The 72,089-nt window shown below is 35.6% G+C and overlaps 1 pseudogene; it reads right to left on the reverse strand.

The window, feature by feature from the left end:
- Positions 1 to 12,165: 12,165 nt before the first annotated feature.
- On the reverse strand, positions 12,166 to 47,254 carry LOC117063355 (annotated as a pseudogene).
- Between the last annotated feature and the right edge of the window lie 24,835 nt (positions 47,255 to 72,089).

A 72,089-nucleotide genomic window follows, 5' to 3' on the forward strand; every position in this document is an offset into this window, starting at 1 on the left:
TCAGAAATTCAGGTTAATTTTCCTTAAGGTTAATCTATAACTTTAATACCAAATTAGTCTGAAGTTTCTCTCTCTCTCTCTCTGTATAATTTTGTTGTGATTTATTACATGATTTTTATATTGTGTTTATTATGAGGGATAGGATATCTTTGTTATTTTATACATTTTCTCCCTGCCAAGGAAATATAGAATCTGTATGAGTTAAAGTGTTTGACACCAATCTTGTATTACCAAGAAGGTTGTGAAACATTCACCCTGTACAAAAATAAACCTGACTTTTCTTACCACAGAGGGCTCTCCCAAGGCGGGAGGTGGGGTCGGGGGGGCAAAATATATACATGTAAATAAAGCAGTTGAACCAAACAGTCTGGAAACCTAGTGTATTGCTGAGAACTGCTAAGTTGGCAGTGGGCCAAGTTGGTGGGGCAACCTTTGAGTCTCTGTGCGAAGGGTAGTTAGGAAAGAGATGAAAAGAAAAAGAGAAAAAAAAAAACAGAAAAGGAAAGACAAAAGGCAGGAAGAGGTGGAGAAGCAACTCTCAGAAAGGGGCTAGCAATCAAAGAAATCTGGGAGATTCTTAAGGCCTGAGAAAAGGAAAGCTTATGAAACGCTGGAGAGCTCTAAGATGAATGAGGGAGAGAGCTCTGTTTGCAGATGTGCTAGCAAAGTGCCTGGTGGGTCTACAGAGGTCACGCAAGGAACCCAACCCTTTGCTCCTGCCAAGGCTGGTCACTGGCCCAAGTTCAGTGTAAAGTGATAATATACAAAACGAATGCAGAGTACATTTGTGATAAGACTTATCATGGAAAAGAGTCTGGCATTTTTTTTTTTTTTTTTTTTTTTTTTTTTTTTTTTTTTGAGACGGAGTCTCGCTCTGCCGCCCAGGCTGGAGTGCAGTGGCCAGATCTCGGCTCACTGCAAGCTCCGCCTCCCGGGTTCACGCCATTCTCCTGCCTCAGCCTCCCGAGTAGCTGGGACTACAGGCGCCCGCCACGTCGCCCGGCTAGTTTTTTGTATTTTTAGTAGAGACGGGGTTTCACCATGTTAGCCAGGATGGTCTCGATCTCCTGACTTCGTGATCCGCCCGTCTCGGCCTCCCAAAGTGCTGGGATTACAGGCTTGAGCCACCGCGCCCGGCCGAGTCTGGCATTTTAATTAAATATCAACAAAGATTCTTTGCTTGGCCATACATTAGTCAGGCTTCTGAAACTTCTCCTAGGCCCATCTGTGTACTTCCTTGTAAAACTCAGTTTTAGGAAAGAATCTTGGTAAGTTAGTTTAGTAAGAACCCCAGAGCCCCATCCTTGGTATCTGATCATCCTCAATGTCTAATCAGGTTCTTCATATCCACCATCTAATCACTCCAGCCTGTTTTCAGCAAAAATCCTGTTAGGTCAGTTTAACCAGAATCCCCTTTATCCTTGAAGTTTCCTCTTAGTAATTTTCCATCCACTGATCTCCGAGTCTGCACCTTGTCTATAAATTCTCACTTGCCCACACTATATTCAGAATTGAACTCACACTCCCCAACTGCAAGACCCTATTGCAGTGGTCCCTGTGCCTATCCCCATGGTCCTGAATGAAGTCTCCCTTACCATGGTTTAGCAGGTATCATTGGGTAATTTTTCTTTAGCAATGCCATATGCCCCCGAATTGAGTAGTTTTGAAGCCGAAAAATAAAAGAGCCCTGTCTAAGCAAATCAAAGTTTTGAGTGAAGGAGAATCTGTTCATAATCTTTGCACTGAGACATTGCCATGGCCCCATGTTGTACAATATATTAACATTATGAAAGAAATTGAGAAGAAAGTATTGTTTGACTAGATTATCTATTCATAACAGAACCCAAGACGGCTCTGCTACTTGCTAGTTTTGAGACCTTGAGGATATTATTTAAACTCTCAGTACTTTCATATGTTCATGTGTAAGATGTATATTTAAGATTATCCAACTCATAGGATTAGATGATTTAATATTTGTGAAGCATTTAGAGAAGAGTATGGTGCACAGGAATATATAGTGGTTTACTTGATTTAAATAATAAAGTTAGTTTTTCATAAAATTAACTTCTTTTCTCTATCATTTATACACCTATACAAACATAACAGTTTCTTTACAGGACATTATATTTATTTTTTTCTTCCAAATTCTTATCCAAAAGGACTTCCTGGTTTCACTGAAGGGCATTCAACTCTACCTTTCCTTAAAAATAAAAATCTTTAAACAGAAAAAAAGAAAAAAAAACTTTATAAAACATAAAGTCTTAAGTAATCACCCTGTACTGCAGACTTCAGCCTGAAATTAGCACAAAGACATTTTTTAAAATGGGAAATTACTTCATACCATTCTTTCTTCCAAGTGTGAAGTCTTCTGTAGTATCTTCTTGCTTTTGCTTACTCTCTGATACCCTTGGATAGTTTTAAAAATATTTTGTCCAAAGTGTATAGTTATATCAATGAGAGATTAGTCCAGTAGAAACTTATCTGGCCTCCACTGGAAGCAGAGCATTCTGCATTCTATTCTAATGTGATCGAGTGGAAGGGATAGGACCTCTTTTTTCTCGTATTTTTGGTGACCATTTATTGTCAACTTATATGTATAAATTAGGCATTAAAGCTGAGTACAAGTTCTAAGAGTATGGAATATGCCGTCAATGGGCAACAAAGTGATGTCCAACCTATGTTTTGGGAATTTCTAAACATCAGAATGTGGAGGTATTTCTTCTGGAACATTAAACTTCTTCAGAGAAGGACCTTTTAATTACCAGTCTGGAGTATTGCCAGGCTACCAGCAAATGTGACATAGGTGTGGAATGGGAGCTATAAGTCTTAATGTTTAGGATATAGACATTTATATGACTTCATATTTTTACTTAGACATTTATGTCTATCCTCCTCTCTGTTTAGAGAAACTGATTTTATAGTAATCCCAGTGAAATTTCCCTAGATAAAATATATAATCTCTCCTAAGGAAGGAAAACATGCAAGCAATCTAAATGTATATGATAAAGGTACCTGAAGGTCTACCTTCTTCCAATAAAAAATGTCAAATAATCTACCTGTGTCGAGCCCTTTTCTCCAGCTTTATGTTCCAGGGTTTATTATGCTCACTATTTAATTTTCTATGATTTTAAAATAAATCAGCATCTGGTTTGATCATGCTCTGTAAGCATTTACTTTTGACCTTCTTTTGGTTTGGAGTATCATTTACCATTTCCATTTTAAACTTGGGGGGATTATAGGTCTTGACAAATTGTAGCAAATATGTCATTTGTTATTGTGTTTCTTGTTCACTTTTTCACAATGGTGATTTTTAAAAGAAGCAGGTAGATACATTTTGCATTTCCAAACTCCTTTTGTTATACTTTTAATCAACAATGTAGTTGATTCAATAAATTGAACTACTTTTGAGAAATCAATGAAATTCTAGTGTATGATTATTGACAAAATTTTAAGTGAATTCCAACTTTTTCCATCATGGGTGTTGTTATGGTTTGGCTCTATGTCCCCACCCAAATTTCATCTTGAATTGTAATTCTCATGTGTCAGGAGAGGGGCCTAGTGGGAGGTGATAGGATCACGGGGGCAGTTTTCCCCATCCTGTTCTTGTGATAGTGAGTTCTCATAAGATCTGATGGTTTAAAGGTGTGGCACTTCCCCCCTTACTCTCTTTCTCTCCTGCCACTATGACTTGCTATCCCTTTGCCTCCCGCCATGATTGTAAGTTTCCTGGGGTCTCCACAACCATGTGGAACTGTGAGTCAATTAATCCTTTTTTCATTATAAATTCCCCAGTGTCAGGTAGTTCTTCATAGCAGTATGAAAATGGACTAATACAGAAAATTGGTACTGAGAGAAATGGGGCATTGATATAAAGATACCTGAAAATGTGGAAGTGACTTTGGAATTGGATAATGGGAAAAGGTTGGAATAGTTTGGGGGCTTAGAAGAAGACAGAAAGATGTGGAAAAGTTTGGAACTTCCTAGAGTTTTGTTGCGTGGTTTTGACCCAAATGCTGACAGTGATACGGACAATGAAGTCCAGGCTGAGGTGGTCTCAGATAGAGATGAGAAATTTGTTGGAAACTGGAATAAAGGTGACTCTTGCTATGCTTTAGCAAAAAGACTGGTGGCATTTTGCCCTTGCCCTAGAGATCTGTGGAACTTTAAGCTTTAGAGAAATGATTTAGGCTATCTGGCAGAAGAAATTTCTAAGCAGCAAGCATTCAAGAGGTGACCTGACTTTTTCTGAAAGCATACAGTCATACGTGTTCACAAAGAGACGGTCTGAAATTGAAACTTATGTTAAAAAGAAAGTAGAGTAAGGCCGGGTGCGGTGGCTCACGCCTGTAATCCCAGCATTTTGGGAGGCCGAGATGGGCGGATCACGAGGTCAGGAGATCGAGACCATCCTGGCTAACACGGTGAAACCCCGTCTCTACTAAAAATATAAAAAAAAATTAGCGGGGCGTGCTGGCAGGCACCTGTAGTCCCAGCTACTTGGGAGGCTGAGGCAGGAGAATGGCGTGAACCCAGGAGGTGGAGCTTGCAGTGAGCTGAGATCAAGCCACTGCACTCCAGCCTAGGCGACAGAGCAAGACTCCATCTCAAACCAAAAAAAAAAAAAGAAAGAAAGTAGAGTATATGTTTGGAAAATTTGCAGCATGACCATGCGGTGGAAAAGAAAAAATCATTTTCTGGGGAGAAATTCAAGCCACTGGATACAGAAATTTGCACAAGAGAAGCAAAATGTTAATACCCAAGACAATGGGGAAAATGTCTGCAGGGAACTTTAGACATTTTCACAGCAGCCCCTCCCATCACAGTCCCAGAGGCTTAGAAGGGAAAAATGGTTTCATGGGCTGGGCTCAGGGCCCCATTGCTCTGTGCAGCCTCAGGGCATGGCACCCTGCATCCCAGCTGCTCCAGTTCCAGCCAAGGATAAAAGGGGCCAAGGTACAGCTGGGGCCATTGCTTCAGAGGGTGCAAGCCCCAAGCTTTGGAGGCTTCCATGTGGTGTTAGGCCTGAAGGTATGCAGAAGACAAGAGTTGAGGTTTGGGAACCTCCACCTAGATTTCAGAGGATGCATGAAAATGCCTGGATGTTCACGCAGAAGGCTGCTGCAGAGTCAGAGCCCCCATGGAGAACCTCTGGTTATTTAAAAAGTGTGTGGCACTTCCACCTTCACTCTCTTCCTCCTGCTCCAGCTATGTAAGACATAACTCCTTCCTCTTTGCCTTCTGCCATGACTGTAAGTTTTTTGAGGCCTCCCCAGCCATGCAGAACTCTGAGTCAATTAATCTTCTTTTCTTCATAAATTACCCAGTTTTAGGTAGTTCTTTATAGCAGTTTGAAAATGAACTAATACAGGTTTCAGACTACATTCAGTATTAACACATTATAATTTCTGGCCCAGAAACATGTATTTTTTCACTACAGATGCATACTAGTTATGATTTCAGGAAAGTATAAATTTAAAGTAAGAGTGTAGACATCATGAATTGTAAAACAACATACAATCTCTGTCAAGAAGAAAGATGATATAAAATTTTACATCTTAGAAATACTATACTTATTTCTCACATAAAGTAAAAAGGGAAATAGGAAATAGATAAATAGTTTTAATTAGAACCAATTTTAAAAATAAGAAAATCTCACATTAAAAAAAATCAAGCTATGATCTTGCTTGAGAAAAAGCAGAGATCTGTCACATTGCTTCCCTATTCATAAATGGCAAAAATCATTAGAAATTGAGTAACTAATGTCACCACTGATCAGACATGTGCTTTCACTTCACCACAGTCCCCAGCCCTGTCTGCAGAGTCTCTAAAACCCAGCCTATCTCAGATATTATATGCCTTGTTCTTACTGGGTAAAAACAAGGATATATGTGTTTCCTCAACATTATCCAATAAACTAGATATATGTGTTTCCTCAACATTCTTATATGCAGATCCAGATCTCAAGGTAAGGTGGGGCATATGAGATGTGGATGGCAGAGCCCTCATAAATGGGACTAGTGTCTTTATTAAAGAGACTCTGGAGAGATCCCTCCCCTGTCATGTGAGATTATGATGAAAAATGGCCATCTCTGAAGCCAGTCCTCAACAGACTTTGAATCTGCCAGCATCCTGATTTCAGATTTAAAGCCTCCAGAACTTTGAGAAACAAATTTACAGGGTTTACAGGGTTGGCTTATTAACTACCTCTAGTCTATGTTATTTTTGTCATAGCAGCCTGAAGAGACTAATACATGAAGTTAATTCATTCTATATAGAACTTTGTGCCTAGAATAGTTTTTCCCAAGAGTAAATGAATCAGTAAACTTTGTAATACAATTGTATTACTGCAACAACAATTATGCTAACAGTCTTCAAAATATGATAGACAGACAATAAGTGTTATTTAAAACTCCTCCAGATAGTTCCTCTTTGAGATTTTGTGTGTACATTACTAAAATTATTGCATGTTTCTTTCTGGTATGAATAAATAGTTATGCATTTTACATAAAGCATATATCACATATTTAGTGTTTTATCAAAAGAATATACTTAAACGTAGTAAGATCATCCATGTATCCCTTAGCTTGATCTGTCTTAAGTAGTAGCTACCTATATATAAATGTGTACTGTGAAACTGCAATATTTTATACCAAACCTTTTAATATTTGATGGCTGTAATATGTCTTACTCCGCAATATGTATGTTTTCTATCTTTTTTTCTTTTTTGTGTGTGTTTGCTAAATGACTAATGACTGCAGAAACACTTTTATTATATGATTGAGTCACTTGGAATAAATATTTAAACAGAAAAATTAAGCGTGCTTCACTTTCAATTGTGTTGAAACAGTAAAGATTTTTGTCCTGAAAAACATCTGAAAGTTTGGAGAACGTTGAGCTAAGATTTATTTTCTAAAGGTGATAGCACAAACCACACATCACCTGACCACTTGGAGACATTAGCGTGATGCCTATGAGAGAAACAAAAGAACATTAGCCAGGTAAGCTCTAGAGAAATACTAATAATTAATCACAAAGAGAAAAAGAGGAACCAACTATCTGGATAATTAGCAGTCTAAGAAGTAATTCATGTGAGTTAACCTCCTGATAAGGAAAAAAAAAAACAGGTTTATTAGAAGCATTTTAAAGCTGAATAAACCTTCAAACAATGTACACACTGTCAGTCTTTGCCTTATTTTCCCAGAGATAAGTTTCTTAGTCTTTTCAAAAAGCTAGACATGTAAATAATGCCATTTACTGCTTCTCAGTTTTATCATCAGTAAAATGTCTCTAAAAAAAAATGTATCTCATTAATCTGATAGCATGCCAAAAGCACTTAGGATAGTGTCTAGCACTTAATTGATATTCAAAAGACATCAGTCCCTCTCCAACCACCCTATCTCATGTTATGCCCCCTCAAGGTTCAGTCTGCCCCTGGAGCACCACTTGAAGGTTAATTCCAGTGTCACATTCTACCAATATGAGTAAGAGCTTCAGGGCTGGTCCACCTCATTGGATAATCTGGTTCAAAATGTAATACTAGATGTGTGATCACAAACCCTGTGCTTTTCCTAAATTTAAGCACTCTTCTTCTTTCTGAGAGTGGGGCTATCAAATCTGACTTTCCTATAGTGAAGCCCTCCCTGTTCCTTTGTCTTCCTTGTCTCTGATTCAATTCCTAAAACTGGACTTTTCTCCTTACCCCATTCCCAGTTATCAAAAGCTTGAATGATGCCAGGAAGAGATAAATGTCTAAAATTCTCTTCAATCACTTAGGGAGAATTCTACCCAATAAACATTTTCTTCCAGCCCATAAAGCTGTCACCATTTTTAAAAAATAGCTAAACAACTTAAACTTCCCAGCACCCTCAAGCTGCCCTGCATGCCTCAAGGTGCCAAAATCATGAAGCCAACCTGCGCAAGAAATATGTTATGGAACAAGTTGCTTTTGCATTGAATCTTTCATGTTTCCAGTTACTATCAAGGTAACTATGCCCATTATCTCTTACATGCTGAGTCACTTGCCAAAATGTCCTTCATTTGCTGTCATCCACCACTATGAGCTGAAATAATCAATTAGAAATATTCAGCTAATTTTTAAAAGCTGGTATCGCAATCCAAGTAATTTATTTTTCTGTATCTTGATGACATTATTGAGTTATGAAACATTTAAACTTCTTTAGCCCTTGACCCCTCACCCTGAGCAGCACAGAAAGACCATCCCCAAATAAGCTATATGTTATTATCCTTCTACAGAGGACGACTTCTCTCTCAACAATACTCACTGTTTTCTCCCCAAACCTACTTTCATTTCAAATAGCTTTAATCTGTATGCGCTACCCCTTCAATCATGTTCACATTCCCTCCTTGCCTTAATAAAAATCTCCCCTTTTTTACTAAACATTAAGATCGTGTTTAACATATGTGCCTGTCAAGTGGACACTGCTCATTCTCATCTTTCCACATGCCATGAGATTCAAACTGTTGGAATTAAGTGCACTTAGCTTTCAGTTGTGTGGAGACAACGAAGATTTTGTTCTAAAGAAAACCTGAAAGTTTTAATTCCAACTTACTGAAACTTAAACTATTTCACATGTGTTATTGTCATCTTTTGATTTTCTATTCCCAGGCATGAGCCCTTTGACTTTTGAGGCTCATGTTATCCCTCACCATGCTAATCATGACAAAAATGATTAAATTTAACTCATCATTTTACTAAATTTTAGAATAAAAAATCAAGGATATTATATATAGAAGATTTCTCAACAGTGAAACTATCGATATTTGTATCAGATCATTTTTGATGCAGAAAATTCTTCTGTGCATTGTAGGAGGTTTAGCAGCTTCCCAGTCCTGTATCATGTCAGTAGCAACATTTCCCTCCCTCCTCTTTAGTAACAATTAACGATGTCTCCAGGCATTATCAAACATCCCCTGGGTGAAAATTGCCTCTGATTAAGAACTACTGGCATAAAGCAAATAACAAAAAAAAATTTCATTCTTTTCATCTGGGATTTATAAGCCTGAACTGACACAGGAATTCAGAGTGCAGCTGCAGAGAGAAAAGGCAACAAAATCTTAAGTAATAAAACTTAAACATATAAATTTGAAACTGGAAATTTGGTAACAGTAAGACTCCTTAAAAAAATGCATTAAAAAATGTAGAAGCCTCTATTCAGTTCAACGAATCTGAAACTGAGGAATACATTCATTTCATAATTATACATTCATTTAATTTATGCTTGGAATTACAAGTGGTTTTAATTTGGTTATTATCATTTGTCAGATACTGCAATGAAGAAATAAACAAGAAAAAAAAGCAAAGAATTGTTTAACTGGCTTCAAATATAATAGATTCAGAGAGGAACAGAATACATTCAATTGAAAAAGTAGTTTGAAAATGTCATAGCTCTATAATTACATCATTATCTTTTCTTAATGTGTTATTTACACCAAAAACAACTATTTAATATAATCTACTTATTTCATGAAAAATAACAATCACAAAATCAAGATTTGACCCCTAATTATAGTGCAATGCAATATACAAAGGGGCAAAAAACCCATAAGTATCTGTTGACTAAATGAATTATGATGCCACATTAACTAAATTTGTGCCAAAAACATAGTTTTTATTATTGTAAGAGATTTTCAAAGAAGTTATAACTATTATCCTTGATTTATACATCTTATCAAGATGTTTGATTTTGGAGCTGTCCAAATCAATTTCTTAAATATAGTCACAGTATACAAGGCATGTTAGAATTACTTTAAAAACTAGACATTCTGAGATGTATTAATGACATCATATCAGCCTGTAGCTATTGCAGCTTGAGGGCTATAAGTGACTTTTCTCTTCTCTCTTTGGGTATGAGTTTTCTAGTGTGCAGGAAGATAAATGCTCTCCTGAGTATGGTAGTGTCCAAGAAATACAAAAAAATCAAGAAAAGTGTTTTTTCAAAAAGTTATCCACTATTATTTCTCTTCCATAACAAATATAACTATGGTGAAAAGTGAATAATTTATTTACTAAATTTATAGTCTAATTTACATAGGGCCAAATATTAATACATGAGCTCCACTTTCACTCCAAAGTTATCATATAAATGCAATTTAAATGACACTGAAGAAATGGGCTAACTGCTTTGTTTTTTACACTCTTTCAGTAGAGAAAAATATCAGGAATTTTATTCAGTTGGACAGACTATTTATCTGTAACTGAGAATTTAGTTTTATTCTTAATTAACCTTCACTAATAGAATTGTCCTAAAATTGGGATCTTTTTTCTTTTTTTAAAAAAAGGGTCTTACAAAGAATGGACCTCTCTTCAGTTTTAGAAGCTCATAGAAATAGTCAGCTTGTTGAACTACTTCTGGCAGGGTGATCAATCTGTACAGTGAATTTCCATCAATACTAAAAATTTCAGTTTATCTGGAATTTTAATTTTTGACAATGTAAACAAATGAATTGACTTAAATTCTCTAGAGTCAAAAGTCTTCTATGCAAAAGGCACTGTGGCATTGCAGTTTAGAAATTAAAACTTTGGACTTAAATCTAAATTTGAATCGTATTGCCACCACTTCCTAGCCGTGTATACAGTTAGCCAACTTCCATAAGCCCCACTATTCTCATCTGTAAAATAGGACAGTAATGTCGTGGGTCACTGGGAGTTAAAATGAGATCATTTTGTTTAAAAGCTTAGCATGGTGACTGGCACAAATGATCAATAATTATTTTCTATTAGTAGAACAAATAAATTACTTTTGTAAAAATAAATCTGACTTATTATTTGGGTTTTCTGTGCAAAATATAAACTACCCTGTGTGATTTAAATAACTATATTAAGCTGCATGCCCAGTCTTTTTTTTTTTTTTTTCAACGGAGGTGTGAAAGAAATACTCAAGTGACTGTGTTGCTGGTGGGAAAAAGCATATCATTTCCTGGGGTCTTCAGGGTACAGTTGTGCTCAAAATTAAACACTTCTAGGGATTATGCTGTGACCCTTTTAATATGTGCCTTTAATTTTTTTCATTCCTTAATACTCTTTTCTTTATACTCAATGGCGCAGGATTCTGGTTTTCTACTGGCTCCTTATTTAAGAATGTGAAAACATTCAGATATTTGAGAGGGTAGAAGTAGAAATGAGGAATGCCTAAACAAACTCTAAAAGGAGTAAGAGTCTATTTTTAGCAGTATTAATTTATTGGCTTTATCAATTAATTGGTATTATGGCTACTATGCTATTTCAATCCCTACTTATTCAATAATAAATATTATAAAAAATATCTAAGCTTTTCTTGGCCTATAAAATTTAAAAAATTAGCAAAACATATCATGTTGAAGACATTCATTTTTCACAGAGAGCAGTGAAGGCATTTCTCTACTTCCTTTCCCCCATACTACCCTAGGATTGCTCTGCAGTATTCATGTGTTAGTATAGGTCAACAAAAAGTACTATACGTGTGTTCAGCTGTTTAAAATGATGTTAATACACTTAATGCTATAAAAGAACGAACCCAAAAAGGTTCAATATGTACATTCACTCTCATGAAGAAGTTGTTTAGGTGTAACAATGTAAACAAAATCAAAATAAATGCAACAATTTTCATCTTCTCAGGATTGGTGAAAAATGTTATTCATTTGATTATAGTTACTTCTGTCCCTGTACCTTGAACATACTGAACAACATCTTACTCTGTAATCTCTTAGCCCTTAATGTGGGGGTCTAAATTTTCTTTTTTCTTTTTTATTGCTAACTGATCATTACTACCATTGGGGAAAGTTATTGGTTTCTACATATTTATTATGTATTCTGCTATGATATACAAATGTCTTATAAATTGTAAATATAATTAGTTGCTTTTCTCCCTATAAACTTCAAAATGTTTCTAAGAGATTTTCATAGGTATGTAACAATATATAAAATTTAAAATAATCCTTATATCTGATTTATATTACTTTATTTGTTGTATTCAGATATAACTTCAAAAACAATTCAATTTGTACAGCTTGCTTTACACCATTAATATTTATTAAGCTAATTACTACTGGTTTGTAGTAGTTTTAACATAATGTTTATATACTTTTGTTCTATTTTTCTTTATACAGACTTTTGTTTAAAACACAGAAGGGCTACCAAGTTTTTCCAAATTCTTTTTTTTTGTTTTGTTTTGTTTCAAGGGATATAGACGCATTGCTGTATTGTAATTTGTTCCTGAAATGAATTACTCTGAGAGATTTGCTAATATTAGGTAATCACTGAAAAGCTAATAAGCTAAACTCTTTGTATGTACTGCAGTCAAACATACAAAATAAAATTATTTTGGGTTTTCTTACTCTCTGAGGTGCTGCTGACTGTCTCCTTTCTCCCCATGGATTAGGACCTCAGAACTGGCAAACTCCTTGTTTGCTGCCAGGCTCCAAGAAATTCAGCATTTCTGTGTGTGTTATCTGGCTTCACAAGTAGCCTCCATGTGAGTGGACTATGCAGCCTGTACAGTGAAGGGGAGTTTATCCCTATGGGATGAGAATGAAACAACAGGAAACTTCATATGAGAGACAGTAAAGCAGATATATCCCTCCTCATTTTTCCCATCTGTTAACTTCTCATCCATAAACTTTAGTGAATTCCTGCATACCACAGGTCTGTTGAGGGACTTTCTATGCCTCTGCAGTAGATTAAGGGGCAGTTACCAGCACAGTAATGCAATGGACTCCATTCCTTTTCATCTTTCCTTGCTTCCCTTAACTGCTCCTGAATTGCATCTTCTAAATAAATCAAATCCTTACCTTTATACTTGCCTCAGGTTCTGCTGCTTAAAGACAACAACTAAGGTATTTGTTGTATATTATTAGCATTATTCTGACAAAAAGTAGTATATCAGGGCTTTTCTTTAAATTATACTTTAAGTTCATGTGCAGAATGTGCAGGTTATACTTTATACTTTAAGTTCACGTGCAGAATGTGCAGGTTACACAGGTATACATGTGCCATGGTGGTTTGCTGCACCCATCAACCTGTCATCTACATTAGGCATTTCTCCTAATGCTATCCCTCCCATGCCCCTCCACCCATTGACAGGCCCTGGTGTGTGATGTTTCCCTCCCTGTGCCCATATGTTCTCATTGTATAACTCCAACTTATGAGTGAAAACATGTGGTGTTTGGTTTTCTGCTCCTGGTTTAGTTTGCTGAGAATGATGGTTTCCAGCTTCATCCATTTTTTATGGCTTCATAGTATTTCATGGAGTATATGTGCCAAATGTTCTTTATCCAGTCTATATTGATGGGCATTTGGATTGGTTCCAAGTCTTTGCTATTGTGAATAGTGCTGGAATAAACATACATGTGCATGTGTCTTTATAGTAGAATGATTTATTATCCTTTGGGTATATACCCAGTAATGGGACTGCTGGATCAAATGGTATTTCTGGTTATAGATTCTTGAGGAATCGCTATACTGTCTTCCACAGTGGTTGAACTAATTTACATTCCCACCAACAGTGCAAAAGCCTTCCTATTTCTCCACATCCTCTCCAGCATGTTATTTCCTGACTTTTTAATAACTGCCATTCTAACTGACATAAGATGGTATCTCATTGTGGTTTTGATTTGCATTTCTCCAATGACCAGTGATGAGCTTTTTTTTTCCATGTTTGTTGGCTGCCTAAATGTATTCTTTTGAGAAGTGTCTGTTCATGTCCTTCACCCACTTTTTGATGGGGTTGTTTTTTCTCGTAAATTTGTTTAAGTTCCTTGTAGATTCTGGATGTTAGACCTTTGTCAGATGAGTAGATTGCAAAAATTTTCTCCCATTTTCTAGGTTGCCTATTCATTCTGATGACAGTTTCTTTAGCTATGCAGAAGTTCTTTAGTTTAATTAGATCCCATTTGTTAATTTTGGCTTTTGTTGCAATTGCTTTTGTTATTTTAGTCATGAAGTCTTTGTTCATGCCTATGTCCTGAATAGTATCATCTAGGTTTTCTTCGAGGCTTTTTATGGATTTAGGTCTTACATTTAAATCGTTAATCCAGCTTGAGTTAATTTTTGTATAAGGTATAAGGAAGGAGTCCAGTTTCAGTTTTCTTCATATGGCTAGCTAGTTTTCCCAACATCATTTATTAAATAGGGAATCCTTTCCCCATCTCTTGTTCTTGTCAGGTTGGCCAAAGATCAGATGGTTGTAGATGTGTGGTGTTATTTCTGAGGCCTCTGTTCTATTCCATTGGTCTATATATGTTTTGGTAGCAGTACCATGCTGTTATGGTTACTGTAGCCTTGCAGTATAGTTTGAAGTCAGGTAATGTGATGCCTCCAGGTTTCTTCTTTTTTGCTTACAATTTTCTTGCCTATATGGGCTCTTTTTTGGTTCCATATAAAATTTAAAGTAGTTTTTTTCTAATTCTGTGAAGAAAGTCAATGGTAGCTTGATGGAAATAGCATTGAATCTACAAATTACTTTGGGCAGTATGGCCATTTTCACAATATTGATGCTTCCTATCCATGAGCATGGAATGTTTTTCCATTTCTTTGTGTCCTCTCTTATTTCCTTGAGCAGTGGTTTGTAGTTCTCCTTGAAGAGGTCCTTCACATCCCTTGTAAGTTATATCCTAGGTATTTTATTCTCTTTGTAGCAATTGTGAATGGAGCTTGCTCATGATTTGGCTCCCTGTTTGTCTATTATTGGTGTACAGGAATGCTTGTGATTATTGCACACTGATTTTGTATCATGAGACTTTGCTGAAGTTGCTTATCAGCTTAAGGAGATTTTGGACTGAGACAGTGGGGTTTTCCAAATATATAATCATGTCATCTACAGACAGAGATAATTTGACTTCCTCTCTTCTTATTTCAATATCCTTTATTTCTTTCTCTTGCCTGATTTCCCTGGTCGGAACTTCCAATACTATGTTGAATAGGAGTGGTGAGAAACGGCAACCTTGTCTTGTGCTGGTTTTCAAAGGGGGTGCTTCCAGCTTTTACCCATTCCATATGATATTGGCTGTGGGTTTGTCATAAATAGCTCTTATTATTTTGAGATATGTTCCATCGATACCTAGTTTATTGAGTGTTTTTACCAGGAAGCAATGTTGAATCTTACCAAAGGCATTTTCTGAATCTATTGAGATAATCATGTAGTTTTTGTCATTGGTTCTGTTTATATCATGGATTACGTGTATTGATTTGTGTACGCTGAACCAGCCTTGCCTCCCAGGGATGAAGCCAACTTGATCGTGGTAGATAAGCTTTTTAATGTGCTGCTGGGTTCAGTTTGCCAATATTTTATTGAGGATTTCTGCATCGATGTGCATCAGGGATATTGGCCTGAAATTTTCTTTTTTATTGTGTCTCTGCCAGATTTGGTATAAGAATGATGCTGACCTCATAAAATGAGTTAGTAAGGAGTTCCTCTTTTTCTATTTGGAATAGTTTCAGGAGGAATGGTACCAGCTCTTCTTTGTACCTCTGGTAGAATCTGGCTGTGCATCCATCTGGTCCTGGGCTTTCTTCAGATAGTAGGCTATTAATTACCGCCTCAATTTCAGAACTTGTTATTGGTCTATTCAGGGATTCAACTTCTTCCTGATTTAGTCTTGGGAGGGTGTATGTGTCCAGGAATTTATCCATTTCTTCTAGGTTTTCTAGTTTATTTGCATAGAGGTGTTTATAGTATTCACTGATAGTAGTTTGTATTTCTGGGGGAGCAGTAGTGCTCTCTCCTTTATCATTTTTTATTGTGTCTATTTGATTACTCTCTCTTTTCTTCTTTATTAGTATGGTTAGTGGTCTATTATGTTAATTCTTTCAAAACACCAGCTCCTAGATTCATTGATTTTTTGAAGGGTTTTTTGTGTCTCTATGTCCTTCAGGTCTGCTCTAATCTCAGTTACTTCTTGTCTTCTGCTAGCTTTTGAATTTGTTTGCTCTTGCTTCTCTAGTTCTTTTCATTGTGATGTTAGGGTGTCGATTTTAGATCTTTCCTGCTTTCTCCTGTGGGCATTTAGTGCTATAAATTTCACTCTAAACACTGCTTTAGCTGTGTCCCAGAGATTCTGGTACATTGCATCTTTGTTCTCATTAGTTTCAAAGAATTTATTTATTTCTGCCTTAATTTCGTTATTTACCCAGTAGTCATTCAGGAGCAGGTTGTTTAGTTTCCACGCAGTTGCGTTGTTTTGAGTGAGTTTCTTAATCCTGAGTTCCAACTTGATTGCACTGTGGTCTGAAAGATTGTTATAATTTCCACTCTTTTGCATTTGCTGAGTAGTGTTTTACTTCCAATTATGTAGTCAATTTTAGAATAAGTGTGATGTGATGCTGAGAAGAATGTATATTCTCTTGATTTGAGGTGGAGAGTTCTGTAGATGTCTATTAGGTCTGCTTGGTCCAGAGCTGAGTTCAAGTCCTGAATATCTTTGTTAACTTTCTGTCTCATTATTCTGTCTAATATTTACAGTGGGGTGTTAATGACTCCCACTATTATTGTGTTGGAGTCTAAGCCTCTTTGTAGGTCTCTAAGAATTTGCTTTATGAATCTGGGTGCTCCTGTATTGGGTGCATATATAGTTAGGATAGTTAGTTCTTCTTGCTGCATTGATCCCTTTACCATTATGTAATGCACTTGTCTTTTTTGATCTTTGTTGGTTTAAAGTCTGTTTTATCAGAGACTAGGATTGTAATTCCTGCTTTATTTTCCTTTCCATTTGCCTGGTAAATATTCCTCCATCCCTTTATTTTGAGCCTATGTGTGTCTTTGCACATGAGATAGGTCTCCTGAATAAAGCACACCAATAGGTCTTGACTATTTATCCAATTTGCCAGTCTGTGTCTTTTAATTGGGGCATTTGGCCCATTTACATTTAAGGTTAATACTGCTATGTGTGAATTTGATCCTGTCATTATGATGCTAGCTGGTTATTTTGCCCATTAGTTGATGCAGTTTCCTCATAGTGTTAATGGTCTTTATATTTTGGTTTGTTTTTGCAGTGGCTCATACCAGTTTTCCCTTTCCATATTTGGGGCTTCCTTCCAGAGCTCTTGTAAGGCAGCCTTGGTTGTGACAACCTACCTCAGCATTTGCTTTTCTGTAAACGATTTTATTTCTCCTTCCTTTATGAAGCTTATTTTGGCTTGATATAAAATTCTGGGTTGAAAATTCTTTTCTTTAAGAATGTTGAGCATTGGCCCTCACTCTCTTCTGGCTTGTAGGATTTGTGCAGAAAGATCTGCTGTTAGTCTGATGGGTTTCCCTTTGTGGGCAACCCGACCTTTCTCTCTGGCTGCCCTTAACATTTTTTCCTTCATTTCAACCTTGGTGAATCTGACAACTCTGTGACTTGGGGTAGCTCTTCTTGAGGAGTATCTTTGTGGTGTTCTCTGCATTTCCTGAATTTGAATGTTGGCCTATCTTGCTAGGTTGGGAAGTTCTCCTAGATAATATTTTGAAGTGTTTTCCAGCTTGGTTCCATTCTCCCCATCACTTTCAGGTACAACAATCAAATGTAGGTTTGTTCTTTTCACATAGACCCATGTTTCTTGGACGTTTTGTTCATCCCTTTTCATTCTTTTTTCTCTAATCTTGTCTTCATGTTTTATTTCATTAAGTTGATCTTTAATCTCTGATATCCTTTCTTCCACTTGACCAATTCAGCTATTGATGCTTATGCATGCTTCACAATATTCTTGTGCTGTGTTTTTCGGCTCCATCAGGTCACTTATGTTCTTCTCTAAACTGGTTATTCTAGTTAGCAATTCCTCTAACTTTTTATCAATGTTCTTAGCTTTCTTGCATTGGTTTAGAACATGTTCCTTTAGCTCGGAGGAGTTTGTTATTACCCACCTCCTGAAGCCTACTTCAGTCAATTAGTCAAATTCATTCTCCATCCAGTTTTGTTCCCTTGCTGGTGAGGAGCTGTGATTCTTTGGAGAAGAGGCATTCTGTTTTTTGGAATTTTCAGCCCTTTTGCACTGGTTTTTCTTCATCTTTGTGGATTTATCTACTTTGGTCATTGCTGTTGGTGACCTTTGAATGGAGTTTTTGCCTGTCATCCTTTTTTTTTTTTTTTTTTTCCTGATGTTGATGCTATTACCTCTGTTTGTTAGTTTTTCTTCTAACAGGCCCCTCTTCTGCAGGTCTACTGCAGTTTGCTGGGGGTCCACCCCAGACCCTGTTGCCTGGGTAGCACCACCAGAGGCTACAGAACAGCAAAGATTGCTGCCTGCTTGGGTAGCACCACCAGAGGCTGCAGAACAGCAAAGATTGCTGCCTGCTCCTTCCTCTGGAAGCTTTGTCCCAGAGAGGCACCCACCAAATGCCAGCTGGAGTTCTCCTGTATAAGTTGTCTGTCGACTCCTGCTGGGAGGTGTCTCCCCGTCAGGAGGCTCAGGGGTCAAGGACACACTTGAGGAGGTCTTCTGTCCTTTAGCAGAGCTCGAGCATTGTGCTGGGAGATCCACTGCTTTCTTCAGAGCTGGCAGGCAGTAATGTTTAAGTCTGCTGAAGCTGTGCCCACAGCTACCCCTTCCCCCAGGTGCTCTGTCCCAGGAAGCTGGGAGTTTTATCCATAAGCCCCTGACTGGAGCTGCTGCCTTTCTTTTAGCAATGCCCTGCCCAGATAGGAGGAATCTAGAGAGGCAGTCTGGTTACCATGGCTTTGCGGTGCTGTGGTAGACTCTGACCAGTCTGAATTTCCCACTGACTTTGTTTATACTGTGAGAGGAATACCGCCTACTCAAGTCTCAGTAATAGTGGATTCCCCTCCCCCAACCAAGCTCAAGCATCCCAGGTCAACATTAGACTGCTGTGCTGGCAGCGAGAATTTCAAGTCACTGTATCTTATCTTGATGGGCTCTATGGTGGTGGGATCCACTGAGCAAGACTACTTGACTCCCTGGCTTCAGCCCCCTTTCCAGGGGAGTAAACAGTTCTATCTCACTGGCATTCCAGGCACCACTGGGGTCCAAAAAAAAAAAAAAAAAATCTTCTGCAGCTAGCTTGGTGCCTGCCCAAACAGCCACCCAGTTTTGTTCTTGAAACCCAGGGCCCTTGTGGTGTAGGCACATGGGCAGAGTTTGGAAGATTTGGAGGGTTCAGAAGAAGACAGGAAGATGAGGGAAAGTTTGAAACTTCTTAAAGACTGATTAAATGGTTGTAATCAAAATACTGATAGTGATACGGACAATGAAGTCCAGGCTGAGGAGGTCTCAGACTGAAATAAGGAACTTATTGGGAACTGGAGCAGAGGCCACCCATGTTATGCCTTAACCAACAGCTCTATTGAATTCTGTTCATACCCTAGGGATCTGTGAAAGTTTGAACTTTAGAGTGATGACCTAAGGTATCTGGTGGAACACATTTTTAAGCAGCAATGTGTCCAAGGTGTGGTTTGACTGCTTCTAACAGCTTATACACAGATGCAGGAGCAAATAAAGAAGTTGGAACTTATATTTAAAGGGAAGCAGGGTGTAAACAAACATTTGAAAAATTTGCAGCCTGGCCATGTGGTAAAAAAGCAAAGCCCATTTTCAGCGAAGGAATTCAAGCAGGCTTTGAAATTTGCATAACGAAAAAGGAAGCAAGTGCTGATAGCCAAGATAACGGGAAAAGGCCTCAAGGGCATTTTGGAGATCTAAGAGGCAGCCCCTACCGCCACATGCCCACAGGTTTAGGAAGACTCCAGCCACTGCTTCAGAGAGTGCAAGCAGTGAGCCTTGGAGGCTTCTATGTGTTAATGTTGTGGGTGTGCAGAATGCAAGAGATGAGGCTTGGGAGCCTCCACCTAGATTTCAGAGAATATATTTGAAAAGCCTGGATGTCCAGGCAGAAGCCTGCTGAGATGGGTTGTGCCTTCACAGGAAACCTCTACTAGGGCAGTATGGAGGGGAAATGTGTGGTTGGAGCCCCCACACAGAGTCTTCACTGGGTCATCCCAGGATGGTCAAGCCAATGGCACATCCAAGTGCCCATGTTCCCTAAATGTGAGGCATGAAGTCAAAGGAGATTATTTTGAAGCTTTAAGATTTGATGACTCTCCTGCTGGGTTTTGAACATGTATGGGGTCTGTCACTCCTTTCTCTTTGCTGATTTTGCCCTTTTGGAATGGAAATGTTTACTCAATGTCTATAATCTCATGGTATTTTGGAAGTAACTAGTTTCTTTCTTGTTGTTGTTTTTGTTTTTCTTACAGGCTCATAGGTAGAAGAGACTTGCCTTGTATCAGATGAGACTTTAGACTTTGAACTTTTGAGTCAGTGCTAAAATAAGACTTTGGGGGACTACTGGGAAGGCATGATTGCATTTTGCAATGTGAGAGGGATATAAGCTTTGGGAGGGGCCAGGGGCCAAATGGTATGGTTTGTATCTGTGTCCTCACCAAATCTCAGGTTGACTTGTAATCCCCAGTGTTGGAGGTGGGGCTGGGTAAGAGATGACTGGATAGTGAGGGTGGATTTCTCATGAATGGGTTAGCACCACCCTCTTCATGCTGTCCTCAAGATGCTGAGTAAATTTTCATGAGATCTGGTTGTTTAAAGTGTGGGGCACCTCACTTCCACTCTCTTGCTCCTGCTCCTGCCATGTAAGATGTCAGTGCTCCCCCTTCACCTTCTACCATGATTTTAAGTTTCCTGAGGAAGTTGAATGGATGCCAGCATCATGCTTTCCATACAGCTTGCAGAAGCATGAGCCAATTAATCCTCTCTTCTTTGTAAATTATCCAGTCTCAGGTATTTTTTATAGCAATGCGAGAATGAACTGATATAATAACTAAATATCTATCAATGCAGGACTTATAAATAAATTATGTTATATCCATAAACTGAAACATTCCAGCTTGCATATAAAAGGATATGCTAATTTGGAAAGATCTCTAAGACACAGTAATTGAATAAAGCAAACTATGTGAGATAGATATAAATTGTACTTATACTTGATTGAATTTACATAATTTTTGAAAAGAACACAAGAAACTAATAAAACATGTTTTTAGTTTGGGGCTGGTGCCAACTAATGTATGATATACCAGGGTAGGAGTGAGACAACCATTTGTATTTTTGCACTAGTATAGCAAATAAATACAAAAAATTTTGTACATCACCTGTCATATTTCCTTAGTCTCTTAGTTGTCTCTTATCTTGATATTTCTATTCTGTTTCTATTTTCATTTTGTAGTTGTAACTTGCCACATTCTTGATGAGTAGAATATTTTCTGATTTCTGCATACCTCCCACATTTATTACCTATTGAAGAAATTAAATCAATAAAAATGAAATACATAATCTCCCTGAGTACAGAAGTTTTTAATGATTTCTCATATTCTCAAGGCATTCCCTCATTTAACAATCACATCTAAGTTATATTAGACACCATGCTAAGTACCGGAAATACATAACACAAAAAGAAAGCGACAAGGAGAAGACAGTGAGGAAGGGAGAAGAATAGAAGAATAGAGTCTCTGCTCTAAAGGAACTTGCATTCTAGTATGCAAAGATATGTCAGGCAGCAATAATTTTTTAAATTAACTGTCTTGAAAATAATGTCATTTTAAAAAGCTTTGCAAATAAAGATAAATATAATAGAGCACTAAAAATAAGGATGTGGCTTGATTTGAAAGTAATCTTACTGTGACATAATTTACTCATAGATTAACTGGTTTGATTTTGCCAGTTGTCAGGTGGATGTCTTTCTTTTTTCTATTCCATATGCGTCTATTTCAGTTAAAAATGTGTAAGAATTTCTTTCTACATGAAGCTTCTTGGAACATTAAAAACATCTTGGAAATTTTTAAATGCCAGAATTATTTGGAATTGACATTACTCAGAATAGTCCTGATCAATTACCATTGCCTTCTATACTAGGAGGATGTATAGGTGAAATGATATCTTCTTTGGTGTCTCCTGAAGTCTTCAAAACATCAATGTATCCTTCCAACCAATGTTTCCACCATGCTCTGAGGCTGATTGGTTGGTAAAATGGCCAATGCCAATGCTACCAGAGTTTAGGTCCTTTAAGAGACTGTTTTGTTATTTTTTTTTCCATCCATTATAATTCTGGAAAATTTTCCTAACAGAGTAAGTTCAGCACTTTTTAAATGCCTTTAACCTTCTGAACCTCTAGTTAGTATAGATACATTTTCTCTTATTCATTTCAGTGGGTGAGTTTTCCTGACTTATCTCCCTTGCCTCCCTGCTTTTACTTTAGCAGCTTGGTCCCTGATCTAATAACATAAAGAATCAAGAAAAACAAAATCATTAATGGGAAATTCATATAGTGAGGTGAATATGAAAGAAATAAAGCTAGATCCTCTCAGTGCCATTAACCTCTAGAAAGGACCTGAGACAGTGGGCCTATGGGGTAGAACATAAGAAAGAGGAAGGGTCTTGAGAGGTAATTAGAGACAGGAAAGCAAAACCAAATAACTGGTCAATTCTTTTTCTACCTTCTGAAAATCATTATAAATGGTCTCCACATCTTCAATAACCAGGGATCCCTGGTCCTAAAGAATTTGTACTGAATTCCTTCATAGTAGAAACATTGGTAGGAATTAGTGTTTTATGCAAGCATCTTCTTGTTATATCCATTAAACTTTGCCTGGAGAAAACTTTTGTTATCATTTGTACTCATTAGGGGCTTCTTGGGAAAAAAAATTATAAAGTTTTGAGATTGGGCTTGTGAGTTTAGTATTCCACAACTCTTATGCATTAGGGGAGAATATATTGCCATTCTTCTCTACCTTAAAAATCCCTAACGAGGTATCACAAATTCTTTATTGCATTATGACAGCCTATATCCTTACCAGAAAGGTGAAAAGGAGAAAGATTAAAATTATGTTTTCACTGTGTTAACATTTAATCATTACTTCAAAATGCCAGTTTTTAAATTAAGAGGTTCTCAAAAATAGTTATTTAATTATATTGTTCTAGGCCAATAAATAGCTCTGACAATTAAACATTTAACTGAAATCATACAGCTAATAGTTAACAAAGACAACATCATTTTTGTTTCCTTTTCTTACTGAATTTATTGTGATGTTAAAATTACTTGTTTTGTGTAAATTATCCCCACCCAGTCCTCTAGCAAAATTTGGAATAATTGTATAACTAACTTAAATAATTTCTATCTTAAAAAAGTTTAACTAATTCATCTAGCAAATATTATTTATTTTATATAAATTTGTGAAACAAATGAAAAATAAACAAATTGCAAGGCTCTAGATTTGGAAATAAGTCAATAAATAAGACTAAAGTAGAATCACATGTTTATTTTCCTATCATGCTGGTTTGATTTTGATGAATTCTATATTACTACAAGACTCACAAGAAAATCAAATTTTTGAAATAAATAATCTAAAACTTTAGGTGTTTTTAAACAGGTGAGTTATTTGAAGTATATGTCCTCAATTTAAAGAAATTAACTCCCTTCTTTTTCCCCTGGCATTTTATGAAATTTAATGCACAAATATATGTGCATTCCAAAATGTCAAAAGATTATTTTTATGTGTCAGAAGATTCAATCCATGCTTCTCTTAAAAATTTAGAACTTGTTTACTTCTAAGGCTGAGTGCATTTTAGAATAACTTTGTGTTAGCTACAAATAACAATTTTTTCAAGCCCTAGCAACCAGGCTCTGCCTTAGCAAAGGCCTTTAAAGAGTTTCTTTCACTGCCTTTGCCCCTCCTCCTTCTGTACCCACCCAGGTTCTCAGCACAATAATTTCAAAAAATAGAAAGGGAGGAAGGGAGGAAGGGAGGAAGGGAGGAAGGAAAGAACGAAGGAAGGAAGGAAGGAAGGAAGGAAGGAAGGAAGGAAAAGGAGGAGGGAGGGAAAGAAAACTTGTTAAAAATGAGGTAGTTCCGTGTTTTATGGTTTAAAAGTGTATGAAAGCCAAATGTACACATTCTCACCTACTTAACATGCAAGTTTTGGGATATAATCCTTCAGCAAACAATAGGTGTATTGATTATAAAGGCTACAGTAGAAGTTTCTTACCAGTGTGTGGCTTTTTCGTGAAGGGGGAAAAAATGATTTGGAAATGAGCCACCTTTATTTTTAAATTCCCCAGTCAATATGTTGCCACAGCAACCAAAGTTCTTGCTATCTGGGAAAAGACAGATGTCTTTGCTTCAATCAAGATGCAAAGCTAGAGAAAAAGAAAAAAAGCAATGAAAATACTTCATTTCATTTTTTGAAAATGTGAATTGCCCTGAGCTGGCTTTGAGACATAGTTCTTATCCACAGTATCCATCAACATGTATTCAAGTCCCTCAATATTGCAATACTTCATTTTCATTAATTAAATAATAACCTCGAATGCTGTCTCATAACATTCAGTTGAATTCATTCATTGTCGAAAATGTCATTCAGTTTAAAATAGTTCATATTATTATGCAGTTTATTGACAAAGATGATGTTTAAGTCTATTTAATAAGAGTGGTTGTGTTCAGAAGAAAAGAAAGATGGGAATCACAAAAGGACTGCTGAGAAAAAGAATCAGAAAGCCTCCTTTATTTTAACATTGTTGTTGTCCCATATGTGCGTATTCCTTAACCCTTGAATCTTAACTAAAATGAAGGTAAAGTAATTTTTGAATGTTTAGCGAGAACAAAAAGGATACAAGAAGAGACAACAGTAGACCAAAGATTACAACAAACTTTTGAATATGGGAAACAAGTAGCAAGTGAATTAACAAAAGTGAGATGTTTGGGAAAAAATACTGAATAGTGAACAAAGTACAGAGAAGTACAGATAAAGTCAAGAGTGAGATCTAGAGAAAGCAGAATGTTAAGACAGAAAATATAAAGACATTCAGTGAAAACTGGGTTTCAAGAAAAGTCAGAGCTTTTAGCCCCTTTTCAACTACTGTGTGCTGGAGAGGAAAGGGAAATTTCATGCCTGAGACTTAAACAACAGGAAAATAAAGTAAAGATGAAGGAGTAGCTCAGCTCTTGAAATAGAAAAAAAAAATACAAATTTTGCATATTAAATATTAGACTCTACAATTTCCTTCCCCACCCTACCAGAATTCTCACTAAGAAGGATTCAACCTTCTAGGTATGAAGCTAAACAATTTTTATCTGAAGAAATTGAAAACAAAAGCAACACACACACACATTTTAGCATCACTCCAGTAGAAGAAATAGCTTGCCACCAAATCACCCAGATGAGAATCCCACAAGTCAACAAACACTTCTCACATGCACAGAGTTCCTGATCCACATTAACTTGTTGCATACTTCATCACACATAGCTCAAAGACTACATAAATGGGCAGGAATAAATAAGAACTTAGATGAAACAAAGACATTGCTGGGCAAAGAACAAAAAGGTAAGTAAAACTATTGTTAATTACCTTGTAGAGAAAGAAGATACTAAAAAGAATTGAGAGCTATAAAATGGAACATCAAAGGTAATTAAGACTCCTGGTAATTAAAAATATGCTATCCAAAATTTAAAAAGAAAACTAAAATAGATTATGCAAAATTCTAAAAAGTGTTAACAGAAAAAGTTATAATAGAAAATAAAAATGTATAGAATTAGATGATCAGCCCAGGTGCTCTAACTTCTAAATTCTACATACAAAGAAATAGAGAAGCAAAAAGGGAAGAAATTATCAAAGGATGAATACAACACATTTTTTCCACAGAAATGCTATTAGATTATTCTGGGCTCTCATTGAAAATTTTTTCAATAAATGAACCCAAGCAAGGCACATTGTACATATTTCCAAATACCAGTTATTAAAAGATATCCTAAAAACCCACAAAGACAAAAAATGAGAGATCACAAAATATCAGGTAAATGAATAACAGAATTCTCAACAGCAATACCACAAGTCAAATATACATGAAGAGAAGAAACTAAAAATTAGCCAGATAAACTGTTAAGAGTACAAAAAAGATATTTTCAGACGTTGATGCAATAAAAAATATGTATTTTCCATAAACACTTTCTTAGGAAGCTACTGGAAAATATACTCTTATAAAACAAACAAAGGAAAAAGAAGAACACTGTATTAGTTAGGGTTCTCCAGAGAAACAGAACCAATAGGATATAGATAGATATATAGATATAGACAGATAGATGTATAGATATATAGAAAGATATTTATAATAAGGAATTGACTCTCTTAATTATGGATGCTGTCACATGATCTACCTTCTGCAAGGAGGAGACTCAGGAAAGCTGGTGGTGTAACTCTAAGAATAAGAGGACTAATGATGCAAGTTCCGGTCCAAAGACAGAAGAAGACTGATGTCCCAGCTCAAGCAGTCAGGCAGCGATAGAAAAACATCTTCCTTCTTCTGCCTTAATGTTCTATTCATGCCCTCAGTGGATTGGATGGTGCCTATATCCACCTGTATTGTGAAGGGCTATTGGCTTTGCTCTCTACCACTTCAAATGCTCATCTTTTCCAGAAACAGCCTCACAGACACACTCAGAAATGTTTAGCCAATTATCTTGGAAACCCTTGATCCAGTAAAGTTGAGACTAAAATTAAACATCACAAACACAAAACTCAGGAAACAGAATCCATCCTTTTTTTTTTTTTTTTTGAGACGGAGTCTGGCTCTGTTGCCCAGGCTGGAGTGCGGTGGCCGGATCTCAGCTCACTGCAAGCTCCGCCTCCCGGGTTCACGCCATTCTCCTGCCTCAGCCTCCCGAGTAGCTGGGACTACAGGCGCCCGCCTCGTCACCCGGCTAGTTTTTTGTATTCTTTAGTAGAGACGGGGTTTCACCGTATTAGCCAGGGTGGTCTCGATCTCCTGACCTTGTGATCCGCCCGTCTCGGCCTCCCAAAGTGCTGGGATTACAGGCTTGAGCCACCGCGCCCGGCCAACAGAATCCATCCTAAGAAAAAAGGAAGGAAAGTACTTCGTTAATGGGAAGAAGTAAATCTATTAAGAAAATTGTTTTTACTAGAGAGGTATATTGAAGATAGTGAGATGGAGATCTGCAGAAAAACAACAATAGCTACCTTAGATCTTCTAGAATGCATGTTTGTAGAATTTTTATTCATAATCACCCAAACTGAAAAAAAAAACCAAGATGTCCTCCAATGGATGAAGGAATAAACAAACTCTGGTACATCCATACAACAGAATATTATTCAGTGGTCAAAAGAAGTGCACTATCAAGCCCCAAAGAGACACGGAGGAAACTTAAAGGCATATTACTAAGTGAACGAAGCCAACCTAAAAGGGTACATATGGTGTGATTTCAACTGACATCCTGGATAAAACAATATTAAAAAGTTTGTCCATCCATGGTTGACAGAAGTTCAGGTGGAGTGGGAAGAGGGATGAATACATAGATGAAGCACAGGAGATTTTTAGAATGGGGAAACTATGCTGTATGATATTTTAATGCTGAATAAATGACATTATGCATTTGTAAAAAAAACATAGAACTGTACAATACAGGGAAAGAAAACAATGTTAAACTATAGTTTTTCATTAATGATAATGTGTAATATTGGGTAATCAATTATAACAAATGAGCCACACTAGTGTAAGATGTTAAAAATAGGGGATACAGTGTGCAAGATGACTTACACTGTGTTAATATTAACCTCCATAAGATTAGAAAACTTATGATATACATATTTTATTTCCAAAGAAGATGGTATTAATATGAGATTATAACAGTTATGCTTTATAAGGGGAAGAAATGTCAATAATAAATCACTGCCTGCTATGGAGACATCATGATAATTATTTTTTCTTCTGTTGAAGCAAAAAGGACTGAGCATTAGAAACATCACTGAAATCCAATTCTCCTTTCTCAAGAAAGTGTTACTGTAAAATTTCAAATATTAAAATTTCAAAGAATGCTTTTATTTTGCCTTTCAGTAGAAAAATAGATCTCATCAGAAAAACAAAGGGTTCCATAATATTGTGATATAATAGGAAATATATATTTTGTCTCCATCCCTGGCTTTTGGCATAGAGCTTGTAAAACCTTTGGAATTTTCTGGAAGATAGGGTAAGGGTGCCTTTCATATAAAATAAACCTCTTTCAATCATAGTTTATGCTAATGAAGCAACTCTTGAAGGATGGCTGCTGGTTGCCAGAGGAACCAACCATGAGATAAGAAAGTTGGCTCTTTCAGTTCCATGCCCCAAACTCTGGATAGAGGAAAAGGGCTAAGAATTGAGTCAATCACCAACGGCCAATGATTTCATCAACCATAACTCTATAATGAAACTTCAAAAAAGCCTAAATGACAGGGCTGGGAGAGCTTCTGGGTTGGTAAGCACATCTATGTGCTGAGAAGTGACAAACTCTGACTCCATGGGGACAGAGGCACCTGTGCTAGGAACCCTTCTGGACCTTGTCCTATGTACATCTTCAACTAATCTGTCTGTTAGTTTGTATTCTTTGTAATTTTTTTTTATAATAAACTGGTAATAGTAAGTAAAGTGTTTCCCTGAGTTCTGTGACACATTATAGCAAATCACCAAATGTGAAGAGGGGGTTGTGAGAAGCCCAACCTGTAGTCAAATCAGGCACAGGTGTGGGAAACCTTGGGCCCTGCTAATCAAAATTGGCATCTGACATGGGGGAACAGTCTTGTAGGACTAAACCCTTAAACTCTGATGTCTGTGGTAACTCCAGGTAATTAGTGTTAGCATTGAACTAAATTGTAGGACATCCAGTTGGCACTTAAAGAAATTTAGAGAATTGCTTGATGTGGAAAATTCACATATTTGATGCCAGAAGTCTTATGAGTATAGAAAAACAAGCATTTTCTATTTAAGATTCAATATCAAGTAAGATATCAAGTAGATATCTAATAACTGTGTACAAATAGAACATAAAAAACAGAAGGGTAGCTCTATCCCAGATAAGGGAAATATACACAGATATTTTTACAGCATTTTGAAAGATGTTTTATATAGAAAACTAGACATAGAGGACTATTGATAGATATTACATAGTGTATACATGCGCATATATATTCACATAAGGTTAAGGTTAAATATGTTTGAGAGACACTGCAATGAGCAATTGAGAATCCTAAAAATGAGATTTTAGTGTTTTGTCCTCAAGCTGATAAGCAACTTCAGCAAAGTCTCATGATACAAAATCAATGTGCAAAAATCACAAGCATTCTTATATACCAATAAGCAAGAAGAGAGCTAAATCATGAGTGAATTCCTATTCACAATTTCTACAAAGAGAATAAAATACCTAAGAATACAACTTACAAGGGACATGAAGAACCTCTTCAAGGAGAACTACAAACCAATCCTCAAGGAAGTAAGACAGGACATAAACAAATGGAAAAAAAAATTACATGCTCATGGATAGGAAGAATCAATATTGTGAAAATGGCCATACTGCCCAAAAAAATTCATGGATTCAAGGCTATTCTCATCAAGCTACCATTGACTTTCTTGGCAGAATTAGAAAAAAAATACTTTAAGTTTCATAAGGAACCAAAAAGAGAGCCCACATTGCCAAGACAATACTAAGCAAAAAGAACAAAGCTGGAGGCATCATGCTACCTGACTTCAAACTATACTACAAGGCTACAGTAACCAAAACAGCATGGTACTGGTACCAAAACAGATATATAGACCAATGGAAGAGAACAGAGGCCTCAGAAATAATGCCACACATCTATAACCATCTGATGTTTGACAAACCTGACAAAAACAAGAAATGGGGAAAGGATTACCTATTTAATAAAGGGTGCTGGGAAAACTGGCTAGCCATATGTAGAAAACAGAACATTGATCCCTTCCTTACACCTTATACAAAAATTAACTCAAGATAGATTAACGACTTAAATGTAAAACCTAAAACCATAAAAACCCTAGAAGAAAACCTAGGCAATACCATTCAGGACATAGGTATGAGCAAAGACTTCATGACTAAAATACCAAAAGCAATTGCAATAAAAGCTAAAATGGAACCTATTCAAACTGAAGAGCTTCTGAACAGCAAAAGAAATTAGCATTAGAGTGAACAAACAACCTACAGAATGGGTGAAAAATGTTTTAAGCTGCACATCTGACAAAGGTTTAACATCCAGAATCTACAAGGAACTTAAACAAATTTACAAGAAAAAAACAACCCCATCAAAAGGTAGGTGAAGGATATGAACAGACACTTCTCAAAAGAAGACATGTATGCAGCCAACAAACACATGAAAAAATGCTCATCATCACTGGTCATTAGAGAAATGCAAATCAAAACCACAATGAGATACTATCTCATGCCAGTCAGAATGATGATTATTAAAAAGTCAGGAAACAACAGAAGCTGGTGAGGATGTAGAGAAATAGGAATGCTTTTACACTGTTAGTGGGAGTGTAAATTAGTTCAACCATTGTGGAAGACAGTGTGGCGATTCCTCAAGGATCTAGAACTAGAAATACCATTTGACCCAGCAACCCCATTACTGGGTATATACCCAAAGGATTATAAATCATTCTACTATAAAGACACATGCACACATATATTTATTTTGCTATTTACAATAGCAAAGACTTGGAACCAACCCAAATGCCTGTCAATGATAGACTAGATAAAGAAAATGTGGCACATATACACCATGGAATACTACACAGCCATAAAAAAGAATGAGTTTGTGTCTTTCGCCCAGACACGGATGAAGCTGGAAGCCATTATTCTCAGCAAACTAACACAGGAACAGAAAACCAAACATCATGTGTTCTCACTCATAAGTGGGAGCTAAACAATGAGAACACATGGACACAGGGAGGGGAACATCACACACCAGGGCCTATCAGGGTTTGGGGATCAAGGGAAGGGAGAGCATTAGGACAAATACCTAACGCACGTGGAGCTTAAAACCTAGTTAATGGATTGATAGGTACAGCAAACCACCATGGCACATGCATACCTAAGTAACAAACCTGCACGTTCTGCACATGTATCCCAGAACTTATAGTAAAATTTTAAAAAAATATGTGTTTTGCATTTCCTAAATTCATTTAATCATCCAAATCCTCCCGTGTGTGTGTGTGTGTGTGCGTGTATGCGTATATGTATACACACATTTTTTTTGCTTGTTTGTTTTAGTCATAGTCTTACTTTGTCACCCAAGCTGGACAGCAGTATTTCAATCATGGCTTGCTGCATGAGCATGTAAGTTTTTTTTCCATTTGTTTATGTCCTGTCTTATTTCCTTGAGGATTGGTTTGTAGTTCTCCTTGAAGAGGTTCTTCATGTCCCTTGTAAGTTGTATTCTTAGGTATTTTATTCTCTTGGTAGAAATTGTGAATAGGAATTCACTCATGATTTAGCTGTCTTCTTGCTTATTGTTGGTATATAAGAATGCTTGTGATTTTTGCACATTGATTTTGTATCATGAGACTTTGCTGAAGTTGCTTATCAGCTTGAGGACAAAAGAGAGAAGGCCCAAATAAATAAAATCAGAAATGAAAAAGGAGACATTACAACTGATACTGCAGAAATTCAAAGGATTATTATTGGCTACTATGAGCAACTATATGCCAATTTCTGGGCTCAAGTGATCCTCCCTCCTCAGCCTCCTGTGTATCTAGAGCTACAGACACGCACCACCATGCCCATCTATTTTTTTTATTTTTTGTAGAAACAGAGCGTCGCTGTCTTTGCCCAGGCTGGTCTCAAACTCCTGGCCTCAAGCAATTCCCCTGCCTCGGCCTCCCAAAATGTTGCAATTACAAGTGTGAGCCACCATGCTTGGCCTAAAACTGGAATATTTTAAAGATTTTATTTGGCTACCAACTTATTTATTTTCCATTTAAACAGTAAGCTAGTAGAAAGATGGTAGAATAGAAAGCTCCATTGATTGCCTGTCCCCCAACAAGGACACCAAGTTAACAACTATCTACACAGTAATAACACTTTCATAAGAACCAAAAATCAGATAAGCACACATAGTACCTGGTTCCAAGTTCATATTACTGAAAGAGGCATGGAAGAGATAGGAAAAGCAGTCCTGAATTGTCCATGCCACTCCTCCCTCACCCTTGGCAACAGTGGCGGGTGGTGCAGCGAGCGTCTCTGGGCACCAGGAGAGGGAGAATACAGCAATTATGAGGCACTGAACACGCTTCTGTTCTGTTAGAGCAGAAAAAGAAACTGCACCAAATTCAGCTGATGCCTGCCCGCAAGAGTAGGAGTAGCCATACTTACATCAGACAAAATGGACTTCAAGACAAAAATTACAAGAAGAGACAAAGAAGATCACCATATAATGGTAAAAATGTCACTACAGCAAGAGGATATAGCAATTCTAAATATATATGTACCCAAAACTAGAGCACCCAGATATATAAAAGAAATATTATTAGAGGTAAAGAGAGAGATAGTCCCCAATACAATAATAGCTACAGAATTCAACACCCAAGTTTCAGCATTGGACAGATCTTTCAAACAGAAAATCAACAAAGAAACATCAGACATAATCTGCACTATAAACCAAATGGATCTAATAGATATTTACAGAACATTTCATCCAAGGACTGCAGAACAAACATTCTTTTCCTCAACACATGGATCATTCTGCAGGATAGACTATATATTAGGTCATAAAACAAGTCTTAAAACATTAAAAATATATGTATCAAGCCTATTCTCTGACCACAATGAAATAAAACTAGAAATTAATAGGAAATTTGGAAAATATATAAACACATGGAAATTATACAATATTCTCCTGAATGACCAGTGGATCAATGAAAAAATTAAGAAGAAAATTGAAAAATGTCTAAAAACAAATGATAAAGAAAACACAATATACCAAAACCTATGGAATACAGCAAAAGCAGTACTCAGAGGGAAGTTTATAGCTACAAATGCCTACAACAAAAAAATAAGAAAAACTTCAAAAAATCAATCTAATGATGTATCTTAAAGAACTACAAAAGTGAGAACAAACCAAACCCAAAACTAGTAGGAGAAAAAAAAAATAATAAAGATCAGAGCAGAAATAAATGAAATTGAAAAAAATACAAAACAAAAGATAAAATTTTTACAAAGTTGTATTTTTGAAAAGTTAAACTACATTGACAAATCTTTAACCAGACCAAGTAAAAAAGAGAGAAGGCCCAAATAAATAAAATCAGAAATGAAAAAGGAGACATTACAACTGATACTGCAGAAATTCAAAGGATTATTATTGGCTACTATGAGCAACTATATGCCAATAAATTGGAAAATCTAGAAGAAATGAACAAATTCCTATATACATACAACCTACCAAGACTGAATCAAGAAGAAATACAAAACCTGAACAGACCAATAACAAATAATGAGATCGAAGCCATAATAAAACATTTCCAGTAAAGAAAAGCCCAAGACCCAATGGTTTCACTGCTGAATTCCACCAAACATGTAAAGAAGAACCAATATCAATCCTACTCAAACTATTCTGAAAAATTGAAAAAGAGGGAATACATCCAAATTCATTCTATGAATTTGGTACCTACCCTGATACCAAAACCAAACAAAGACATATCAAAAAAAAAAAAAAAAAAGAAAGAAAGAAAGAAAGAAACTTCAGGCCAATATATCTGATGAATACTAATGCAAAAATCCTCAACAAAATGCTAGCAAACCAAATTCAACAACATATTAGAAAGATCATTCATCACAACTAAGAGGGATTTATCCCTAGGATGCAAGGATGGTTCAACACACACAAATCAATCGTGTATATGATACATTGTATCAACAGTACTAAGGACCAAAACCCATATGAGCATTTAAATTGATGATGAAAAAGCACTTGATAAAATTCAACATCCCTTCAGATAAAAACCCTCAAAAAACTGGGGTTAGAAGTAACATACTTTAACATAATAAAAGCTACATATAACAGACTCAGATAGTATTCCACTGAATGGAGAAAAACCAAAAGCCTTTCCTCTAAGATCTGAAACACAAAGATACCACTGTCATCACTGTTATTCAACATAGTACTGGAAATCCTAGCCAAAGCAATCAGAGAAGAGAAAGATAGAAAGAGCATTCAAAGTGGAAAGAAGGAAGTTGATTATCCTTGTTTGCAGGTGATATGATCTTATGTTTAGAAAACCCAAAAGACTCCACAAGAAACTTACTAGAACTGATAAAGTTGCAGGACACAAAATCAACATACAAAAATCAGTAACATTTCTATATGGCAACAGTGAACAATGTGAAAAAGAATTTTTTTAAAGTACCATTTACAATAGCCACACATAAATTAAATACCTAGGAATTAACCAAAGAAGTGAAAAATGTCTAAGATTTCACACCACCAAGAATATTTCCTCTGAGGATCTACTAGTCAAGCTAAGGCCATAACTTGTGTCCTTTCTCTTTATTTTTTTCTCCTTTTTCCTTCCAAGCTGTTTTTGTGATTCTCTCTTGCACAATTATTCACTTGGTAATGGGCTATGGCAACAAATAGATTCTCAAGCCTAATGGCATTACCCAATCAGGGCTCAACATCATTTCAGTCTAAGAAAGTATTTCATTAGGGGTTTAGGATTCCCTAGTTAGGAATCTCCCGAGGCTATCAGAACGATTAAAACAAGATCTGTGGTTTAGACTTTCTTGTAAGGGAATCAGTTGGACTCATTCTCATCAATCCAAAACAGCTTCTTTACCCAGACCTACTCAGCTATTGTGTAGCCTCTTCTCTTAGTGCTAATAGATTTTCATTTTTCCTGGTTCCTTTCATCTTGTGTTTAGAATGAGAGATAAATGTACACTAAGGTGGTGTGGGGTTTGGAGGCTCACTTACTGGAATTCTTGAAATCAGGCTCTGTGTGTACTTCATCCCTATATGTCTTGCAGAAATAGTACACTGTCTTAGACAGTATACGCACTCAGTGAATATTAATTTAAACTGTGAGTTAAGGCCAAGTGGATTAGGCAAAGTGAAAATATACATAATGTGGAAAATTTTAAAAAGGATAGTATTACACTTTTGGATACTAACTTAAGCAAACAGTATCTTACACAAGTGGATGTGTTCTGGGGGCAGATGCCCATAACAGATTAGGACCAGAGGCTTTGTTAAGTGTCTCATTGTATTTACCATTTATACAAACCTCAGCTATTCCATTTAATTGTGCAAATTTTCTCGACATAAAAAATAAAATTAGTGTTACTGGTCCAGTATGAGTAGATTTATATTTTCCTGTTATTCAAGTATATTTTCTCATCTGGTATTCACAAGCTGCATTTTCTAAGGGACGACGTCAGATAAGGGTATATTCAATAACTGTGGAACACAGTAGCAGATTAAGGTGCACCAATGGATAGAATCTGGGTCCATGAACCTGGGATTTGCAACTACTGAATTAAACAATGCAAATGCTTAGCTTAACATGGCAGGACATATTTCTTGGAAATATTTTTTTGGATGATTGGTTTCTTCACACACAAAAAGACAATTATTTCCTAGAATATTTGGTTATTTTTTAACTTTCTCATAATTGATTATATAAAATAAACAAGAACACATTACATGCATAGCTTCAAAGTTTACAACAAATTACAGGCTTTTTAAACATTGGAATTTATCTATATTTTCATGAAAATAATTACAATTTGGCCACATTTTATCACATATGGTGCACGTAAAAATTAAGCAAAATTAGTCTTGTTATATTATACTCGTATTACTTACTACACAAAGTATATCACACAGATCATAATTTGTTATGACTATAGAGAAACTATGCCTACTGTGTTTACTGCTGTAACACAGTAATTCCATGAGCGTTTCAGAGTCCCTTTGGGAATTCCTCATAGTGACATGACATCCCAAACTGCCAGAACCCACATTTGGATATGTATGATTTTGCTTAAAAATATGTTAAATTTTATGTAGCCAAGCAGTTCTCCCTTTGGCTACTCATCTGAGGAGTCCCAGGAAATTATGCATTTCTATTCTAGGGCTGGAACTATTTACGCTTTGAAAGAAATACAAGGAAATAAAATAAACTCAAGTTGCCTTTAAAACTATTACTTTAAAGGCAATGTTACCTACACAGAAGATCTTCAGTAAAGCAACTAAATGCCTATTTAACACTTATAACATGTTAAGAGGTTTATTATTACCTATATCAATGAAGGATTGAAAAATATCTTAAAAGTTTTCTTCAAGTTACAACTTGATTTGGATTATTTAAGCAGAATCCAGTGAAAACCTGTTCTATTTGTAGGAATTGCGGACAAAGACTATTTAACAAATTCTTCTTAAAGAAACTGGTCAGATAATTGTTACTGTGATTTAATATACAGCTTTCAGTCTGTTTCTTGATAATTCTGAGTGAAAATGAAGATGACTGATTACCAATCTCTGCACAGAGTTTCAGTTGACGTGCAGACTAAGTAACTTTTCAGCCTTCTGCTTTTCCATTAATAAACTCAAATTCTTTTCTCAAAATCTATTTGCTCAATTCTGTCATGTGAGAAAATGGAGTAGGCAAACATTTCCCTATTCTTCCACAATGTACAACTAAAAACCCTGGCATTGTTACACAAAAGCAAACAGAGCAAGCCTGATAAATAGGGGAAAAAAAGTCAGAACAGCTAGCAGCTAGGAACATAAGGACGCAAGGAACACCATGATGGTGAGTTCCTCACATGTATCCCAGACTTGGAGCTGAAGAAGCTGGCAATCCAACAGACACAGGAAAAGTGAAATAAAATGAAAGCCACATAAAAATCTTACTCTTCCTAAACAAACAAAACAACAATAAAAACAACAACAACAACAACAACAACACGAAAAAAAACAGAATGGGCAGCCTAGCAAGACACCTTCAGGAATAACTGCTTGACTCAAGCCAAACGTCAAAAGAAAAATGGTGGTCTTATCCCCTTCCTCATCAACAAAGTCAGAGAGAAGAATCTGGCTATCTACTCGATCTATTAATAGTAATAATAAGGTGTCCCCTCCTCTATCTGCTGAGGGTGGTGCCTGAAGGGGTTAGTGGAGAGTCAGTATTCTCATCACCTCCTTGACAAATGAGGTCACTCTCTCCACGGTGTCAGTAGAGGAATGTGGGCGCAGTAAAGAGGCACTCCTAGCCATCTTAGCCAGAAAAGTATGAGTGGATTTCACCTGGGGAGCCAGAATTCCCATCTCTGCCCAGCAGTAATGAGAAACTCTCCCCAGGTGTTATTAGGCTGAGTAAGGAGCCTAGATTTCCTCTCTCACCTAACAGCACTTACAAAGCAACAGCACTGATTCCCCCTCTCCAACTGTCCCTTGAAAAAGCGATGTCAAAGAAGTCAGCTAAAACAAAGATTTAAATAAGATCCAGAGTCTCATACATAATAACAGAAGCTTCCAAGTTGCAAACAAAAGTCACTGATTACTTTAAGAATTAGAAAATTATCAAAGTGAATGAAGAAAATATTAATAGAAGTCAACGCTGATGAGACAGATATTAGGATTAACTGACAAAGACTTTACAGCAACCATCATAAAATTGCTTCAATATGCAATTATGAACATGCTTGGACCAATTAAAACATATAGACTCAGCAGAAAAAAAAAAAAAAGGACATCTCAGCAAAGAGAGAGAAGATATAAAGAATACCAGATAGAAATTTAAGAACTGAAAAATACGATTGTTTTTAAAAATATAAATGGATGTGTTCAAAAACAAAATGGAGAGGGAAGACAAAACAACCAATGGACTTGAAGATAGAAAATATAAATTGTCAAATGTGAGCAATAGAAAGAAAATATACTAAAAATATAAAATAAATACAGTCAGAGGGACTTGTGGGACAAAAAGAAAACAGCTAACATTTGTGTCATCAGAGTTCCAGGGGAAGAGAATAAGGAGTGTGGAGCTAAAAACTTAAAGAAATATGTGAAAAATATTTCCAAATTTGGCAAAAGAAATAAATCTACATAATTAAGAAGTTGGATGAATTCCAACAGTATAACTCAAAGAAATCACAGCAAAACACATAATGCTCAAACTTTGGAAAATAAAGACAAAGAAAAATCTTGAAAGCAGTGAGAGAGAAACTACACTTTATCTCTAGGGAAAAATAATTTGAGTTACAATGGATTTTTTTTATCAGAAACCACAGAGGTTAGAAGGAAGTGACACATTTTCTAAGAACTGAAAAAAAAATAAACTAGTAATCCAGAACTCTATAGTCAGCAAAATATTTTTCAGGACTGGAAGAAAAATCAAGGTATTCTCAGATAAAAAAAAAAGAAAAAAAAAATGAGAAATTGTTACAACCAAACCTGCCCTGAATATCAGATCCTAATAATCTTAACTCAGGTACTGTCTTTAGCATCCCACTGTCCCCCCTACTCCAAGCCAGAGCCTATGTAAACAGAGGAAAGAGTTTTTCATCCTTCTTACTGAGAATACACATATAAGTATTTTATGTGTCACTATAGAATTGGTTATATTTATTTGTGTTTAAATAAACAACAGTGTATTTATTTATTTATTTATTTTTGAGATAGAGTCTTGCAGTGTTAGGATCTCGGCTCACTGCAACCTCCGCCTCCTGGGTTCAAGCAATTCTCCTGCCTCAGCCTCCCAAATAGCTGGGACTACAGGCATGTGCCACCACATCCAGCTAATTTTTGTATTTTTAGTAGAGACCGGGTTTCACCATAAGGCCAGGATGGTCTCGATCTCTTGACCTTGTGATCTGATCCACCCACCTGGGCCTCCCAAAGTGCTGGGATTCAGGAGTGAGCCACTGTATCCGTATTTTAAATGTTGGTTTTGTCACTCTCAGTTAATCCTTTAGCATATTTGTGAAGCTTAGTGCATCCATTGCTGATGAGTTAGTGTGATCTTCAGGGGGTGTTACAGAACCCTGTTTTTCACATTACCAGAATTATCTTTCTGGACTCTCCAGTAGGGGATCCAAATAAAGATGAAATATTTAAAATACCAGATAAAGAATTCAAAAGTTTATTAAGTTACTTAGGGAGATACAGAGAAAGGTGAAAGTCAACATTAAAAATATTTAAAACAATTCAGGATATGAATGAAAAATTTCCTAAAGAAATAGATATTTCAGAGAAAAAGAAACAGAACTTTGGAAATGAAAGACACATTTAGGAAACTATGAAATGATGTGGAAAGTTTTAAAAACAAACTAAACCAAGTAGAAGAAAGTATTTCAGAGCTCAAAGATTAGGCTTTTGAATTAACTCAACCAGACAAAATTTTTTTAAAAAAATATTGAAAATAAGTGAACAAAGTCTCCAAGAAATATGGAATTATGTAAACTGGCCAGACCTAAGAATTGTACATGTTCCTGAGGGAGAAAAAAATGCAAAAAGTTTGGAAAACCTATTTGAAATAATAATAGAGTATAATTTACTGGGTCTTGCTATAGATTTAGACATTCAAATATAAGGAGCTCAAATGATTTCTGGGAGATTAATTGCAAAAAAAAAGAGAAATCACTAAGGCATATAATCATCAGACTATCTGGAGTCGATGTAAAGAAAATAATTTTAAGAGCAGTGAGACAAAAACATCAGGTAACCGCTAAAAGAAAATCTATCGAACTACTAACAGAATTTTTCAGCAGAAATCTTACAAGCCAGAAGGAAGTGGAGACCTATCTTTAGTCTCCATAAACAAAATAATTGTCAGCCAAGAATTCTGTATCCAACAAAATTAAGTGTCATAAATGATAAAGAAATAGCCTTTCTCAACAAACAAAGGCTGAGGGAATTTGTTAATGCCAGACTAGCCCTACAATCAACATTAAAAGGAGTTACGGTATCTTGAAACAAAAGGCTGGAACACAACAGAATGGAACCACTGGAAGCATAAAATTCAAATGACTTGCAAAACAATAACACAATGAAGGAAACAAAGTCACTGGGTAACAACATGATCACTGGAACATTACCTGACATCTTAATATTAACATTGAATGTAAATGGCCTAAATGTTCAATTTAAAAGATACAAATTAGCAGAATGGATTTTTAAGACCCACAAACCAAATATCTGCTATCTTCAGGAGACACATCTAAAATGTAAAGGATCCTTACAGACTCAAGATAAAGGGGTGGAAAAAGATATTTCATGCAAATGTAAACCAAAGTGACAGAAATTGCTATTCCTAGATAAAACAGACTTTAAAGCAACAATAATTATTTAAGCAAAAAAAAAAAAAAAAAAAAGACAAAGAAAGTCATATAATAATAAAAGGATCAATTCAACACAAATATATTAATAATCCTAACTATATATGCACCTAACTGTAGAGCACTCAGATTCATAAAGCTATTACTACCAAGCCTAAGAAAAGAGATAGACAGCAACACAATAATAGTGGAGCACTTTGACACTCCACTGACAGCACTAGACAAATCATCAAGGCAGAAAGTCAACAAAGATATACTGAACTTAAACTGCACTCTAGAACAAATGGAACCTAACAGATACTTACAGAACACTTTACCCAAGAACTGTGAACTATACGTTCTTCTTACCAGCACATGGAACATTCTCCAAGATATATCATATGATGGGTTGCAAAACAAGTTTTAATAAATTTTTAAAAATTGAAATAACAGCCAATATCTTCTCAGAGCAGAGCAGAATAAAATTAGAAATCAATCCCAAAAGAAGCCCTCAAAACTATACATGTACATGGAAATTAAATAATCTGCTCCCAAATTATTTCTGGATTAAAAATAAAATCAAAATAGAAATTTAAAAAATTATCAAAATGAATGATACTAGTGACAAAAGTTATCAAGCCTGTGGGATACAATAAAAGCAGTGGTAAGAGGAATGTTTCCAGCACGGAATGCCTACATCAAAAAGTCTGGAAGATCACAAACTGACAAACTGACAAGCAAATGTCACACCTTAAGGAACTAGAGAAACGAGAACAAACCAAACTCAAAGCTAGCAGAAGAAAATAAATATCAAAGATAACAGCAGAACTAAATGAAATTGAAACAAAAAATACAAAAGATCAATGAAACAAAAAGCTGGTTCTTTGAAAGGATAAACAAAATTGATAGACCACCAGCTAGGTTAACCAAGAATAGAAGAGATATTCAAATAAGCTCAATGAGAAATAGATATCGGGGAAACCCCACCCCGATATTCAACATGGGTTCTTCTATTTCCCTAAGCATTGGTTGGTCTGAGAAATAAAGGGAACAAGTACAAAAGAGAGAAATTTTAAAGCTGGGTGTCCAGGGGAGACGTCACGTCAGCAGGTTCTGTGATGCTCCCTGAGCCATAAAACCAGCAAGTTTTATTAATGATTTTCAAAAGGAGAGGGAGTGTACGAATAGGGTGTGGGTCACAGAGATCACATGCTTCACAAGGTAATAAAATATCACAAAGCAAATGGAGGCAGAGCAAGATTACAGGACCACAGGATGGGGTGACATTAAAATTGCTAATGAACTTTCAGGCATGCATTGTCATCGATAACATCTTATCAGGAGACAGGGTTTGAGAACAGACAACCAGTCTAACCAAAATTTATTAGGCAGGAATTTCCTCATCCTAATAAGCCTGGGAGTGCTATGGGAGACCAGGGTTTATTTCATCCCTTTGTCTACGACCGTAAAAGGCAGCTGCCCCCAAAGTGGACATTTTAGAGGCCTCCCCTCAGGGACCCATTCTCTTTCTCAGGAATGTTCTTTGCTGAGAAAAAGAATTCAGCGATATATCTCCAATTTGCTTTTGAAAGAAGAGAAATATGGCTCGCTTCCACCTGGCTCACTGGCAGTCAGTGTGTAAGGTTATCTCCCTTGTTCCCTGAACATTGCTGTTATCCTGTTCTTTTTTCAAGGTGCACAGACTTCATATTGTTCAAACACACATGCTTTACAAACAATTTGCACAGTTAATGCAATTATCACAGAGTCCTGGGGCAATATACATCCTCCTCAGCTTATGAAGATGCTGGGATTACGAGATTAAAGTAAAGACAGGCATAGGAAATCACAAGGGTATTGATTGGGGAAGTGATACGTGTCCATGAAATCTTCACAATTTATGTTCAGAGACTGCAGTAAAGGCAGGCATAAGAAATTATAAAATTATTAATTTGGGGAACTAATAAATGTCCATGAAATCTTCACAATTTATGTTCTTCTGCCATGGCTTCAGCCAGTCCCTCCGATTGGGGTCCCTGACTTCCCGCAACAAATAAAAATGGACACATTACAACTGACACCACAGAAATAAAAAAGGTCATTCAAGTATACATAAACACCTCTATGCAAAACTAGAAAATCTAGCAGAAATGGATAAATTTAGAACCTGTTTAGCTGGAATCAGAAAGAAATAGAAATCCTGAAGAGACCAATAACAAGCAGTGAGAGCAAATCAGTAATTGAAAAAACAAACTGCCAACACACACACAAAAAGCCCAGGTCCAGATGGGTTCACAGCCAAATTCTACCAGACATTCAAAGAAGAACTGGTACCAATTCTACTGAAACTATTCCAAAAGATTTAAAAGGATGGAATCCTCCCCAACTCATTCTACAAAGCCAGTATCACCTTGATACTAAGCCAGGAAAGGAGATAACAAAAAATGGAAACTACAAACCAATATCCCTGATAAATACAGATGCAAAAATTCTCAACAAAATACTAGTTAACTGAATCCAGCAGCACATCAAAAAAGTAATTCTTCATAATCAAGTAGGTTTCATTCCAGGGATGCATGGATGATTCAATATACACAAGACAATAAATTAAGTACATTATACAAACAGAATTAAAACCAAAAACCGTATGATCACTTCAGTAGATGCAGAAAAAGCATTCAATAAACTCCTGCATTGTTTTATGATAAAAATCCTCAACAGACTAGGCACAGAAAGAACACACCTGAAGATAATAAAATCCATATATAAAAAACTCACAGCCTACATCATACTGAACATAGAAAAGTTGAAAGAATTCCCCCTAAGAACCAGAACAAGACAAGGATGCCCACTTTCACCACTTCTATTCAACATAGCACTGGAAGTCCTAGCCAGAGCTATAAGGAAAAAGAAATAAATAAAGGACTTCAGAATTGGGAAAGAGAAAGTCAAACTCTGTTTGCTGATGATATGATCTTGTAATTAGAAACCCTAAAGACCCTCCAAAAGACTCCTAGATCTGATCAATGATTTCACGAAAGTCTCTGGTTACAAAATCAATGTACACAAATTAGTAGCACTGCTATACACGAACCATGACATAGCTGAGATTCAAATCAAGTACTCAATCCCTTTTACAATATTTAGAAAAAAATAAAATACCTAGGAATACGCTTAACTAAGGAGACGAATAATCTCTATAAGGAGAACTTCAAAACGCTGCTGAGAGAAATCATAGATGACACAAACATATGGAAATACATCCCATGCTCATAAATTGGGGGAATCAATATTGTGAAAATGACCATACTGCCCAAAGCAATCTACAGATTCATGCAATTCTAATAAAAATGTTAAATAACAACAGTATTTTTCACAGAATTAGAAAAACAATCCCAAAATTCATCTGGAGCCAAAAATGAGCCTAAATAGCCAAAGAAATCCTAAGCAAAAAGAAGAAATCTAGAGGCATAACATGACCCAACTTCAAATTATACTACAAGGCTACAGTAACCAAGACAGCATGGTACTGCTATAAAAGTATTTACATAGACCTATGGAACATAATAGAGAACCAATAAATAAAGCCAAATACCTACAACTGGCTGATCTTTGGCAAATCATACAATAATATAACCTGGGAAAAGGATACTATATTCAATAAACAGTGCTAGGAAAATTGGATAGCCATATATAGAAGAATGAAACTGGATCTTCATCTCTCACCACATAAAAAATTAACTCAGGATGGGTTAAAGATCTAAATTTAGGATCTAAAACCATAAAAATTCTAGATGAAAACCTAGGAAAAACTCTTCTGGACATTGGCCTAGGCAAAGAATTTATGAGTAAGACCCCAAAAGCAAATGCAACAAAAATAAAAATAAGTAAATGGGGCCTATTAAACAAAAGCTTTTGCATAGCAAAAAAAAGAAAAAGAAAAAAAATCATCAGAGTAAACAGAAAACCCACAGAATTGGAGAAAATGTTTGTAAACAATGTATCCGACAAAGGACAAATATCCAGAATTTATAAGGATCTCAAACAAATCAGTAAGAGAAAAACAAAATAATCCCATTTAAAAGTAGGTAAGGAACATGACTAGAGATTCCTCAAAAGAAGATATACAAATTGCCAACAAACATGAAAAAACTCCTCAACATCAATAATCATCAGGGAAATGCAAATTAAAGTGTTAAAATACCACCTTACCCCAACTAGAATGGCCATTACTAAAAAGTTAAAAAACAATAGATGTTAGTGTTGATGTGATGAAAAAGGAATGCTTCCACGCAGTTTGTGGGAATGTAAATTAGCACAACCTCTATGGAAAACCGTATGGAAATTTCTCAAAGAACTAAAAGTAGACCTACCATTTGATCCAGCAATCCCACTATTATCTACCCAAAGGAAAAGAAGCCACTGTATCAAAAAAGACACCAACAGCTTATGTTTGTTTATCACAGTGTGATTCATAATTGCAAAGATACAGAACCAACCTAGGTGCCCATCAACCGATGAGTGGATAAATAATACGTGATGTGTGTATGTATATACATATACATACACACACACACGCACACCATGAAATACTGTTCAGCTATAAAAAAAGAATGAAATAATGTCTTTGCACAACTTGGATGGAACTGGAGGACATTATTATAAATGAAGTAATTCATGAATCAAAAACCAGATTCAGCATGTTCTCACTCATAAGTGGGAGTTAAGTTATGGGTACGCAAGGACATATAGACTGGTATAATGGATACTGGAGACTCAGAAGGGGGAAACGTGGTAGGGAATGAGAACTGAAAAACTGCATATTGGGTTTGATGTTGAGAAAAAGCTGAGTGTTGGGAAGAAAGTTAAGGCAGGGCTTGCATAATGTCCTCTGGAATATGTCTAGACTTGCTGGCTCCTTGCTTCTAGCCCTCCTAGGCTCCTGGATCAATTGTATTCCCATTATCTCAAGTAGCAGAACATGTTCCATATAAATGCTAAACCACCACAGCTGTAGATTGTGCACCTGCCCTTTTGACCACCACACTCTCACCACCTGTTTCTTTGTTGGATTACCAATAAATAGCATCAACTCCCAGAGCTTGGGGCCTTCGCAGCCTCCACAATTGTGATGGCCCCCTGGTCCCACTTTACTTCTCAAACTGTCTTTTTTCTCAATTCCTTGACTCTGCCTAACTTTGTTGCCCCCACGACCTGGTGTTGGGTCTGATCACCCCAACAGTTTGATGTACACTAATCAGGTGATAAGCACAATAAAATGCTAGACTTCACCACTACACAGTTCATCCATGTAACCAAAAACCAATTGTACCCCCTCAAGCTACTGAAATAAAAATACATTAAAAATAAGTAGTCGTTAAATATCTACACTATTCCTGCATCTCACTAGCCCTTACAGCAATCCCCAATATGCAGCCTGTGTCCATGTTCCATAGTCACAGGCTATACTTTTTACATAGACACACACACACATACACATGGTATTAGGTACAAATAACAATTAACAGTCCTCACGAAAATTCAATTTCAATTTGAGGCTATGGTTTCTATGCCTTGGAATGGTTTTAGACTTCAAAACTGAAAAATATTCCTAAAATCAACCTTCCTTAAGATAAAATTTTGATTATATGTTCAGTTTAAGCTTCTGAGTCTAAAAATGGCTATAAGGTAAGTATTTTTTTAAATAGCCAATTCAGTGCAATCTCTCTCCAATTTGGCCAAGTTATGTAGTAGAAATTATTCCTAAACAGACTGAAAATCTATGACGACTTCCAATGGTCTTGCCTACCTTACTGTGTTTATGTTTCAAACAGTCAACAGAGCCTTTACTTCAGAGCCTGTACTTCAGAGGTCAGTTGCTTGGCAGTTTTCGCTGCCTCTGTAATAGCCTTGCAATACAAGCCCCTTCTCTTCTTATTCAAGTGTGTCTGGAAGTTTTCTAAAAAGTGAGAAAGGTACCGAAGAGAAAAAAAAAAATGCTGGAGAATTGAACCATAAAATACAGTCCTCCTATAGGACTAAAAGCCGTTATCTTTAGTAAGAACAGGGGCTGGCACCAAGGGAAGTCATGTATCTTGGCCCAAACAATGTCCCCAACACATATGGTCCTGCCATGCGGTATGATGCATTTAGAGACAATTTTGGAAGATTAATTTTCAAGGAATTACTGAATTTTTCCTCTTCCTTTGATGAGAAGGAAGTAAAGGATTTGGAAGGTGCATGCATACTGCCTTGAGGAAAATGAAAGCTTTCTGAGGAGCTACATTCAGAGTTGGATGATTTCAAATCATCTATGCTATCAATGCTACACACTGATGCATGGGAAGAGTCAGATATCTTTTGGTTCAAGTCCAGAGATAATGCTTTTGCTGCCCTTTTTGTCCAATGTCTATGGTTCATTCCGTTCACCAGGCGCATGCATTTCAGTTGGGTCCTGCAACACTGCTGTCCTCTTCCCGGCCTTTTCAGGGACTCTGATTTTCAGAAGGCCTTTACCTAGTGAGTGCATAGAGGAGCAGCAAGACTGGAGTTTGGGACCATCTCTGCACTCCACACTTTCTCCAGTCCTGTCTTCAGAGAAGAGTCATTTTCTTCATTCCTGTACCTCTGTGGTTTTAAATGAAACCTGGGCAGAAGGGCACCTGACTAGGATTCTGATATTGACCCATGAAATGGACTTTCGAATGTGCATTTTTGGAGTAGAGGCTTCAGTTTGCTTCTTTTATGCCTTTTCCTTGGCAATTTTTGACAATTCCCTGAGCTTTTGCATGATCCATATTCTTACTCTAGGAGCAGATTTTTAGTACTTAACTGAGTTTTTGACCTATCTACCTGAGCAGAAACATTTACTACTCTGCCTCTTCTGTGAGCAGTATTTCAAACCATAACCACAGAATTTCTTCTCTGGCTTTCATTTTGGAGTTTTCCATCCACTTTATGGCCAGTTTTTAGTTTTTTGTTCACAGTAGGTACAGTTTCATATCTCCGTTTTTTACTGTCATATTTAGCAGTCACTTGCATTACTACCTTTTCTAATTTTGTTTTCAACAACAGCATTTTTTTTTAAACATTTATCACATAGGACTTGCCTAGGTCACAGTTTAATGGGATTATTGAAGTGGGTTCTTCCCCAAATATTTCCGTTTGGGTAGCTTACTTTTCTGAGGAGGGAGCTGAGGTACTGATTGGTTGGATGGATTCTGATACAGCAGGGAGGATAAGGTGGTCCTTCATGGGAAAGAGGTGATGTTTTGGAAGTCCACAGGCTTTCAGGAAAGCTTAGCACACGAGGTAGGGCAGGAAAAAGGTCACTGGGAACAGTACCATTCACTTCACACTTGACTTCCGTCCCTTCTTGGAATGTATGAAGTTGAAGCTACGTGGCTTCCGGGTTATCTTTATAGTCCCTTTTGGGAAATACTGTCACAGGGATGCGAGCCCAAACAGCATCACCAGAAGAGCTGTGTATGTTTCCCACCAAAAGTTGGGCTATGGCACCAAATGTTTCATGGTCTCTTTTGAACAGATCCACGAGTGCCCCGGAGATGAGCGTCTACCTTAGGAAGCACGACAAGATGAGCACGTCCTCAATGCAGCGTGACCTGCTCCTCCGAGCCCGGGGTCAGCTGCGACACCAAGAAGTCCGCCCCTCGCCGCCCCTGCCCGACGGCGGCACGAGTCCCCAGGTGCTGCGGCAGGAGGCACACCGAGTCTCCTCGCGCTCCTCAGGAGCTGGGATGCTTCGGAGGCGAGGCAGGCAAAGGCGGGTGAGGTCAGACTCTTGAGAGGCGTGGCTGCCTCAGATCCGTCACTCTCTCCGGCAGCTTCCCCTCAGCCTCCAGCTCCCGCCCCTCTGCCTTCAGGCTGCGGGCAAGCTCCCCGCAGCGACAGCAGCGGCACTGCCTTAGGAGCGGGCTCCTGGGCGTCGGCCTCCCGGTTGGGCCCAGACACGTCAGTGGCCGCGACTGGGAGGGGATCAGTGCCAGCTTTGCTGCTGGGGAGAGATTCTATTCCCAGCCCGGCTTGGCCGGGGCCCCACTCCCTGGGTACGCTGCTGTCTCCCCGATGCGGCCTTGGCCGCCATTTTCCTCCCGTTTTTAATTCCTTCACCTCGGGCTGACCGGGCTCTAACAAGTGGCAAATTCTAAAACCTGGAGTGGACCCAACTTGTGAAGCCGCCCACCTCAGAGAGCGCTGCCCCAATAAGTTGGCATGAAACACCTGTTGTATAGATTTAAAAATTAGAATGAAAATGTTTTTAAAACCCAACTGTTAGTATACTTAATGTTGGGTTCTGGCAATAGATTGTGTTTCTTGTTTTTCTATATTTTTCCTTTTCTTTAAAACAGGCATTTGATTCTGTAAGGGAAAAAATAAACATTATAATATTTGGTAAATATTATATGCCAACTGTCCCCAGGCCCAGATTCTAGTGTAGGTAGTGTGTGATGGGTAAGTATTTGGCAATGCACAATATGAGTTTGGGAAATCTGCCTACAACGTGATAATCTGCTTAGGATGAACCCTTCATCACACAGAATGAACTCTTTATTTTTTAACTTGTTGCAAATCATCTTCCATCTGTTGTCTGCCCTTCTGATATTATCTTCCTTGATATTCTGTGAGTTTTGTCTGTGTTTTCTACAGCATGATCCTAATATTTTAGCTATTGTCTTTCTCACATATGTGTGTGGATGTCTGTGTGTGTGTGTACGTGTGCATGTACTTGTATGTGCAAATGCGTACTTCTGTGGGTATGTCTGTGTGTATTCCTGTCTATATGTGTGTGGTTAAGTGTGTGCATTGTCTTTTTGTTCATGTGTATTAATTTTTATTCATCTAATGACTGTTAAATTATTGTCTTCTTATCTATCTACTTAGTTACCTACATCTTATCTATCTGTTGTACAAAGCACGAATCACTTCATCACTTTCAGAATATTATTTCAGTTAACAAATTCAAATGAACATCTAATCAGGAATATATGCCCAATGCCTAAAACATGCTAGGAACTATGGAAGTTACTGTACTTACCAAGGCTAAAACATATAGTTTCTGATCTTAAAAAAGTTTATTTTGCCTTTAAACAATGTTTTCTTTCTTTAAATTGGGAAGATATATGACTAAAATGTAATTTATTTTAGCCACTTAACCAAAATTATACAATCCCCCCAAATTTCTCAACATTTATTAAATAAAAACTTAAAATTCCTTAAGTGTGCTAATAATCTGACTCAGGTGTTCTTTTCAAGGTCTCACTGCCACCCCACACTCCCACTTCCTGACTAACACAGGTTCTAGTGGTCCTGAGTAATTCACTGTTTCATAAATATTTATTCCTCCTGAATTGCCTCAAAACATTGAACATGCTATTCTTTTTTGGCCTATCCATTCTCTCTTTTCCAATTTCAAGTCATTTAAATCTGAACCAACTTTTCCAAATGAACACAGAATCCACACAGTAATGTATACCTCCCTAATACTCTTTCTTTAGATTGTACCTCTCGTTAACAATTCACACAGTCTGCATGAGTCAGTCATGAATTCTATGCAGAATGTCAGTGATGTGCTCATCACTCTGTTAGGCACTAGGAATATGACACTAACAAAAGGTACACTCTTTTCATCCACATGGAGTTTAGAGTCTAGCCGTAAAGGTGGACATTAAATAAATTATTTAAAAAATAAGTACACTATGAAGAGTGAATAAACTCTGAAAAAAGATACAGAATACTATGAGAGCTTGAAAAAAGCATGTTTGTGTTATTTATGTGGAGAAACAGTGCTAGATGGCGAATGCTTTGAGGGGAAAATCTTTCTACATGTTACCTTGTATAAATAGAAAGCACTCAAATAATATTTTAATATTTTAAAGATATTAAGTAGTTAAATATTTAATATTTTAAAGATTTTTAAAAATAAAGCTTAATTCTGTTTATATTAATAAAGTGGAAAGGCTGGTTTTACAATGAGGCTGCTTTTCATTTTATTTAACAATGATACAGCAAGCAAAGGAAAATAAGATTCTAATATAACTTCACCATATTTTTTATTTCAGTCATATCATTTTGTGTATATCATACAAATAACTTAGAATAACTTTTTTAGATGATAACCACAATTATTGTTCTGTAACTTTAGAAATAATCTATCCTAAAATAACAAAGATTCTTAGTGAATAAAGAAGATTGACAAGTGCACTTAAAACATTAAAACTATTCCGAGAGTAGACTCAGTCACACTAATTAAATGAACATCATGACTTTACCAGTGTTTGGCCATCCATGAAGCCAGAAATCTCTGTGGATTCAATGTCAACCAAAAGAGCATCCAAGAAAAAGTCCAGCTGTGTGGAGACATCTTTGGACAACACCATTTCTGAAAATATACTCCAGTATTAAACTTGATTATATTGCATTTGATATTTTTTTTTTTGCTTTTAAGACAGAAAAAAAAACAAGTTCAAGCATTCATTTTTTTTTACAAGATTTTATACAATCATTGCCTGGATTTAATACAAGTGACTTATAATTTTTGTTATCATCAAACAAAGCTCAAAGAATAATGACAATATACCAGCAGATGGATACAGCAATTTAATCACCGGACTAGTAATAATTTGATTTCCTGAGTCCAGTGACTCAAAATATGGATGTATTCACTGAGAAATTAGGTGTGAAGTGAAGAGAACTTGAAACCTTAGAGAATAGTTATTTTCAAGGTCTGAGTTACTATGTGGTTTCAAACATGCTTCTACCTCTCCCTCCAGTCTCTTCTCATATTATTTCCATGTATTCTATCAAACTATAAAACACTGGATCTGGTTCCTGTCTAACAGATCTTACTGCTTCCCTGCAAAATCTCTTTTTCCAGCATGTTAAAATTATGGAAAAGAAACTAAAGCATGACCGGAACTTGTGATAGATACTATGTTACTTCTGTAAGGTACTTGAGGTCAAGAAATTTGTCTTTTATTTTCAGATTTCAAATGTTATAGTCTTGAAAAAAAAAAGACAAAAGGCATTCAATACATAAAAGTACAAACATCTAAAAAAGTATTACTATAAATTATACTACCTATAAGTTTAATATGAATAACATTTCAGGCATATCTCTATATCACTATGTATAGTTAGATGGATATACAAATAGAAGGACAGATGGGCAGAAAGCAGATATGTAGACAGGTGGAAAGACTAAGGAATGGATAAACCTGGTCTTATAAGATGTGAAATACAGTACACATGTCATTACAGTAAAAATTAAATTAAATTCTATTTAAGTTTTACTTCATAGGAAATTAACAGAAGGGGAACTTAATTAAAAACAAATAATTTCCAAACTCTAAATGAATGTTTTATCAACACAAGCGATATTATCTTAAATATTATAAAGTTAGCTATTTTTAGCAACATGTTTAATGTATACATTATTTCACTTCCTGTAAAAATAAAGATAGGAACTCTCTTGCTATTCCTCGATCTCATGTTAGTTAGATGTTATGTTCTTATTTTTATATTATCAAGATTTCCAATGTTTATCTTCTCCTTTTAAGCCATGATTTTGGCCAGTGTTTATTTTTGATTCTGTTTTTTTAATATATTCAATGCTCACCACCAGCTCCTTTACCATGCCTTTCTGAGAACTTTATTTGGATGCATTTATTGGATAATAGATTTCACCCTTAAATATTATAAATGCCAGTATTACCTTAAGATGCTGTGCAAAATAAATCAATCCTTATTGTTTTAATGCTACAAAAGTTTATTTCTTCATTACACCAAATATTCAATGCATATCATACAAAGAATAAGTCTGATAGATGCTCACTTCAACATTTGTTTTCACAATTATTGTGGTAGGAAAATAGGATGATAGTGAATAATGAAATGACTGCTAAAAGATGTACATCATTTCCACTCACATAGAAAGGGAAGGCAATCTTAACACATACACCAAAGGAAAGCTGGAATATAATTGTAATTAGCCACAATAATAACCCCAATCTAAGCTTCTAGTTCCCAAAATTTGGATCACTCTTTCCTGCATTTAAAATATACTCAAAGGGGACAGCCTAAAAGTCCCATCTAGTCATAGCATCAAGTTTGCAGAGAAAGCCTTCTATATGATGTATGATAGTCTTTCCATTAGGAGATGATACATGGCATTCTATATTACATTCAAAACTGGCTTTTCCTGACTTGCAAAATTGTGAACTGCCAAGCCACCCAATTTATTTGGAGAATACCTCAGGTGCAGAGCTTATGCAGTACTGGTCTCCCATTTCACAGAGCACTGCTACCTGATCAGAATGTTACCTGTTCCCACCACTAAACATCATGACCTCTGCCTTGGAATGAAAACAACAACAAAAAAATGAACTAAAAAGACATGATTTTTTGGCCTACACACTCCCGACATTAAAAAAAAAGAGAGAGAAATGGTAAGAAGATGACCTCAAAAATTAATCTTATTCCTAAAAAGGAGAGGTAGGAAATAAACAGATTAGAGTGTGTATAATTCTGAAATATACTGTGCAGACACTTTACAATCCAATTACCCTGATGGAGGAGAATGTTCCATAAACAGATACATTCTTCTCCTTGAACACAGCTCCTTTGTGTATTGTTCTCCACACATTTTGACTCATTATTCTGTGAGGTTTGTCCCTTTCCATTGTACATTGGATCTTAGAGGCATTCACCTAGAAGTGTCACACATAACTCCCATTCACATTGAGTGTCTAAAGCATGTTTCATAACCACATCTAAATTCAAGGAGCTAAGAGAAACCATGGACAACAACTAAAGAAAAACAAGGGAAGGATTTCTCACAAAATATAAAATAAAAATAAATAGATGAAAATTATAAACAGAAGCCAAATAGAAACTTCGAAGTAGAAAATTACAAAAACTGGAATTTTAAAAAATCACTAGAGGAGGTGGTGTTTACAGGCAGATTTGATCACATAAAAGAAAGTAGCAGTTAAATATATGACAATAAAAATGATCCAGTATGAGGAGCTGAAATAAAAAAGAATAAAGAAAAATGAATAGATTTAAGGGACCAATAAGACACAATCAAGCAGACAAATATATGCATCATAGGAGTCTGAGAGAGGAAAGAGAGGCAAAAAGAGTAGAAAGAATATTTGAAAAATAATGTCTGAAAACATGAAATTAGATGAAAGACGTGAATCTACACATTCATGAACTCAACAAATTCCAAAATAATAAACCTAAAGAGATTCACAACAAAACACACTGTAATCAAACTGCAAAGATAAAGACAAAGAGAAAATTTTGAAAGTAGCAAGATAGAAATGACTCATCATGTGCAAGGATTCCTTTAGCCAATTTAACATTGGAAACCATGGATAACAGAAGCCAGTGGGATGGTATATTTAAAGTGCTGAAATAAACTGTCAACGAAGAATTTTATATCAGACAAAGTTTTCTTTAAAATGAGTAAGAAATTAAGATATTTGTAGGTAAACAAAAGCTGGGGAAGTTTATTACCAAGAGACTTGTACTACAAAATAATGAGAAAGGGAGACCGAAATGAAAAGACAATAAACAGTAACTTGAAACCATCTGAAGAAATAAAGACCTCCAGTAAAGGTAACCACTTGGACAAATATAAAAGGCAGTGTTATTGTAGTTTAGATTTGTAAATCTACTTTTAATTTTCAATATGATTTTTAAAGCATAAAATAACAACAAATTGAAATTATTGGGCACACAATGAATACAGATGTGATAAGTGACAAAACACCAAACTAAGGGAATACTAAAGGTTTTGTGTAGTACCTCCAATCCCATTTGAGTGCAGAGTTTTGTGTAGTATTGAAGTTAACTTCATATCAGTTCAAACTTGATTGTTATAAGCTTAATGTGTTATTTGTAATATCCATAGAAACTCCTAAGATAAAAACAAAAAACATATGCAAAAAGAAATAAAAAGGGAATTAAAATGATTAATAACAAAAAAAATCAAGTAAACACAAGAGAAGGCAGTAAGAGAGGAAATGAAGAATAGAAACAACATAAGACACATAGGAAACAAATAGTAAAATAGTGGTTCTTATATGTAACTAATTCAAATATATATAGATTAAATTATAATTAAAAGGCAGAGAGTGGAAGAAATTTTTAATTATCCAATTACATGCTATCTACAAAAGTCTCACTTTAGATTCAGTGACACAAATAATTTGAGAGTAAAAGATAGAAAAAGACATTTGATGGATATAGTAGCCAAAAGAGAGTTCGGATGACTATTCTATGATAAAATTGACTTTAACCTGAAAGTCATAACAAAGGACAAAGACAAGGATTATATATTGATAAAAAGGTCAACCCATTATGAAGATATAGCAATTATAAGCAAATATAACATTTATATAGAACTTAAAATGGTGACCCCACTGTGAATATATAAAAGTGTATTTTGATATATGAATATGAGAAACACCGACAGAACTGAAGAGAGAAATAGACAATTCTACAACAATAGTTGGAGACTTCAATAATCTACTTTAATAAATGATAAAACGACTAGACAAGTTTATTAAGAAAACACAGAATTTGAACAGCACTAAAACCTAATAAGGCCCAGCAGAAATATGCATATATATAACATGTCATCCAACAACAGCAGAATCCTCATTCCTGTCAAGTGCAAATAGAATTTACTACATATGAGGTCAAAATACAAGTCTCAATAAATTTTAAAAGATTAAAATACTGTAAGATATCTTTATGGATCACAGTCAAATGTAATCAGAGATAAGATCAGAAGGAAAACTACAAAATTTACAAATATATAAAGATGAAACAACACATTCTTAAACAGCATATGTTTCAAATTTTAAAAATCATTAAGAAAATTGGAAAATACTTTGAGATATATAAAATGTTATGGAACTAAATAGTGGTGATGGTTGTATAACATGTGAATGTACTAAGTGTCACTAAATTGTATCCTTTAATATGGTTAAAATGGTGAATTACAAGTCATGTACTTTATTACAATAAAATAATTTAAGAGAAGTTGTTACATCTTGCACTCAACTTTTAGGGGTCTTTGGTAGACCTCTTTGAATTCTGTGGACAATGTGTGTTATATTTGACTGTAATTTTTTTTACCTAATTAATCCAATCTTAAGTTCCTTAACAAGAAAACCGACAAAAACAGTAAAATCAGTTCCTTAAGTTCCTTCACAAAGATGTACACTTTCACCAGTCCTATTTAACATAGAACTGGAAGTTCTAACCAGAGCAATTAGGCAAGAGAAACAACGAAAAGGAATAAAAAACAGGAAAAGAGTGAATCAAATTGTTCCTCTTTGCTGATAATATAATCTTAAACCAAGAAAAACCTAAAGACTCCACCAAAAAACTCTTAGATTTCATAAATAAATTCAACAAAGATACAGAATACAAAATCAACATCCATAAATCTGTAGCATTTCTCAATGCCAATAATGATGTAGCTGAGAGAGAAAGCAATTCCATGTACGATCACTACAAAACAACACCTTAGAAAAAAGTTTAAGCAAGAAGGTGAAAGATCTCTACAAGGAAACTACAAAACATTGATGAAAGAAATCGAGGTGACACAGACAAATAGAAAATTATCCCATGCTCATGGATTGGAAGAATATTGTCAAAATGACCACATTGCATATTGCCCAAAGCAATATTCAGACAAAACAGAAGAGAGAATCTGCAAATAAAGTCACATATTTACAGTCCACTGATCTTCCATAAATTTGAGAAGAACTTACTTTGTGAAAAGGAAACCCTCTTCAATAAATAGTGCTGGGAAAATAGGATAGCCATATGCAGAAGAATGAAACTGGACTCCTAACTCTCACCATACACAAAAATCAAATTAAAATGAATTAAAGACTTAAACATAAGACCGAAAACTATTTAAAAAAAATAGAAAACCTTGGAAAAACTATCCTGGACATTGGTTTAGGCAAAGAACTTATGACTAAGACCTCAAAAGCTTGGGCATAAATAAATAAATAAATAAAGACTTAATTAAACTAAAAAGTTTTCACATAGTAAAAGAAATAATCAACAGACTGAAGAGATAATCTGTACAATGAGAGAAAATATTTTCAAAGTATTCATCTGACTGGTGGCTGATATCCCGAACATACAAGAAATACAAATAACTCAACAGAAAAGAAAATAAAAACAAATAATACCATTAAAAAGTTGGCAAAGGATGTGAGCAGACATTTCTCCAAAGAAGACATACAAATGGAAAACTGCTCATTATTAATCATCAGATAAATACAAATGAAACCACAAAGAAATATCATCTTACCTTAGTAACAAAGTACATTACTAAAAACACAAATAACAATAGATGTTGGCGAGGATGTAAAGAATAGGAAACTTACATACACTGTTGGTGGGAATGTAGACTAGCACAGTTACTGTGGAAAACAGAATAGAGATTTCTCAAAAAAACTAAAAATGGTGTTACAATTTGGTTCAGAATTTCCACTACTGGGTATCTACCCAAATGAAAAGAAAACAATATATCAAAAGGATACTTGCAGTTGCATGTTTATTACACTATTCACAATAGCAAGCATATGGAATCAACCTAAATGTCCATTAATGGAAGAATGAAGAACATATGGCATATACACAACTGAATTATACTTGGCCACAAAAGGAATGAAATCATGTTATTTGCAGCAACCTGGATGGAACTGAAGGTCATTCTCTTATGCGAAATAATACAGGCACAAAAAGATAAGTACTGTATGTTCTAACTCACATGTGGGTGCTAAAAGTTACATCACATGGAGGTAGAGAGTGGAAAGATAGATAACAGACTTACAAGGTTAAGGAGGGGAGAAAGGAGGACAAAAAGAACTGTGTTAAGGGGTAGAAACATACAGTAAGATAGATGGAATAAATTTAATGTTTAATAGCTTAGTAGGATGACTATACTTAGCAAGAATGTATCGTACTCAGGAGATGGACACCTTAAATACTCTGACTCGATCACTATGCTTTATATACATGTAACAGAATTTCTCATGTATCCCACAAATTTGTATAAATAAAAAAAATAAAAACCCTCTGCAGAAGGTTCTATTTTCAGTGAAAGTTACCTTCACTCAGACCTTTATGATCCTCCAAAACCAATGGTTTCCAAACTTTTTCATCACCTCCTTGAAAATTTCTATGCCTGACAGAGGATAAATGGTGGGCACTGATAATACTAAGTAATCATGTAAATTAAAATGCCTATTATGAACTGGATGTCGGCTGAAATACCAACTCGTAAATTTGGATCTGCACAACAGCCCTCCATTATCAAGAAAGAGTGGCATTTACAGGACTTGATTCAAGCAAATCTTGAGGCACAGGCATGTTGCATAAGCAGGTATTATAGGTTCACAAGGCACTCACTTCTGCTGCATCAACGTCTTGGCCACAACCATTACCTATGACTTCTCAACATGTCCTCTTGTCCTTGTGATCCTTTGCTGGTGCCAGCCAGAGGTAAACAGCTGCAGCATTACAGTTTTTCAGTGGTGGACTTGAAAGACAGTAGTGAAGGCAAACATTCCTTATGAGCTAAAATGATGATAGATAACTGATTGTTCACTTCATCTGGAATAAATGAAGTCTAGAGATAGATCTACATCAATTATTGGGGAGTGGCTAACAAATGTTTCAAATATCAAAAGACATGGAAATAACAAGATTAGAGAATTGGTGGCATAGAATTCTGGAGAATAGTGTGTGGATAGAATCTTGGAATGAGCACAAAGTGTAAGAATGTTTGTGTCCAGTGAGATGTTTACCCATGGGCATCCACTGTAATAAAGGCTTTTATCCATCAGATGGAAAAATATATTCTGTGAATAACAACTTGCTTTTTGCCCAGCTAGCCCGGCCACTTGCTCAATGGACTAATGTACAGAGTAGCCATGGAGGCACAGATGGAGATTATACATGGAAACAAAAATATTGATTTTTTTGATTGATTGATATCTGGCTACAACCATTGTTGATCATCCAACCTACCAAATAACAGAGATTAACACTAAACCACAATTTCACGGAAGGCATTAGTCAATGGCAGTTACATTCTGTTGGACATCTTCCTTCAGGGAAATGTTGGTAGTTTATCTTCACTAAACCAAAACTCAGGTTATGAATTTGACTCCCATGCTTGCAATGCTTCTGCCAACACTACCATCAATGAATTTCTAATTGCGATTTTAGTTCTATGCAACGTGATTTTTGATATAGAAATTTATTTTTTCTCAAAAGCAATGAGGCCATAAAATCCTGATGTGGAGCTTATTTACCCAATAGCTGGCCTTAGAAAATGTTGAATGGTCGGGCCGGGCGCGGTGGCTCAAGCCTGTAATCCCAGCACTTTGGGAGGCCGAGACGGGCGGATCACGAGGTCAGGAGATCAAGACCATCCTGGCTAACACAGTGAAACCCCGTCTCTACTAAAAAATACAAAAAAACTAGCCGGGCGAGGTGGCGGGCGCCTGTAGTCCCAGCTACTCGGGAGGCTGAGGCAGGAGAATGGCGTGAACCCGGGAGGCGGAGCTTGCAGTGAGCAGAGATCCGGCCACTGCACTCCAGCCTGGGCGGCAGAACAAGACTCCGTCTCAAAAAAAAAAAAAAAAAAAAAAAATGTTGAATGGTCTACTGAATATTTAGTTATGGTTTAGTCTGGATGGAATGACCTTGAGGGCTTGATCCTTTAAGATGTAGTATAGGCTTTAAATCAGCTCTTGATGTACACTGTTGTTCCTCTCATGATAAAGCTGCACTGCTCCAGGGATTTCTGTAACTATAATCGCAAATGATCCATTCATAAAGCATTTCTTCTTCTCATTAAACTTTGTCTTCTGTTGGTGGAGTACACGCCCTTGAGAATACTTGCCAAAGAGGACACAATGGCAATTTTATTAAACTGAAGGTTGAAACAGTCACTTGGTCATTTTGGGGTTCTCATATCACTGAGACTATAGAAAAAGAAGGTTACTATATTTACAAAGGTTTTAATGAGGTTATCCTGGAAAGTAGGATTGTGACCAGAAAATGGAAACAAAAAAAAGGATGTTCAGAGACCTCCCAGGTCCTATTTTGTCTTATTGTATTCACTTTATTTTGAAAATTTTAAAATCTACACAAGAATACTATAATAAACATCTATATTCTTTCATCTGGATTTATCTTTGTGTATATAGATAAAAGATATATGATAATGGTGATAAAGATGACAAATAGATATAGCTAGACCAATAGCTATAGATAAACAGATAATAAGTTTTTCTATTAAATCATCTGGAAGTTGCAGATATTGTTTCATATTTGCAACAATGTCTGCAATAACACCATGTTGCATGACATTGTTGCTTGACACCATGGCATTTCATGTCATTGTTACATGACACCAAATACATCATCATGCATCTCTTAAGAACTAGAACATTTTCCTACATAAACATAATTCCATTATCATTTTTTAATATACCATTCACATACACAATTTCCCAAAGTTCCCAAAATAAAGCTGTAAAATGGTAAATAAGCATAAGCTAAGAGCTTGCTGTACTCTACATCCGGAGGCAAGGAGAAGAAACTAGGAGTACACTTCTGTAGGGTCACAGAAATTCATCCTCGGATCCACAGACCAGGACTAGATTTTAAAATAAAAGTGTGATCTTTTATGCCGTGTAATGACATTATAGGTATTGCAGATATCAAGTCTCTGAGCCAGCAGCAAATAAGTTTCAGATTCTGTTAGTGATCCTGACTTATTTCCTCTCATGTCCCCAGGCTCACCATTTCCTGTAGCCCACAGAGCCAGAAAGCAACTGGAAGAATTTTTTTAAGTTTCTTTCACAGGTGGGAGGTGGGAACACTGCCAACCAAATCGTTGTATTCATGCAGTGAGCCTGGCTCACATCTACCATCTCACTTAGAACACTTACTTCATATGGCCCTGCAGGAGTAACTTCCTGACTACCACAGGATGCTCGTTGTACAGCCCATACATGAATTTTTCTTACTCTCATAAATTACTATTTCATTTGTGGCCACAACATTGTTTATGTTATGCTTGATCCCACCTAAGACTTTTTAGTGTTCCTTTTCATACTTTATGTATCATTATTATGAGGCTGTCACAGAGAAAATAACATTGGAGCATAAACTATTCATATCTTGACCGGGAATAATCACCAGGACCACTGCATTTAGACACATATGGTTGGGCAGTTTCTTTAAAGCACGAGAGCACCTAGATTCAGATTGAGCAGGAGCAAATATCTAGTCTGATGCTTCACACCAAGTTGTGTGCATGGAAGAGGGGTACTTTAGAAAAAGAGGCACTTGTTTCTAATTCACACAAAGGAATTATCTTCTCACAAAAATATATATCTGAAAACGTGTGCACAGTGAGAGGAAATATATATTATCTAGTTCTCAGAGAGGCAGCTTATAGGCTTACAATATCCCTAGTCATTTTATTCATGTAAAAACCTTTCTGGAGTATTCTGGAAAGGCAGTACAGAGTTCTTCAATCTTCACATAAAAATTAATAGAGAACCCACAGTTCTCTGCTCTAATGGCACAGTTCAAAGCCGTAATGACTAAGGGTACAATTCAATAAGAATAAATAATGTACTGTGTACTCATCCAAAAAGAGAGCTTTAAATTACATAGGAAAAATAATTATAGGAGTCAAAGCATATTCATAGTCAAAGACAATGTCAACCCTCCTCTCTTAGAAATTGATAGAATAAGTAGACAACAAATGAGCTACTTGACTTTAGGTTACTCCACCCAACAGAAAAAACTACATCATTTTCAAGTACATATAAAATAGTCACCAAGATAGACAACCATTTTGGCCAAAAAAGGAAAATGCAATTAATTTTAAAGTTTGTTCTCTCATCAGAATACAATTAATTTATAAGTCAAAGACAAGAAATTGTCAAATATTTTGAAATAAAAAATAAATCTAAATAACTAATGTGTCAAAGAAGCAGTCCCCCCAAAATTAGAAAATGTTTAAAATTGACTTAAAATGAAAATACAACTAAACAAAAATTTGTGGGATGAAGCTACAGAATTGCTCAGAGGAAAATGTATAGCATAAACATTTATATTAGAAAGAGGTCTCAAATAATTATCTAAAATTGTTCCTCAAATTAAAAAGTAGGTAAGTTACACTTAAGAAAACAAAAGACAGAAATAATAAAGATAAAAGTAGAAATCAGTAACATCTAAAATAAAAAGAAATAGGAAAAATGTCAATGAAACCAAAAGCTGGTCTATTGAAAGCATCACTAAAGTCAATTAACTTTATACCAGACCGACTGACCAAGAAAAATAGAGAGTGGACGTAGTAATGTCAGAAATAAAAGAAAGACATCCTCATTCACTACACATTCTACAGGTAATAGGAGATAAATAAAGGAATATTATAGATAAAGTTATGACCATAAATACAATAACTTAAATTGAAAGGTCTTTGAGAGATTCTAACTACCAAGAAGAAATTGAAAATTTCAATAATCTTATATCTATTAAATTAATTAAATTTATGGTTAAAACCTATCAATAGCAACGGCAACAAATTCCCAAAACAGACGCTTTACTGGGCAATTTTATCAAATATTTAATGGGTAATACAAGTTTTACTCAAAATTGAACAGAGAGAACATTTTCCAACTCATTATGAAGTCATAATTACTCTGATACCAAAACCAAACATACCAACAGATAGAAAACCTACAGACCAATACTTCTCAAAATCATACATACAAAAATCAAGAAAGTACTAGTAAATTGAATTTAGTAATATATAAAAAAGGTATTATGTCATGACCAAGTTGAGTTTGTTCTGAAATATGCAAGGCTGGTTCTCATATATAAGTGAGAAGATGCGGTATTTAGTTTTCTGTTCCTGCATTAATTCACTTAGGATAATGACCTACAGCTTCATCCATGTTTCTGCAAAGGATATAATTTCATTCTTTTTTATGGCTTCATAGTATTCCACGGTATATATGTAACAGCGTTTCTTTATCCAGTCCACCACTGATAGGCATCTAGGTTGATTCCATGTATTTGCTGTTGTGAATAGTGCTGTGATAAACATATGAGTGCATGTATCTTCATGGTAGAATGCTTGATATTCCTCTAGGTATATACCCAGTAATGGGATTTCTGGGTCAAATGGTAGTTATATTTTAAGTTCTTTGAGAAATCTTCAGACTACTTTCCACAGTGGCTGAACTAATTTACATTCCCACAACAGTATCTAAGCATTCCCTTTTCTCCACAACCTAGCCAGCATCTGCTATTTTGTTGACTTTTTAATAATGGTCATTCTGACTAGTGTCAGATAGTATCTCACTGTGGTACTGATTTGCATTTCTCTAATGATTAATGATATTAAACTTTTTTTCCATATGTTTGCTGGTCGTGTGTATGTCTTTTGAGAATTCTGTTTATGTCTTTGCCTATTTTTTAAATAGAGTTGTCTTTATCTTGTTAAGTTCCTTATACATTCTGGATATTAGACTTTTGTTAGATGCATAGTACGCAAACATTTTCTCCCATTCTGTCGGTTGTCTTCTTACTCTGTTGCTTTTTTTTTTTTCCTGTGCCGAAACTCTTCAGTAATTAAGGTCCTACTTGTCAGTTTTTATTTTTATTGCAATTGTTTTTGGAGTCTTTGCCATGAATTTGCCAGGGCTGATGTCCAGAATGATATTTCCTAGGTTTTCTTCCAGGTGTTTTATATTTTTAGGTTTTACATTTAAGCCTTTAATATACTTTTAGTTGATCATTTTATATGGTGAAAGAAGGGGTCCAGTTTCATTCATCTGCATATGGCTAGCCAGTTATCCAAGCACCATTTACTGAACAGTGTTTGTTATTGCTGGCTTTGTCAATGATAATTGTAGGTTTATGGCTTCATTTCTGGGTTTTCTACCTATTCCATTGGTCTATGTGTCCATTTTTGTACCAGTACCATGCTGTTTTAGTTACTGCAGACTTGTTGTATGGTTTGAAGTCGGGTAGTGTGATACTATTAACTTTGTTCTTTTTACTTAAGATTGCTTTGGCTATTCAGGTTCTTTTTTTTTGTTCCAAAAGAATTTTAGAATACTGTTTTCTAATTCTGTGAAGAATGCCACTGGTAGTTTGATAGGAAAGGTATTGAATCCGAAATTGCTTAGAGGAGTATGGCCATTTTAACAATATTGATTCTTCCTATCCATGAGAATGGAATGGTTTTTTCATTGGTTTGTGAGATCTCTGATTTCTTTCAGCAATGGTTTATAATTCTCATTCTAGAGATATTTTACTTCTACAGTTAGCTGTATTCCTAAGTATTTTTCTTTCTGTGGCTATTGTGAAAGGGACTGAGTTCTTGATTTTACTACTCCTATTTGACATTGTACTGGAGATCACAGATAATGCAACAGTGCAAGAAAATGAAACCCAATCACCCAGATTCAAAATAAAAAATTCTATTTTTGCACATGATAGTTTACATTTAAAAAATCTCAAAGAATTTACAAAAAGTTCAGAGAATTAATCAGTGAATTTAGCAACATTGCTGCATTAAAGGTTAATATATAATAATGAACTGTGTTAAAATCTACTACCAGTAAATAATTGGAAATTGAATTTTTAAAATGGTACCATTTACAATTACAACAAATATTATGAAATATTTTTATATAAACCTAACAAAACGTGTGCAAGTTATACATGCTAAAAACTATAAAACACTGATGAAAGATATCAAGAAGACCCAGATAAATGAAGTGACATGTTCATAGGAAATAAAATTCAAAAGTGTTAATTCTCACTAAATCGATTTCAAGGATTCAAATATATTGTAATAAAACTACTGACTCCTAAGGCAAACAGTAAAAATTATTTGATCATCTATAGGAAAAGATCAAGTGACATATAAGAGAAGGAAAATAAGATGGTCATTAGAAAAGCTTTAAAGAAGAAAAAAAAAAAGAGTAAGCTATCAGTATAGCAAAGGAAAGAAAAAGCAAGTGAAGAACTTACATGCTGAAAAGCTAAGTATCAAGAACAAGAGTACAGAAAATCTGTTATAACATGCAAGACTCCAGGAACTATTGTGCAGTGAGGTCTTTCTGAAGTATCTACTAGAAAATGAACTTTAGATAATGAATAAAACAGTGTTTTGATGTAAAGACTGGTGGATATTAAATATGTAGTTATTTGTAGAACTATTAATATCATTTTAAACATTTTCCTGGCTAATTTTGGAGGATAAGGAACAAATTCACTATCTAGAAAACTATGAAAAAGAAAATAGAGCATTCATTTTGGTTTTCTTATATGAAACATATCAATGAGTAATATATAAAGAAAGAGAAGCAGTTTTACATATTTTAGTCAAATAAAAATGATGATATCATCTTTTCAACCTATGATAAATCAACAAATCTTGGCACTGGGCCTCAATAACTGTGAACATAAGAAGCAAAAATGTGAAAACCAGAAATTACATATAAATACACCATCAACTATAAACCTGCCAAAGGGTTCAAATCTGAGTCTGATCAAGCCTCTGGATTCAGATGCCAATTTGCAGGAACCAGAGAACAGAAGAATGTTTAGATGTTTAAACGTTTAAAATCAGCAGAACCAGAATATGGGAAACATTATAGGTGAAACAGCCCAGGTTCTTGAACAAATAATTTGCAAGAAAAGAAATAAATGAATGGGGAAACTGTAGATTAAGAAACATAACAAATTAAAATTAGCAAGAATAAACTATAAAGTCTAAGAATGAATAGTTATGTGACCACATATAAAGAAAAACAAAAAGGTGATCACCATAATTGTTAGTTTGGGAGAGAGTGAGGGATTTGTGATTGAGATGGGGCAAGTGAAAGAACTTCTTGGTCGGTTGGTATCATTTCTGATTTTGTAACCTAGGTGCTAATTACAATTGTGCCCAACTTAATATAATTCATTAAGCTATATATTTGTTTTGTATGGCTTTCTGTATTTGTGTTTGATTTTATAATAAAGATGTTAAAAATAAGGAATAAAAACAAAATTAATAAAACAGTTCTTGACAATATTTATGGACAGGCCTTGTTATAAGCACTGAGATATGATATTAATTAAAATAGTCACAGGCTTTGAGGAGTGGATAGATGAAATAGGAACAATGATGTATCATTTAAATATGATCTGCTACTCAGAAATACTTCCAGCTAATAAAGTACGAGGATCTAGTATAGAACTTTAATATTTCCTGGGTAAGATAGCATCTGAACTGGCAAATAACAACCCAAAAGAGTGTATAAAGGGATATTGCAAGTAGAAGCAAGAGCAAAACCAGAAATTTTAAAAAATAAATAAATAAATAACAGAGCAAGAAGTGATATAGGAACTCACAACTGAAGTACAAAGTAGAAATTGAAGAAACAAAACAGTACTTACTTTGAAATTAAAATGCCAATATTTAAATATGAAGTTTAAAATGAATTTATATATGGGGAGCATGAGGTGGAGCAAAATGGCCCAACAGAACCCTCCACTGATTGTCCTCCCTACAGAAACAACAAACTTAACAACCATCTACACAAAAAAGGCACCTTCATGAGAAACAAAAATCAGTTTAAGTACTGACTTGGCTACCGTGGGGTAGAGCACCAAGCAGGCACTTATGGTCCTTGATTCTAGGTATTGGCTCTTGGAGGGCATTTCTGGACCTGCCCTGGGCTGGAAGGGTGAGTCCCAGACCTAGTAACTTTCATGCCCTTGGGCCTTGAGTGAACATCAGTGTTAGCCTTACTCCCTATGGGCCTGTGTTGGGTTGCCCTGGGAAAAGACTTCTCTGCTTGTGGAAATGAGAGGGAAGAGTGGGAAGGACTTTGTCTTCTGGCTTGGATTCCAAGTCAGCCACAGTAGAATAGAGCACGAGGTAGGTTCCTAAAGTTTCTGACTCCAGGCCCTGCTTTCCAGACGGCACCTCTGGACTCACCCAGGGCAGAGGAAAGCTTGTCCCTGAAGGGAAAGACACAAGACTGGCGGCTTTGCCACCTGCTGATTGCAGAATCCTAGGACCTTGAGTGGACATGGACAGTAGCCAGGTAGTGGTTACAACAGGCCTTGGGTGAGACCCAGTGTTGTGCATGGTTCAGGTCTGTCCCAGCACAGTCCCAATGGCAGTTGTCACAGGGGCACTTTATATCCCTCCCCCAGCTCCAGGAAGCTCAGCACAAAGGGAGAGACTCTATTTATTTGGGAGAAAGTAAGGAGAGAGATCAAGTCTCTGGTAATTCAGAGTTCTTCTGGACTTTTTGGGTATTCCCCCACAAGCACAGACAACCAAAGCAAAAATGAACAAATGGGTTTACATTAAGTTAAAAAGCTTCTGCACAGCAAAGGAAACAATCAACAAAGTGAAGTGACGACCCACAAAATAAGAGAAAATATTTGCAAACTCCCCATCTGACAAAAGATGAATAACCAGAACACATAACAAGCTCAAACAATTCAACAGGAAAAAAAAAACAAAAAACGAAAAATCTAATTTTAAAATGAGCAAATGATCTGAATAGACATTTCTCAAAAGAATACATTCTAATGGAAAACAGGTACATAAAAAGGTGCTCAATATCATTGATCATCAGAGAAATGCAAATCAAAACTACAATGAGATATGATCTCACCCTAGTTCAAATGACTTTTTCCCAAAAGATAGGCAATAATGAATGCTGCCAAGGACGTGAAGAAAAGGGAACCTTCAGATACTGTTGCAAGGAACCTAAATTAGTACAGTCACTATGGAGAACACTTTGGGGGTTCACAAAAACTCAAAAAAAGAGGTATATTTTATCCAGCAATATCACTGGTAGGTTACCCAAAAGAAAAGAAATCTGTATATTTGAAGAGATGCCTACACTCTTATGCTTATTGCAGAACTATTCACAATAATCAAGATGTGGAAGCAACCTAAATGTCTATCAACAGATTAATGAATACATATACACAATGGAGTACTATTCAACCACAAAAAGAATGAGGTCCTGTCATTTCCAACAACATGGATGGAATGGGAGGTCATTATGTTAAGTGAAATAAACCAGGTACAGAAAGACAAACTTTGCATGTTCTCACTTATATTTATGGTGGCTAAAAATTAAAACAATTAAACTCATGGAGATACAGAGCAGAACGATGGTTACCTGAGGATGGGAAAGGTAGTAAAGGGGTGAGGGAAAGTGAGGATGGTTAATGGGTACAAAAAATAATTAGAAAGAATGAGTAAGATCTAGTATTTGATAAAAACAGGGTGACAATAGTCAATAATTTAATTGTACATTTTTAAATAACTAAAAGAATATCATCAGATTGTTTGTAAAAAAAAAGGATAAACGCTTGAAGTGATGGATACCCATTCTATCCCGATGCAATTATTATGCATTGCATGCCTGTATCAAAATATCTCATGCACCCCATAAATATATACACCTACTGTGTATCCACAAAAATTAAAAAGTTTTTTAGAAAAATGAATTTATATATATATGTCATACTTCCTGACAGATTAATATAAAATTACATTCCATAAATATATACAACCACTGTGTACCCACAAAAATTAAAAATAATTTTTGTAGAAATATGCATTTATACATATATTTCATACTTCCTAACAGATTAATACAAAATTACATTCTATAATGACTCAGAATACAATTGTACCTGGCCACAGAATCTTCAACAAAGTAACAGCAATCAAATCAGTTCTTTCAACTGCAATAATGATTACAAGATGTACATTCAGAATAGTCTAGATACAGTCCAATTATATTGATGATTTTACACACACCGTTAGATTAAGTAGCTGGCAAGATAATCTGTTCTTTCAAATTTGTATGCAAGTAAGCAAATAAATATGGCATACAATATAAGCCTGTGTTTCATTTTGATTAGTTATTATGATTTTTTTTTATTGGTACAACATTCCAGAATCTAGCTTGTAAGTCTTCATTCACTGAAATAAAAAAGATATCTGCATCTATAAAACAAGTTCCAGCTAGTATAAGTAAACTCATCATCTGACAAAGATTTAAGTGATATTGGTTACCTTATACTGAAATCTGAAATACTTACCAAGCTGTACCGATTTCACAATTAATACAGAAAAGGATTTTCTGTGATTACCCCATTCCCTAATAGACATTGTGTGAAGAATATCAGAGAATATAGTACATTACTATGAAAACATAAATTAGGTAAGATGACATATTCAATATGAGGAGTGATTATTAGAAAAATATATTTTCAAAGGCTTATATTGATTGACAAGAACTAAATCAAGATCTTATCTCTTTGTTATTCAATATGTGAATAACAAAGAGATATACAATGGAAACAAGCCATATTGTGTGTATCTGGAGCCAGCGTATTTTTAATAATGGAAGATCGACAATTACTAAGAAACTCTGATCCATTGTCCAAGGAATCTATTAAGAAATATGTGTTTATTGGCATGTTTTCTATTCATAGCATCTTGCAATCAATCATTTTAAAATACTCATAGAACGAGTCATAAAAAAATCATTTAAATATTGCATTATGCTCTTTTTGGAAGTTAGCAGTAGGTAAAATTATCAGCCCATAAAAACCCAAACATTGGTGAAGACTTACTCTTAAATATGCACAAGAATAATTTATAGAAATGGGATGAAATATGATTAATAGGGAGACTAAATCCATCCTGTCTTTGGAAAGAAATATTAGGTGACAGGCATAAATTGTGATATTCAAAATAACCATTATAGAAGAATCATTGCTTTTGTAAGATAATATTTTCTTTTTAATGGGTAAAGAAAATAGTCATTTTTATTTACCAGCAAAAAAACACTTATTTCACTTTGGGTATATCATAAAAGGGATATAATGTATAAGCTACATATCTCTTATTCTTAATATCATTTATGAATTTATAAAGGTCTTTTTTTCTCCTTTGAACATTTACTAAACAGAGCTGTTGTGTTCAGAATTGATTTTGCTGTCTCAGCCACATTAAGGCTGAGATGCTTTTTGGCTTTCATCTGAATGAACAATTTCCTAGTTAGACACACTGGATTTGGAGTTGGATCAATAAAAGCTTTACTGTGTCCTTTCTCTTTCCTCTTAGAGCTCACAAAAGAGAACTAAATTCCATTCATTTTTTCACTTGCCACAGTGGAATCTTTAGCAATGCAATTCTGGCTTGAATGAAGAAACATAGTGAGAAATTGGCAAAGAAACAAACAGTAATATCTATTTCCCATGCTTATACTCCTGATTATCAATTACTTCTAGGTATGCATGTAAATTTGTCTAACTCTAACTATTTGTCTTTGCTGTGCTTTGGGAGTGTAAATCCTTATCAAGGGTTTAGTGTAATCCTGCTGAATCTTAAGTGGCTAACTCAAGTTATTTGCAAGGAAGCCAATTTGATTAGATCCTGGTGATTTATATTTAAAGGATTTTGAATGGATTAAGTCAAGGGGTTCTTTTTACAACTTTGAATTCTGTCATTTAAAGTGACCAAGCATTAAAAGTCAGAATTTTGTAATATTCATGAGAATTTATATACATTATTTTTTAATTATCTCCCCTATTTTATAGATGTTAATGTTTAAGAACTATGGTTTCATTTTATGTGACACATTTGAACTGAAAATAACCAGTCTAAAACTATCAGCAGTGATTGAAAAACTTGTTACAAACCAGACATAAAACCCCCCAAAAAAGGAGAGAAGTTCCCAAGGAGAAGGCATGGCTGTCATGTTAAGCCTAGTGGTGATTCCATTACTCCTGTAGTGGCTGATATTCCAGCTATTTCACTCTACTCTTCTACTGTACTCTACTCCAGGAATCAGAGTAGTTCCTTTCTGAAATGAGCAATACTTTTTGGCTTACAGACTTACTGAATCTTATGAGATGCTGATGGTATACGAGACAAAATAAAACGATTTGTTTGTCCCAAGTCTCTTTTAAATTTTGTTTAATGACATAAGTTATGAAAAATCTATAAAATATTCAAAAGAAAGGGAGAAAAGAACCAGCTGGAAGCACAGAGAGATATAAAAACTAATCTAAAAAAATCAGTTATTCAACAGGAAAAAGATAGCAGGGGACATTCAATGATCAATATGTAGAAGACATGCTCAGAAATTAATAGAAGTAACAAAAAGACAAACTTTATTTACTAAATATTTCTTGTGGGACTATTTTACATCAAACACTGTTCTAGATTCTAGAATATAACATATAACAATCAATGAAAAAAAGCAGTCTTACGTCCCTGACTACATGGCCCTTACATTCCAGTGAAGAAGGACCAACAACAAAAATAACTGACCTATTTAGTATGCCAGACATTTGTATGTATCATTAAAAAATAAAGAGAAATATGGGTAGAATAGGCTAGTGCAGACTGGTACTCAACTTGATGCCTTAGTGTTTCTTGAGAAAAACATCTGACAGATATTTACTCCTAAATATTTGTTAAGGGTTTAAAAAATAGACTGAATGCAGTGGCTCATGTCTGTTAATTCCAATACTGTGGGAGACCAAGGCAGGAGGATAGCTTAAGGCCAGGAATTTGAGACCAACCTGCTTGGCTAACATAGCAAGACCCCATCACTATGGAAAAAAATGTGTTGAAAAATAAAAAGAAGTTGAAAAAAATATGACTGAGTATAAAGCTCACTCTATCATACAGTAGTATGATATCCATGAAAGGAGGTTGAAAAATACAAATATGTAAATATGAAGCTCTTGGCTAAGAATTAAAAGTTATCCACTTCTAATATGCTATAGGACTGTGGAATTGCTAATATGAATCAAATTCAAAAAAATCATAAAAGCTGAGAAATATAGATTAATATCATTTTCTTGACAAATATATGAAAGTTGTATCAACAGATAGACTAATGAAACAAACATAATAAGTGTGAACAAGGTAAAGTGTTTCTATGAGAAAAAAATCATTCTGAGTGATGCTGATTCTTTCAGAACTAACTGAATATATAAATGGGAAGAAATCAATGAAGATGACTAGCTTAGGCTTTCAAAAGGCCTGTAATGAGTCTACATGAAAGATTATTTTAAAATGAGAAAATGTAAAAAGAAAATGTTTTTATAGATTTGAGATTGACCTTGAAGGATATTGAGGTCAGAGAAGATGTAGATTTTTCTTATGATGTAAATATTTAAATAATAAGAGTCCCTAGAGTTTATACAACAAATAAAGTGTGTGCAACACAATATTCCGTGTTTTTATCATCACATTAGCTGTTCCAGGTAGTGAAAGGTCAGGTTGACGAATATAAAATCATCGATTCACATTCAGTAACAGTTACTGAGCACCTCTCATGTGTGCTGGGCAATGTACCAAGGATTAAATTATAGAGATATTTTAAAAATATGGTCCCTGTATTGAGTAAGTCTCCATGCAGCTCTTACATCCCCAATTTCCTACTCTGGATCATAAAAATCATGGAAATAGGTTTCTAGCAGCTGGCACTAGTACCTTCCCAGCTGTTCTTTCTCTTCTCAGCACTTCAGGATGTGGTATTGGGCAATACACCAGTCTAGGAAATAGCTTTTACTTCCTGTGATATTAGCTCTCCTGATTCTAAGACAAGAACAAATGTTCAGCCAGAAAAAATAAAAATTAAGGCGTGGGAGTATATTTCCTCATATGCTTCCATTTGCACTGACCTCCATAGACAGATTTTGCATGCTCCAGAAAGAATCACTGACTCCAAGCTATTAAGGGAATAAGCTGATGAGTCAGGAACTGAGACTTTGACCAAGGACTCCTTCATTGAAGGACATATTCCAGCAAACATTATAGTTCCCAATGTGTCCACCCCTGTCACTGCATTTT

This window comes from Trachypithecus francoisi, unplaced genomic scaffold (genome assembly GCF_009764315.1).
Source record: "Trachypithecus francoisi isolate TF-2019V2 unplaced genomic scaffold, Tfra_2.0 Lachesis_group18, whole genome shotgun sequence".
Classification (NCBI taxonomy): Eukaryota; Metazoa; Chordata; class Mammalia; order Primates; family Cercopithecidae; genus Trachypithecus; species Trachypithecus francoisi.